The sequence below is a fragment of the Notamacropus eugenii genome, chromosome 4, assembly GCF_028372415.1.
Source record: "Notamacropus eugenii isolate mMacEug1 chromosome 4, mMacEug1.pri_v2, whole genome shotgun sequence".
Classification (NCBI taxonomy): domain Eukaryota; kingdom Metazoa; phylum Chordata; class Mammalia; order Diprotodontia; family Macropodidae; genus Notamacropus; species Notamacropus eugenii.
In genome coordinates this window covers 391,499,111-391,571,199 of record NC_092875.1, presented here as the reverse complement: position 1 = coordinate 391,571,199, position 72,089 = coordinate 391,499,111, and the positions used below count along the sequence as shown (strand labels likewise).

Below are 72,089 nucleotides of genomic sequence, written 5' to 3'. Positions count from 1 at the left end.
TGCTTTAATAAGTTCAAAAGATATAAACAATGTTGACTTATTATCTAATCAATAAGATTATCTCAATAGCATGACATGATCACTCTAATCTTATTTTCTTTCAATTTGTAACAAATTTGCAACCTAAAAAAATGATGTTTAAAAAAAACATTTAATTGAATAGTCCAGTAAGTCTCCATAATCAATGTCACTGTTTTTGAGCTCCGATCCTGCTGCTCTAAGTCTCTGCTGACATGCCCCCTCAGATGTCCTATAGGAAATATCCAAAAAAGAACTCCTGGTCTTTCCAGCAAGCCCATTTTGCCTCCTAATAACCACATTTCTCTTAAAAGAGACAAACTTTCTCCTACTTACTAAAATTCACAGCCTGGACATATTTTTTGACTCTTTCCTCTTCCTCACTTAACTCCACCCCTCACCACACACACTGTAACAGCAAGGACCCTTTCATACACAGGAGGGCCTGTTGTACAGGTTCTTTGATCTGCTTTTCTAAAAGGAAAGGCAATTTTTGAGGGGTCACCAAGTGCTTTAATCAAGCACATGTATCATTCATTTAGTTCAGGGGGGAAAAATCAGCACCCTGAACTTCAGAGAAAATACAAAGAAATAATAATCAATATACAGGGCTTTCAACGTCTGATCATAATAAATACATATCAACAGATCAAGAGATAAATCCAACTATCTGATCATTATATACACACATAGTTACCAGAGAGAGAAGCATCAATATATGGGCTTTCAAAGCCAGGGACGCTCCTTAGCAGCCACCTAGAATTTTGTCTGGCCAAACAAAAAACTTCCAAAGAGTAAGCAGGAAGTAAAACCTCACCTCAGAGTGTTTACATACTTTTCAGAGCTGGTGGGCATGAACTTCTGATCCACTGACTCAATAGAAATTAACAAAAGATATTGAGGACTATTAATGAGTGGGGAAGATCTTTAACTCTCTCTCCCTCCACTATTAACTTTACATTACCATTACACACACACACACAAAACACACACACACACACACACACAATGTTCCATAAGTTTTTAAATCCTGCAAAATTTACCTTTTCAATGTAGCTTATTTCTACCTCCTTTTCTTTGTTCATACCACAACCACATTACTTCAAGGATTAATTATTTACCACTGTGATGACTGCAATGATCTCCTAATTGGTCTCCTTGTATACAATGTCTTCCTTTTCCCATTCATCTTTCATACAGTTGTCAAAGATATTCCTATAGTATTAAGTATGAATCAAATAATTCCCTTGCTCAACAAGCTTCAGTGCCTTTCTGTTGCCTCAAGTATAAAATAAAAATTTCTATATTTGTTAGCTAAAGCCTTTCACAATCTAATTTCCACTTTTCCCAACTGAAAAGGGTCCTTCACAACACATTTTTATGCCTCCTTACCTAACACAGTGCTTCATACATAATTGAATAGTTTGACATAATACAAGGTCTTAATGCATTTATGGAAAGAAAAGTGGGAAGCAAAGAAGGAAGAAAATATGGAAAGAAAGAAGGAAGGAAGGAAAAAAGAAGAGAAGAAGGGAGGAATGAAAAATTTTTTGTTCTTCATATCCAAGCTGCTAAGTACTATACTCATTAGAATAAAGAAATTTCAATGAGTCAAAAAAAAATCTATTCAAATATGATATAATGTCCAGACTAGGATGTACATCCATAATGAATCTGGGAGGGTATTATCTTTTTATCCGAATATTATTTATTGAGAATAATTGTGGGTGCAACCTCAGAGCCACTTTTTTAGGTAAATCTTTAGCATAATCTGAAATTAGTTTTCATTATTGACTTGCTAATTTTAGCAATCTGATCACTTGAGGCAGTTCTCTAGTTATTTCACTACCAAGTGACAAATGTGAATTGCTAGGGCCCCATTCAGGAATATACAGAAAGGATACACCTCTTTGGGAACAGCCTACTTAGATTCCCAGGAATGCACATCAACTCCCACCCAAGATGAGAAGTGCTTAGAATCCCAAAATATTGAAAATGTAGAAATTACATTTCATGGACCCATTCTTGAACTTCTCACACTATAGTACACTTCTTGGGCTATGGAAAGAGATCTGAGCAGCAGCAGTTGAGATATCCATCATTGTGATGTTCGTTAACTAATTGTTAATTGCTTCCAATTGGGTTATTGTTTGTCTGAGTCATAACTATGATACCTGTGTGCCCACATTCTTTCTATCTCTTTATGATTAGAAGCCCATCTCATCTCATATGATTCTGTGGTGGGTATGGAGTCTGTCAAGAATACACATATGGCTTTGTTTACTTCTGCCTGACATCTGCCCCTGAGTCTCAAAGAATTAAGCCATTGACAATATCATTCTAATTAATTTTCAAATTTTAAAGCTTAAATTGTAATCATACATTACTATGGCTACACAAGCACGATAAGAAGAGCAAAAATAATATTTGTAGACTAAATCAAGCATGTTATATATTTAAAAAGAAACAAACTGATTTTAAAAATCAATTTGAGTATCTGTTCATAATGCTAACATTTAAGTATATTTATAATTAAATGCACCTCCCATAAAATGAAAAAACTACATTAGAGTATTAGATGAAAATTTTTAAGTTAAAAGCTTTAACTTTATTAATCATAACCTTAACTGAAATCATCCATATTCTTGTGCCCTTATAATAGAGCCAGATGAATTATTAAAATATCATGCAAAGGTCTTCCTTTCAAGGGAACATAAGGTCAGAAGAGGCTTAAATGGTGAAGATTTATAAATCATGTGTAGCTACTGGCATGTGTACCCATCTAATGCTATTCAAAAGATGTTCATCATGTCAATGTTCTGGAAATTTACCATCTGAGAAAATTATTATCAAATTGCCACAACTATTAGCAATAATGAAACTCATAGCAGTGAAGAGTAATACCTGGGAAAAGTATTATACCAGTTCTATCATTTATGTATTCAAATTCTTTTTTCCCCTTGACTCCTGATTTCTTTCAGATCTTGATAATGGAAAGTATGTCATGACAGAATTACAGTAATATATTAGTAGGTCACTAAAATAGTACCAGGTGAATTGTTGCAATTTGAAGAAAATGTTTCATACAAGAGTCAATCTGTTATATGCTTAGCACCAACAATATCTTATTGGGACCATTTGTCGGAGTAGATATGGCAAATATATATATACATATATATATATATATATATATAGAGAGAGAGAGAGAGAGAGAGAGAGAGAGAGAGAGAGATATTTCAGGTTGAAGAGAGCAGATGAGTTTTGACATTCTCATTTTCTTCAATAACTGAACAAAGTACTGTTAATGTTCTGGGATAATAAAAAACTAATCTCACGATTGACTATTACATCAAATTGTAAATATTTTTGAAGTCAATTCTGTTTCCATAACCAATTTTATATCCTTAATTGCAGAAACTTTTGAAAGTTGTGTTCTAACCATAGATAACCCAGGGGGAAAATTAATTAACTTCACCCAGCAGCATTTCAAAGATATTGAAATGTGATCTCTCAGCCATACATTTTATGACTGAGAAAAACTTCTAGAGATTAAAACTAAAAACCAGTGGGAAACCATTGGGTTTTACTTTATTCTGTTAAGAGTACAAAGCCCAAAAGAGAGGGAATGAGAGAAAACCAACACCAAAGCCTGACCCAGGGGCCCTTCTAAACAAATTTTATCAGCTGCAGGGAGATACAGGGCTCTTGGAAGGCAGAAAACATTCATAAAGGGGAAACCCAAGAAAATGGGAGAATATTCTCCACTGTGGTGTGTGTAAACTGGGCAGAACTGGCCTCTAACCTGTAGGTGACCAGAGTCAAACAAAGTAGGTTAGAGATGGGAGAGTCAGGAATCAAAGAGAAGTTTAATTTCAAAGAAAGGAGAATGGCTTATAAAAAAGGACATATGTGCCAGAACCCTTCACCTGGCGGGAGAATCTGCTTTGTGTAGGCAGATCTCAGTATTTATTCCTATGACTATGAAAGTGAGCTGTAACTCAGACAATGGGGAGGCGGGTAGTAATATCAAAATGAAACAACTTTGATTTGTATCAGGGTAGTGTTTTAATTTCCTCACATCCCCTCCAACATCTATCATTTTCCTTTTCTGTCATATTAGCCAATCTGAGAAGTGTGAGGTAGTCGTTCAGTTGTTTTAATTTGCATTTCTCTCATCAACAGTGATTTAGAGCATTTTTGTGACCACAGATAGCTTTGATTACTTTGTCTGAAAACTACCTATTCATATCCTTTGACCATTTATCAATTGAGAAATGACTTCTACCTTTATAAATTTTACTCAGTTTTCTATATGTTTGAAAAATGAAGTTTTTGTCAGAGAAACTCACAATAATGATTACTAATTATGCTTTTCCCCCCATCCTATTTTTCCCCTGTTCATCCTTTCTCTCTCTCTCTCTCTCTCTCTCTCTCTCTCTCTCTCTCTCTCTCTCTCTCTCTCTCTCTCTCTCTCTCTCCTTTACCCTGACCATTCTGAAAAGTGTTTTCTTCTGACTTTTATCATCCCCTAACTGGTCTCCCTTCTATCAGTTCTTCCCACCCCACCCACCCCCTTCTCTTATGCCTTTCCTACCTCCTTTCCTATATGGTAAGATAAGATTTCTACACCCAACTGTGTATGTATATTATTCTTTCTTTTAGCCAGCTCTGAATAGGGTAAGGTCCATGAAATCTCAGATTTAGTAACTGACTGCTGCTATTATCATGCCTACTGATTGACTACACATTGACTTCTATCTGCTTGGCCACAGTTTTGTTTATGATCACCTGATATCCCAGGTCTACCTACACCTAACCCACTGACTATTTATACAAACCAGGAAGTCACAACTTGTTCCAAAGAACCATAGTTTAGACTACAGAAAACCTCAGCTCTCCAGTAAGAGACTACATCCAACAGTTGCCTAAGGTGAAGGAACAGTGAGAGAATAGCTCCAACTTCCTGGGACATGGTAGTGGAATTCCATTCTATTTCTCTTCCATAGATTAAAACAATGGAGGAGGTCTAGGGTTTAAGGTAGACCATTTCCTCATCTTCCTACTCTGCAATTAATTATGTAGCTGTATGATTCTATAAAAGTAAAGATTTGGGTTCCACCCACAAAAATTGGAGGAGATGCCAAAAACATTCATTCAGTTCCTTGTCCTGGAATAACTATAAATGTACAGCAACTTTTTCCTTTCCAAAGGAGCACCTAATCCACTTCAGAACTAGAAAAAAATGCAAGTAGGTAAAGGTCCTTGAGGACCCACATGTCTTCCTGGAAGAAGGTTAGAAAGGCCACCAGGATGGTACAAGTGAAAGACCTAAGTTAATATTTTGGAATAGACTAAGGAAAATGTTACTATACATTTAATAATTATGCCACCATGTAGTGCTTTGAGTTCAAATTTTTCAAGGTTCCATGTTCCTTTCAGGTACTCTCAGACTCAGAGATAGAACTGGCCTCAGTCTCCTAGCTCCAAGTTTGTGAGGGCAGAGACAAGGGTATAGTATTTCCATTTCTTGACATAGCTACTAACATTTTAGAATAAGTCTTCCTGGGAAAGCCATGGGCAATCATGTCTATCCATTATGTTTTCCTTCTTTTATTTGGTTCCTATGCACAATCAAAACATAGAATCTACTTTACAATGAATTCCAAAAGGCAATGACAGACTAGCAGATTGGGAAATTTCTCTGCCCTCCATTAAAGTACAATAACTGCTTCCCCAAGGCCAGTGACTAACCCCTTATATGAATCCAACATGACTTTAGGTAATCAAGTGTCATAAGAGATAGTACACTTGATTTGTAATCAGAAAAACCAGAGTTCAAATTCTGCCTCAGACACAAAAGCCGTATGATTCTTGGCAAGTCAATTAACATCTATTAACCATGATAACAGATGGTCAAAAAGCCACAGGAGCTTTGCAACTGCTTTTAATTCTTAAAAAAAAGACAGCTAACTCTATCCAAGAGAATGACAATAATGAGACAACATCCCAAAACAAGTGGGATGCAGAAAAGGTGCTTTTTGGTGGAAGTTATATAACTCTAAATGCTCAAATGAATAAAATAGAAAAAGAAGAGATAAATGAATTGGGCATCAAAATAAAAAAAAAAAACTAGAAAAAAACAAATCAAAAATCCTCAATTAAATACCAAATCAGAAATTGTGAAAAACAAAGGAGAGATAAAATTGAAAGTGAGAAAACTATTGAACTAATAAATAAAACTAAGAACTGGTTTAATGAAGAAAAACAATTATATATATATATATATATATATATGTGTGTGTGTGTGTGTGTGTGTGTGTGTATGTATATATATCTTTGGTTAATATGATTTAAAAAAAGAAAGGAGAAAATCAAATTACCAACATAAAGAATGAAAAGGGTAAAATCACTACCAGTGAAGGGGTAATCAAAACAATAAGTAGGAGTTATTTTGCCCAACTGTATGTATACCCTTAAATTTGACAATCTTAGTGAAATGAATGAATATTTACCCAAAAAAAGTACAAATTAAACAGAATAATGGAAGAGGAAATAAAATGCTTAAATAACTGCATTACAGAAAAAGAAATTGAACAAGCCATCAATGAACCAGGGCCAGATGAATACAAGTGAATTTTATTAAATATTTAAACAATTAATCCCAATAATATATAAACCATTTGAGAAAACAGGCAAAGACAGAGTCCTACCAGATTATTTTTATGATATAAATATAGTGCTGACATCTAAAATGGGAAAAGTCAAAATAATAAATCAATTTCCCTAATTAATATAGATGCAAAAATTTTAAATATTAGCAAAGAGATTACAACAACTTAAATCAAGGATTATGCACTATGACTAGGTAGAATTTATACCAGGAATTCAGGGTTGGTTCAATATTAGGAAAACTATCAGCATAATTGACCATATCAAAAACAAAACCAATAGAAATCATATGACTATCTCAGTAGAGGCAGAAAAAGCATTTGACAAAATACATCATCTGTTCTTATTAAGAATAAAAGTAGTCTTCCTTAAAATAATAGGTAGCATCTTTCTAAAGCCATCAAAAAGCATTATATGTAATGAGGAAAAGTTAGAAACATTTCCCGTAAGATTGGGGGTGAAACAGGATCCATTATCATCCCTGTTATTCAGTAGGGTACTAGAAATATTAGCTTTAGCAATAAGGGAAAAAAAGGCAAATAGAAGGAATTAGAATAGTCAAAGAAGAAACAAAGTTATCGTTCTCGGCAGATAATATGATGGTATGCTTAAGAAAAGCCTAGAGAATCAAGTAAAAACTTACTTGAAGGAGAGGGGGATGGAGCCAAGATTGTGGAGTAGAAAGACCCACATACACTAGCTCTTCCTCTACAGTCTATAAAATACCTGTAAAAAATGACTCTAAATAAATTCTATAGGGCAGAAGCCAGAAAATGAGAGAATGAAAGAGATTTCCAGCCCAAGGTAGCCTGTAAGGCTACTAGGAAAGGTCTATCACATGAGGTACAAACTAGAGTGCAGCCCATGGAGCCCAACCCAGCAGTAGTGACCTGGTGCCAGCAAAAACAGGACTGGAATAGGCCTCAGGGGTGGAATCCCCACCAGCAGTGGTGGTGCTCAGATACCCGTAACCCACAAGTGCCAAAGAAAGCTTCAAAGCTTAGTGAGAAAGTTTTTTCACTTGGGTGAGAAGGGAGCAGGGTCCTCCCCTCATCCTGGCCCCAGACAGCAGTGGCAACAGCATCAGCGTCCATATTTTGAGCCCTCCACCTAAAGCCCTGCGGAAGTGGAGCCTTTGATATGGGTCTTAGCCCTGAATGGTGGTTCAGGGGTGATGAAGAGTGATGGCTGGCATGGGGAAGCTGGTAGAGGCTTTGGAAAGGGAATTCTATTTGCAGATCCCGGCAGAAAAGTTTTGGTAGCTCCCAGACCAGAGCACAGACCAGGAGAGGAGCAAACTCCTCTCCCTTGATTGTGCCACCTTGGAGGAACTGAGAACTTATGGGTTCCCAGAGTATACCTCCCTCTCTTGAAAAAGGACTCAAAAGTCAAATAACTGGCTTGGAAAATGCCCCAAAAAGGGGAAATAAGAAAATAGAAGTTACTTTCTACGTGAACAGGTATTTTCTTCCATTCTTTCAGATGAATAAGAACAATGCTTATCATCAGAGGCCTCCAAAATGAATATGCAGTGGTCTCAGGCCATGGAAGAGCTCAAAAAGGATTCTGAAAATCAAGTAGGAGAGGTAAAGGAAAAATTGAGAAGAGAAATGAGAATGATGCAAGAAAATCATGAAAAGTATGTCAACAGCTTGCTAATGGAGACAAAAAAATGCTGAAGAAAAGAACACCTTTAAAAACAGGCTAACTCAATTGGCAAAAGAGGTTCAAAAAGCCAATGAGGAGAAGAATGCTTTAAAAAACAGAATTAGCCAAATGGAAAAGGAGGTCCAAAAGCTTACTGAAGAAAATAGTTCTTAAAAATTAGAATGGAGCAAATGGAAGCTAATGACTTTATGAGAAATCAAGAAATTACAAAACAAAACCAAAAGAATGAAAAAATGGAAGATAATGTGAAATATCTCACTGGAAAAACAATTGATCTGGAAAATAGATCCAGGAGAGACGATTTAAAAATTATGGGACTACCTGAAAGCCATGATCGAAAAAAGAGTCTAGACATCATTTTTCATGAAATTATCAAGCAAAACTGCCCTGACATTCTAGAACCAAGGGGCAAAATAAATATTGAAAAAATCCACTGATCACCTCCTAAAAGGGATGCAAAAAGAGAAACTCCTAGGAATATTGTAGCCAAATTCCAGAGTTACCAGGTCAAGGAGAACATATTGCAAGCAGCTAGAAAGGAACAATTTGAGTATTGTGGAAATATAATCAGGATAACACAAGATCTAGCAGATTCTACATTAAGAGATCAAGAGAAACATGAAGAGGTAAACAGGAAAGAGAAATCATAAGGGACTTACTAAAGTTGAACTGTCTACATTCTTATGTAGAAAGATAATGTTTGAAACTCTTGAAACTTTTCTCTGTATTTGGGTAGTTGGAGAGATTATGCACACACACACATACATATATACAGAGAGCACAGGATGAGTTGACTAGAAGGGATCATATCTAAAAAAATGCAATGAATTGATGAGAGAGGAATATATTGGGAGGGGAAAAGGAGAAATGGAATAGGGTAAATTATCTCTCATAAAAGAGATAAAAGCAAAAGCTTTTTCAATGCAGGGGAAAAGTGGGGAGGTGAGAGGAAAAAGTGAAGCTTGCTCTCATCACATTTTGCTTAAGGAAGGGATAACTTGCACTCTCAATTTGTCATGAAAATCTGTTTTACACTACAGGAACATAGGGGTGAAGGGGATAAGCAGGGTAGGGGAGATAATAGAAGGGGGGCCAAATGGGAGGAGGGAGCAATTAGAAGTAAACACTTTTGGGGAGGGACAACATCAAAAGAGAGAATACAATAAATAGGGGGCAGGATAGGATGGAGGGAAATATAGTTAGTCTTATACAATATGACTGTTATGGAAATCCTTTGCAAAACTACACATACATTGCCTATATTGAATTGCTTGTCTTCTCAGTGAAGTTGGGTGGGGAAGGAGGAAGGGAGAGAAGTTGGAACTCAAAAGTTTAGGAAGGAATGTTGAGAATTGCTTTTGTATACAATTGGAAAATGAGAAATACAGATAATGGGGTATGGAAATTTATCTTGCCTTACAAGACAAGAGAGAAGATGGGAATAAGGGAAGAGAGGGGTGTGATAGAAGGGAGGGCAGATTGGGGGAAGAGGTAATCAGAATGCACAATGTTTTGGAGTGGGGGAAGGGAGAGATGAGGAGAAAATTTGGAACTCAAAATTTTGTGGAAATAAATGTTGAAAACTAAAAACAAACAAATAAACATAAAAACTTACTTGAGATAATAAATCTAGCAAATTTTCAGGATATAAGATAAGTCCACAAAAATCATTGGCATTTCTTTATATTGCTAGCAAAGGCTAGTAGCAAGAGATAGAAAGAGAAATTCCATTTAAAGTTACCATATTTCAGATGAAGAAACTGAAGCTATCTATAGTTATATTTTTAAAAAGTGCTTTAAATCACTATTGATTAGAGAAGTGCAAATTGAAACAGCTCTGAGGTACCACATCAAACCTCTCAGGTTGGCCAACATGACAAAACAGGATAACTATAAATGCTGGGGAAGATGTGGGAAAATTGGAGCAATAATATATTGTTAGTGAAGTTGTGAACTGATGCAACCATTCTGGAAAACAATTTGGAACTATGCCAAAGGGTTACAAAACTGTGCATACCCTTTGACCAGAAATACCACTTCTAGGCCAGGATTCCAAAGAGATCATAAAAATGGAAAAAGAATGATGTGTACAAGAATATATATAGCAGCTCTTTTTGTGTGACTAAGAATTAGAAATTGAGGGGATATCCATCAATTGGGGAATGGCTGAACAAGTTTTGTTACATGAATGTAATGGAAGATACTATTGTGCTATAAGAAAGGATGAGCAGGTAGATCAGAAAAAAATAGGAAAGTTGTAAATGAACTGGCATTGAGTGAAATGAGCAGGAATAGGAGAACATTGTCCACAGTAACGGCCACATTGTCTTGACTTTGATAGAGTTAGCTCTTCTCAGAAATGCAAAGATCTAAGACAACTCCAAAAGACTCACTATGCAAAGTGCTATTGACATTCAGAGAAAGAACTCTGGAGTCTGAATTCAGATGGAAGTACACTATTTGTCCTCCTTTTCTTTTGTTGTACTGTTTTGTTTTGTTTCTTCTTTCTCATGGTTCCTCAGATGTTATAATTCTTTTTTACAACATGACTAATGTGAAAATAAGTTTAATATGAATATGTAAGTAGAGCTTATATCAGATTACAAGTCATCTTGGGGAGTGGAGAAGAGAGTGAGGAAGAGAAAATTTTAAATTCAAAATCTTATGGAATTGAATGTCAAAAACTAAAAACAAATAAATTAGTTTAAAAAAAAACAGAGCTCACACAGGCTATTAAAACTACAGTCAACTTCAAAAGAAAATAAACCAAAAAGATAACAGAAGTTATAAGCAAAAAGCTTTCTTTATTCCACTGAAGGAGGGAAACCAGAAATATATGCCAGCATCCCCTCTAATAGGAGACCTGCCTCAGTGTGGCAAAATCTCAATACTTATACCAATGGATACACAGTGAACTGTAGACTTTCCAATGAGGGGTAACAGCAACAATGACACAGGTTGATTTATAGCAAGACCTCATGACCAGAAATGTGTAGTACAGGTGCTTTTCCAAGCTCAGAGAATACTTGGTGCTTGTGTGAAACAATTCTGTGATTTTGCTGTGGCTGAGTTAATCATGAGGGTGTGTGCAAAAAAAATTATTGTTATACGAAGCTCAGGGCACAGCTTTCTTGATGGGCCTTCATTCTGGAAAGTAGGGTTTACTCCATCTCACTTGGTCCTAAGCTATTTACCCAGCTCCAGTAGCCATAATATATTCCAAAAATGATTTTTTGTCAATATTAATATATGAAAATCTTTCCAGGCTATCACTGTTTCTTTGAGTATGCAGTGATGTTACTATTCCACCAACTCTTCTAGGAAATGCTGGACCAGTATATTAGGATGACATTCTGATTTACAAGTGTGTCACAAAAAAAGTTCAAACATCCACATCCATACCCAGATGCCACTTGGCTGTCTTTTACAGTACCATCTATTCCAAAAGATTCAGATATTTACTTTCTTCCTCGCCTTTACCACTTTGCACCCTGCTACTAAATATTTTGTACTAGACTCCCTAGAGGCAGGGGGTGAATGTTTAACAAAGTATACATTTTCACTTTAGTCTAGACTATTAACATGTTCTCCATCACTCTTTTAAGTGTAAATAATCAACAGGACATTCAAACCCCAGTTTTAATTGATTTCTGAAGTATAAGTGCTGAAAGGGAAAACTTAACAGTCAGCATGTTCCCCAGCATACCCCTCCATGTCTGGAGGACTGTCAAGTGGTCCCCAGTAGAGTGCCTGGCCTCACTTCAGCTCCAGAATTCCTACCATTGAATCTCACTGTCTTAACTGGTCCCAGCCAGGATTCATTTTCCACTTTAATCATCTCCTTGCCATCTTCAGCGTCCACAACACATATCCTCAAGCTTGACAGACAGAGGGCCTGTCTGTGTGCCTGTGTGATTGCTCTAGGGAACTCACTCACCTTTGAAGTTTATAGCATCATGGATGATACTTTTGAGGTCATTTGACTCCTAATATTTTATTTTATAGATTAAAAAAACTTAGACCAGAGAAATTGAATACCCGGTCCAAGATCACATGGGTAGCATCATGCGGAAGTGTATCAAAAATATTAATATGGAATGGGAAGACACAGGCACTGAAAAATGTTCCAGGAATGTTCCATCAGGCTTAGAAGCTAAGAAGTTAGTAAACTTGGAGGACGAGGTTCCACTAGTGTGGCAATATTGGAAAACTGATCATTTGTGACTGAAGGAAATAGCAAGGAAATAAACATTTATTAGGTACCTACTGTGCACCAGACACTTTACAAATGTAATCTCCTTTGATCCTCAAAACAATCCTTTGTGGTAGATGCTATTAATATCTCCATTTCATAGCTAAACAAACTGAATCAGACAGAGGTTAACTGACTTGCCCAGGGTCACACAGATAGTAAGTGTTTGAGGCAGGAATTGGACTCAGGTCTTCTTGACTCCAGGCCCAGTGCCTCATCCATTCTACCACCTAGCTGACAGTGAGTACTGAAGAATTGGAGGCAGTAAGGAGTTTGAAAGGGGGAAGATATATAGGACAATAGCTTGAATAGCAGTAAATGGAAGGGTTTCTTTAAGTCTAGGTGAGATCTTAGTATGTATGTAGGAAGTGAGGAAGGAGTCTGTACCCATGAAGAAAATAAAGATGAAAAAGATGGAGTGATCAAAGGGATCCTAAAGAAGATGGCATGAGTTGCAGGGGGAATGCAATTCAAAATACAAATGGAGGAATTACCTGCTGCAAAATAAATAGCTGTCTTTCTCAAAGATTAGAGCAGAGAATGGATTAAGTTATAGAAGAATTTTATGGTGTGAAGTAGGGGAGATAAGGGACCTCAGTATGGCTGTTCTTGGTTTGTTTAGTAAAGCAGAAGGGAAATCATTTGCTTAGAGATACTATAGAGATAGTGTTAGGGGCTAAAAATGTAGGTTTGTAATAGCTACTGCAGCAAGAATACTAGAGTCTATCAGGGAAAAATAAAATACAGCAGTGATCACCCAATAACAATTAGAAGATTACATTAGTTGAATATGGAATGAACTGTCCATATATTTGCATCATTTCCTCCTTTTGTGTTCAGGAGTCCAGGAATGGAGAAGGCAGATGGAGGAGAAGATACAGACTGGGGAAAAAGCTTAAGATTTGTAGGGCATAAATGACTGAAAGACTTAAGATACACATTAAATTTAGTGTTTTCCTTTTATTAATTATCTCTAATTATACACATGTATGCATGTATGTTCATACATACACAAACACACACATATATATCTTATTTGTAAAAACAATACACAAACATGTGTATTTTGTTTGTAAAAACATAGCTTTTTGCATGTTGTCTCCCCCATTTGACTATGAGTGCCTTAGAAGCCATTTTTTGTGTATCTACAAGACTAAGGCTGGTGCCTGGAACGTAGTAAGCCCTTAAATACTTATCCATTTGTTTACTTCACAAGAAAGCAAAGGATTTGAGTTTGAAGGACACTGTTGAGTTGAACTGGTGAATCCTAAGGTAAAAGGTGTAAAGCGAGTAAACAAGACCATGGTTGTGATGAAAGAGATGGGACAAAGTACAAGAGGTTTCAGGGAATAAAAAAATAATATGTTTAAGAGAAGTGAGGCAGAAGGGAAAAAAATGGAAGATATAGATATGGAAATTTCAGAATTAAAGGTCATCCCACAGCCCACTTTGGGGATGATGGAGAAGTCTAGAATATGACAGGTATGACTAAATACGACCAATTCTAAACAGATGTCACTAATGGTAGTTGAAGAAATCAATGACCTAGAAAATTATGATACTTCACTCAGAAAGAAACAAAGAAATATTCAAGGTCTGAGGGGAAAAGTGTTATTATTGACTTGATAATCAAAGACGTTTTCACAGCACATTTAAACATGACCTCAAAGGACGTGTAGGATTTTAATAGTCAGAGATCTAGAAAGCCCCATTAAATCAGAAATTGTGTAAGTAAACACCTAGAGGGAGGAGAATTTGAGATCCATATAGGAGATGGTGAATAGTCCAGATACACTGGAGGGTAGGGAAACAAAGAGAACACAGAGAGGAATAGTGTGAAAATAAAAACAGACATGGAAGATGGCACCAGAGTGTGGTGTCAAGCCTTAATCATGTCTCACCTAGATTACAGCAGTAGTATAATAGTAATTTAAAATGGGGAGAGCTTTCTCATTCATTAATAGGTCCATGTGACTTGCCTGAGTCACATGAATCTGAATCACATGTAGCCTGTGGTGGGAGGAGTTTGCTGAATCGGTGGAATAGGAAAGATGGAGCAGGAAGAGGCAGAGCTGGAGCAGAGCTGAGAGGAAGTTAGTTTTGAGAGCAGTTAGAGGTAGGAAGGATGCAGGCTGCTGGCTAGTGAGAGTGAAATAGCTTTTTTGTGATTTTCTTCAAGGAAGCCTATTTGTGATTTGTTTAATGGAGCTGGTTTGTGGGAAATCTTGCAGAGGGGAGGCTGAGAGATGGTATTGTCCTCTACATTGTTATAGTGTATAGATTTTTTTTGTTGCTGTGATGGATTTGGCTTTCTAGTGTGTTAATAAATGTTTTGCTTCCGCCTTCCACTCAGAGAGCATGTGGTATTTTGCAATTTATAATTGTGACTGCATATTCATGGCTGTCATAGGTGCTGTGAATATTGCATTGGCACTACTAGTAGCTACCATGAAATCTGTCAAGTTAGTACAAGTTGGCACATTGCTCCCCCTTTTCATTTTAAAATGTTTAACTATGATTGAACTATAAGCTGAAATTGCCTAAGACCATGGAAATACTAAGTGATTCAGTGGATCAGGTGCTAGGCTTGGAGTCAAGAAGATCTGAGTTCAAGTCCAACCTCAAAAACTTCCTGCAAAAAAAAAAAGAAATATCTGAAGCTTGGGAGAGTGGCCCCACTCCCAATCTGGGAATAGAACCCAGGTTTAAAAAAGTTCAAAGTTAATAAATAGGCTGGAAACATAAACAAATGATAAGAAAAAGGAACCTGACAATAAAAAGCTACCATGAAGATAGAGAAGAATCAGATACACACTCAAAAGATAATGATGTAAAAAGTAGTTACAAGTAAAGTCTCAAAAGGGAAAAAAAGCATGAATCTGGCACAAGGCCAACAAGAATTCCTTAAGATTTTAAAATGATTTTAAATATCAAATAAGGGTGGTGGAAGAAAAACTGGAAATGAAATGAGAGTGAAGAAAGAAAATTATGAAAAGGCAATTAACAACCAGGTAAAAGAGGCACAAAAATTGCTGAAGAAAATAACACTTAAACAGTATTAGCCAAATAGTAAAAGAGGTATGAAACTTTATTGAAGAAAATAACTTCTTAAAAAGCAAAATTGACTGGGGAGGGGGCAGGAAATGTACAAAAGCTCATTAAAAAATAACTTTTTAAAAATGAGAATTGACCAAGTGGAAGTGAAAGATTCCATTAGACTGCAAAAAAACAACAAAATTAAGTTAAAAGAGAAAAAAATAGAAGAAAATGTGAAATAGTTCACTGGAAAAATGTTGAAAAAAATTACTGGAAAATAGATCGAGGAGAGATTTTTTTTAGAATTATTCAACTACATGAAAGCCATTATCAAAAAAAGAATCTATACACTACATTTTAATACATTATACCCTGAACCAGAGGAAAAACAGAAAATGAAAGAATTTACCTCTGGAGGGAGATCCCAAAATGAAAACTCCAAGCACTTTGATAACCAAATTTCTGAGTTTCTGAAGTCAAAGACAAAATACTACAAGAAGTCAGAAAGAAAAAAATTCAAATCCTATGGAGCTACAGTCAGGATTGCAAAAAAAAAAAAAAAATTAGTACCTACCACATTAAAGGACCAGAAGGCTTGGGATATAATATTATTAAAGGCAAAAGAACTAGGACTACAATAAAGAGCAACATACCAGGCAAAACTTAATATAACCTTTGAGGGAAAAAATAACATTTAATGAAATAAAGGATTTTCAAGCATTCTGGAAGAAAAGACCAGAGATAAATAAAAAATTCTATTTTCAAATAAATGACTCAAGAGAAACATAAGAAAGTAAATATAAAAGAGAAACTTCAAGGGGCTCATTAAAGTTAAATTGTTTACATTTCAATATGGGAAGATGATATATGTAAATCCTAAGAACTTAATTGCTATCAAAGCAGTTAGGAGGTCTCCATAGACTGAGGGTATGAGAGTAGGTCAATTATGTTGAGCTGGTATAAAAAATTGATGAGTGAGGAAAAGAAATTCAACAGAAGGAGGAAGGGAGAAGAATAATAAGGAAAATTATCTCACATAAAAGTAAGGAAGAGCTTTTTACAGTGGAAAGGAAAAAGGGGGAGGGACAATGGTTGAACCTTACTATCATCAAAATCAATTCAAAGAGGGAAGAATAAACACACATATATACAGTCAAATATAGACATCTATCTTATATACAAGGGGTTTAAAAGGGAGGGCAGATTAATGGTTGTAGCATTGGTGAGGATAACAGACTTTCAAGGAGGGGCAGAGTAAAAACAGAGAGAGAAGAATACACAGAAGAAAATATGATAGAGGGAAATACACAGTTAATCATAACTTGAAACAAGAATGGGAGAAACTTACCCATAAAACATAAGCAGATAGTAGAATACATAAGAAACAAGACTCCAACAATATGTTGTTTACAAGAAAGACACTTGAAACAGAAAGATAAACATAATTAAAATAAAGGGCTGGAACTGAATCTACTATAATTCAATTGAAGTGAAAAAAAAGCAGGAATGGCAATCTTAATGTCATACAAAACAAAAGCAAAAATTAATGAAATTTAAAGAGACAAGCAAGGAAATTATACCTTGCTAAAAGGTACTATTGAAAAAGAAGCATTATCAGTAAACATATATGCACCAAATAGCATAACATCTAAATTCTTAAAGTAAAAGTTAAATGAGTAAAAAGAAAAAAATAATAAAACTGTACCATTGAGGAACTTCAACTTTCCCCTTTCAGAACTAGGTAAATCTGACTATAAAATAAATAAGAAAGAAGTTCAGACATGAATAGAATTTTAGAAAAATTGGATGTGATAAGCCTCTGGAGAAAAGTGAATGGGAATATGGAGGAGTCTAACTTTTTCTAAGTAGTAAATGGCACCTGCACAGAAATTGACTATGCGTTAGGGTTTTAAAAAACCTCATAAGGGGGCAGAGACAAGATGGCGGAGTAGAAAGACGCACATACACTACCTCCGAACCAATTGCCCATAAAATACCTGTAAAAAAAAAGAACCACCGGCGAATTCTGGAGCAGCAGAAGCCACAGAACAACGGAGTGGACAAGATTTCTGCTCCAGAGAGCCTGAAAACCTCTCACAAAAGGTCCCTCGCGCCCCAGACCCAGAGCAGAGCCCAACTCTGCCTCGGTGGCACAGCGCCGAAAGGAGCAGATCCAAGCAGACTTCAGGGACAGAATCTCCAGCAGCTGCGCGGGTCCCTCCACCCACAGGTGACAAGGATCGGTGAGAGGGTCTCTTTGGCGGGTCGAGAGGGGAGTGTGGTGCCCCCATAACTCAGGCCCCCTTGGGAGGCAGCAGTGGAGGCAGGAGCAGACCAGGGCTCCCCAAGCAAGCAGGAGCTCAGATCCATTGTTGAAGGTCTCTGCATAAACCCCCTGAGGGAACTGAGCCCCGTGAGGTGGCCCTGCCCTGACCTGAGCACCTGAACTTAATCTCACACTGAACAGTAGCCCTGCCCCCGCCCAAAGCCCTGAGGCTGGGAAGCAGCATTTGAATCTCAGATCCCAAGTGCTGGCTGGGCAGATCTGGAGGCGAGGTGGGGGTGGAGAGGACACTCAGAAGTCAAGTCACTGGCTAGGAAAATGCCCAGAAACGGGAAAAAAATAAGACTACAGAAGGTTACTTTCTTGGTGAACAGGCATTTCCTCCCTTCCTTTCTGATGAGGAAGAACAATGCTTACCATCAGGGAAAAACGCAGAAGTCAAGGCTTCTGTATCCCAGCCCACTCAATGGGCTCAGGCCATGGAAGAGCTCAAAAAGGATTTTGAAAATCAAGTTAGAGAGGTGAAGGAAAAACTGGGAAGAGAATTGAGTGACATGCAAGCAAAGCATGAAAAACAAGTAAACACCCTGCTAATGGAGACCCAAAAAAATGCTGATGAAAATAACACCTTGAAAAAGAGGCTAACTCTTGACAAAAGAGCCAATGGTCTTTGGTCAAAAAGCCAATGAGGAGAAGAATGCTTTCAAAAGCAGAATTAGCCAAATGGAAAAGGAGATGCAAAAGCTCACTGAAGAAAATAATTCTTTCAAAATTAGAATGGAAGAGATGGAGGCTAATGACTTTATGAGAAACCAAGAAATCACAAACAAAACCAAAAGAATGAAAAAATGGAAGATAATGTGAAACATCTCATTGGAAAAACAACTGACCTGGAAAATAGATCCACGAGAGACAATTTAAAAATTATGGGACTACCTGAAAGCCAGGATCAAAAAAAGAGCCTAGACATCATCTTTCATGAAATCATCAAGGAAAACTGCCCTCATATTCTAGAATCAGAGGGCAAAATAAGTATTCAAGGAATCCACAGATCACCGCCTGAAAGAGATCTAAAAAGAGAAACTCCTAGGAACATTGTGGTCAAATTCCAGAGTTCCCAGGTCAAGGAGAAAATATTGCAAGCAGCTAGAAAGAAACAATTCAAGTATTGTGGAAATACAATCAGGATAACACAAGATCTAGCAGCTTTTACATTAAGGGATCGAAGGGCATGGAATAGGATATTCCAGAAGTCAAAGGAACTAGAACTAAAACCAAGAATCACCTGCCCAGCAAAACTGAGTGTAATACTTCAAGGGAAAAATTGGTCTTTCAATGAAATAGAGGACTTTCAAGCATTCTTGATGAAAAGACCAGAGCTGAAAAGAAAATTTGACTTTCAAACACAAGAATGAAGAGAAGCATGAAAAAGTAAATAGCAAAGAGAAGTCATAAGGGACTTTACTAAAGTTGAACTGTTTACATTCCTACATGGAAAGACAATATTTGTAACTCTTGAAACTATGCAGTATCTGGGTACTGGGTGGGATTACACACACACACATGCACACGCACAAGCACACACACATAGAGACGGTGTGCACAGAGTGAATTGAAGAGGATGGGATCATATCTTAAAAAAATGAAATCAAGCAGTGAGAGAGAAATATATTGGGAGGAGAAAGGGAGAAATGGAATGGGGCAAATTGCAAAAGACTTATTAGTGGAGGGATAAAGAGGGGAGGGGAGAGAAAAACATGAAGTTTACTCTCATCACATTCCACTAAAGGAAGGAATAAAATGCACACTCATTTTGGTATGAAAATCTATCTTACAATACAGGAAAGTGGGGGATAAGGGGATAAACAGGGTGGGGGGGGGAAGATGGAAGGGAGAGCATGGGGAGGAGGGAGCAATTTGAGGTCAACACTCATGAGGAGGTACAGGATCAAAAGAGAGAACAGAAGTAATGGGGGACAGGATAGGATGGAGGGAAATATAATTAGTTCTTACACAATGCTACTATTATGGAAGTCATTTGCAAAACTACACAGATTTGGCCTATGTTGAATTGCTTGCCTTCCAAAGGGAAGGGGTGGGGAGGGAGGGAGGAAGAGAAGTTGGAACTCAAAGTTTTAGGAACAACTGTCGAGTACTGTTCTTGCCCCTAGGAAATAAGATATACAGGTAAAGGGGTATAGGATGGAGGCAAGGGCAGAGAGGGATGATAGAAGAGAGGGCAGATTGGTAGACAGAGGGAATTAGAATGCTTGGTGTTTTGGGGTGGGGGGAGGGGACAAAAGGGGAGAAAATTTGGAACCCAAAATTTTGTGAAAATGAATGTTAAAAGTTAAACAAATAAAAAAAAAGAAATACTTAAACTAAAAAAAAAAACCTCATAAGCTGATGGAGAAAGGCAGAAATTGCAAATGTACCACTTTTAGATTATAATGCAACAAAATGACATTCAATTAAGTATATTGGAATCAAAGATTGAAAATTAATTGAAAACAAAATAATTTAATCCTGAAGAATAAGTGAGTCAAATGACAAATCATAGAAATAGTCAACAATTTATTAAAGATAATATCAACAATGATACAACATGTTGAGAGTTGAGGATGCAGCCAAAGCAGTACTTAGGGAAAAATTTGTATTTCCAAACATATACACTAGTAAAAGAGAGAGCAGATTGATGAATGACATACGCAACAACAACAACAAGAACAAACTAAGACTCTCCATTTTACCACCAAAATGGAAATTCTGAAAATCAAAGGAGAGATTAATAAAGTTGTAAGAAAAACTACTGAACTAATAAATAAAAATAGGAGCTGAGTTTTGGGAGGGAGAGGAAACAACAAAATAAATACATGATTACCTAATTTTATTTTTAAAAAAAGAAGGAACCCAAATGACTGGTACCAAAAATTAAAAGATTCGATGCAGCACCTATGAAGATGAAAATAAAGCAATTATTAGGAGTTATTTTGCCCAATTACATGCAGGTAAAACTGAAAATCTAAGAGTAATGGATAAATATGTACAAGAATATAAATTTCCCAGGAGAGGAAATATGATATTTAAATAACTTTGTCTTGGAAAAAGTGAAGAAACCATAAGCCAGCTCCATAATGGGGAAAAGGGGGGACAAGGTAGATCTATAAGTGAATGCTACAAAATATTAAAGGAATAATTAATCCTAAAACTATAGGAAGTATTTGGAGAAAAGGTAACGAAAGTGTCCTACCAAATTCCTTTTATGACACAAATACAGTTTAAATACCTAAATAAAAGAGAACAAAAACAGAAAAAGAAAACTATAAGTAAGCCAATTTCCCTAATGAATATCTATACAAAAAAAATTTAAACAAAATACCAACAAGGATATTAAAGCAATATATCACAAACATCATACAATATGACCAGATGTGATTTATACCTGGAATAAAGGCATGGATCAATATTGAGAAAATTATAATCATAAATGATCACATCAACAACAAAAACAACAAAAATCATATAATTATATCAACAGATGCAAAAAAAAAGCTTTTGACAAAATATAACATCTATTCTTATTCAGAAAACATGACAAAACTTAGGAATAAATGGATTCTTTCTTAAAATATTAAGTAGTGGCTATCTAAAACCAAGAGTAAACAGTTTCTGTAACAGGATAAATTTCAAGCTTTTCCAATATGATCAGAGATTAAACAAAGATATCTATTATCATTACTCTTATTCAGTATTGTACTAGAAATACTAGTTAAAATAATAAGACAAGAAAAAATAAAAGAATAAAAATAGCCATTGATGAAGCAAAACTATCACTCTACTGATGGTATGATGCTATGGTATACTTAGAGAACCCTAAAGAGTCAACTAAAAAAAAAATAGCTGAAGCAATCAACAACTTCAGCAAGTTGTAAGAAGTAAAAGAAACCACTGAAATCATCAACATTTTTATATATTACCAACAAAATCTAGTAGAAAGAGATAGAAATAGAAATTCTATTTGAGGCAATTTTAGATAATGTAAAACACTTGAGAGTTTACTGTCCAAGACAAATCCAAGGACTGCTTAGACCCAATTATAAAACACTTTTCACACAAATATAAATGGAATCAGTTGGAGAATTATGAATTATTCATGAGTTGGCAAATCCAAAATAATAAAAGCAATTGCTTACTTGGTATCATACCAAACTACCTAAGAATTATTACATAGAGCTAGAAAAATCAGTTTAAAAAATTAGTCTGGAAGAATGGTCAAGGATATCAAGGAAATCAATGGGAAAAAATGTGAAGGAAGATGGTCTACCAATACCAGATTTCAAACTATATTACAAAATAATCTGGTACTTACAAAAGAAATTACCAAGTAATTACAAAAGTCTCATACTACCTAAGAAAGCAAGCAGTGGATCAATGGAATGGATTAGATACAAAATACAGAATAGAAAATGACAATTGTAATCTAGTTTTTGATAAACCCAAAGATCTAACCTTAAGGGGCAATAACTTACCATTTGACAAAAGTGGTGGGAAAACTGGAAAGCAGCATGGCAGAAACTAGGCACAGGTCAACAACTCGGACCACATGCCAAAATAAGTTAAAAATGGATGAATGATCTAGACATAAAGGGTAACATCAGAAGTAAGGTAGGGGATCATTGAAAAAATTATCCTATGGACAAGAGAAAAGTCTATGACCAAAGAAGAGATAAAGAGCATCATGGCAAATAAAATGGATACATTTTGGTTACCTGAAATTAAAAAGGGTTTTCCAAAATATAACCAATTCTACTAAAATTAGAAGAAAAACATGAAACTAGGCAGCAAATTTTATGACAAGTTATTCTCATACAGGCCTAGTTTCTTTTTTTATTTATTAATTTTATTTATTTTCATTGTTCCACAATCACTACCATATAACTTAGATTTTTTTCCCCTCCCTCCTCGAGATGGCATGCAATTTTATATAGGTCCTACACATACATTTCTATTAAATATATTTTCACTACAGTCATGCTGCATAGAAGAATTAAAATGAATAGGAGAAATCATATAACAAACCAAAATGCAATACACTAGAAAAATGATCTACTTCATTCTGTGATTGAATTCCATAGTTCTTTCTCTAGATGTGGAAGGCAATTTGCCTTAAAAGACCATTGGGAATTTTTTTAAGTCCTTACATTGCAATGAAGTTCCAAGTCTGCCAGAAAAACTCTCACACACTATGGTCATTGCTGTGAACAAATTTTTCTTGGTTCTGGTCCTTTCACTAGGCATCAGATACTATAGTCTTTCCAGGCCTCTCTGAGGTCTTCCTATTCATCATTTCTTGTAGCACTATAGTATTCCATTACATTTATATACCATAATTTATTCAGTCTTTCACAATTGATGGGCATCCCTTTGATTTCCAGTTTTTGACCACCACAAAGAGTGTTGCTATAAATATTTTGGACATGTGGGACCCTTTCCCATTTTTATAATCTCTTGAGGATACAGTCCTAGAAGTGATATTGCTGGGTCAAAGGATATTGCTCTCCAGAATGAGTGATCAGCTCACAGCTCCACCAACAAGGAATTAGTAGTGTTCCAACTCTCCCACATCCTCTCCAATATTTATCATCTTCCTGTTCTGTCATGTTTGCCAATCTGATAGGTGTGATGTCATACCCCACAGTTATTTTGATTTGTATTTCTCTAATCAACAGTGATTTAGAGCATTTTTTCTTATGACTATACATATCTTTAATTTCTTCCTCTGAAAGCTGCCTGTTCATATCATTTGACAATTTATCAGTTGGGGAATGACTTGTATTTTTGTACATTTGACTCAGTTCTCTATTTTAGAAATGAGACCTTTATCACAGACACTAGCTGCAAAAATTCTTTCCCAGTTTTCTGCATTCCTCCAAATCTTGGTTGCATTGGGTATATTTGTTCAAAAACTTTTCAGTTTAATGTAATCAAAATTATCCATCTTGCACTTCATCATACTTTCTATCTCTTCTTTAGTCAAAAATTCTTCCCTTCTCCATAAATCTGATACACTATTCCTTCCTCCACCAGTTTGTCCATAGAATCAATGTTATACCTAGATTGTGTACCCATTTGGATTTTATTCTTGTGTACAGTGTCAGGAATTGGTCTATGCCCAGTTTCTGCCACACTGTTTTCCAGTTTTCGCAGAAATTTTTGCCGAACAGTGAGTTCTTATCCTAGAAGATGGGTTTCTTGAGTTCATCAAATAGAAGATAGTTACATTCATTGCCTACTGTGTCTTGAGTACATAGCCTATTCCACTTGTGTACCCTTCTGTTTCTCAGCCAGTACATAAGTGGTTTTGATAATTGCTGCTTTATAATACAATTTCAGATCTGGCAGCACTAGGCCACCTTCCCTAACATTTCTTTTCATTGGTCTCTTTGATATACTGGAACTTTTGTTCTTCTAGATGAATTTTGATGTTTTTTTCCAGCTCTAGAAAGTAATTATCTGATAGTTTAGATGGTATGGAACTAAATAAGTAAATTAATTTAGGTAGAAATGTCATTTTTATTATATTGCCTAAACCTACCCATGAGCAGCTGATGGTTTTCCACTTACTTAGATCTGACTTTATTTGTGTGAAGTGCATTTTGTAATTGTGTTCATGTAGTCCCTGGGTTTGTTTTGGCAGGTAAACACCCAAATATTTTACAGTGTCTACCCTAGCTTTAAATGGGATTTCTCTTTCTATATCTTGCTGTTGGGATTTGTTACTAATATAAAGAAATGTAGAAGATTTTTGAAGGTATATTATGTAACCTGAAACTTTGCCAAAGTTGTTTATTACTTCAAGTAATTTTTTACTTGAGTCTCTGGGATTCTCTAAGCATATCATCATATCATCTGCAAAGAGTGATAACTTAGTTTCTTCTTTCCCTATTCTAATTCCTTCAATTTCTTTATCTTGTCTAGTTGCTACAGCTAACATTTCTAGTACCATATTGAATAATAGTAGTGGTAATGGACATCCTTGTTTCACCCCTGATCTTATTGGAAATGCATCTAGCTTATCCCTGCCAAGCCTAGAGGCCTGTATTGGGCTACCCGAGTCTTTCCTACCTGTCCCAGGTCTTCGGCTGGCCACGCCGGATGAACGTATGAGAGAAAGGTCGTTCCAGAGTCGAACAGGGGTTGAGCTTTATTCCAGGGAATCGGTTACAAGTGCAGGGAAGATCTTCCTTAGGAGGAAGAGGGGGAGATTTCCTAAGGAGGCTAAGCTTAAGGGATTGGAAGTAGAAGTACAAGCGGGGAGAGAGGGGGAGGGGAGAGAGGAAAGAAAAGAAGCGGAGCCCTACTTTTCTCTTTGGCTCCACACGTGCTAAGAGAGCTTTTAGACTTCCTCAATCCTACTTAACCTTTAGCCACACAGTTTGCATCTCAATACCGTGCTGTTAGGTAACTAGGTGTGCTCCAATCCGGGACAACCTCGAGGGCAGGGAGACTCCACCCATCAGGTATCTCCGGGGGGGAGAGGCGGAAATACCCGAGCTAGCCGAGCTAGCTCAGTCTGACCTTCTCGAACCCCCGCTGTTCATGGAGGGCCTCGTAAGACTCTAAGATTTAGAAGTCCCACTTTTACCTGCCTGAGACTGTCCACACGGAATTGAGCTTCCAGTCCCAACATATCCCCATTGCATATAATGTTTGCTGAGGGTTTTAGATAGATACTGCTTATTATTTTATGGACAGTTCCCTTTATTCCTATGCTCTACAGTATTTTTAATAGGAATGGGTGTTGTATTTTGTCAAAAGCTTTTTCTGCATCTATTGAGATAATCATGTGGTTTCTGTTAGTTTTGTTGTTGATATGATCAATAACGCTAATAGTTTTTGTAATATTGTACTAGCCCTGCATTCCTGATATGAATCCTACCTGATCATAACGTATTATTTTCATGAGTTTCTATATTCTTTTTGCTAAAATCTTATTTAAAATTTCTGCATTTGTATTCATTAGAGAAATTGGTTTATAATTTTCTTTCTCTGTTTCAGCTCTTCCTGGTTTAGGTATCAAAACCATATTTACATCATAAAAAGAATTTGGGAAGACTCCTTCTTCCCCAATTTTCCCAAATAGTCTATATAATATTGGAATTAATTCTTCTTTAAATGTCTGATAGAATTAGCTTTTAAATCCATCTGGCCCTAGAGATTTTTCCCTGGGGAGTTCATTGATGGCTTGTTCAATTTCTTTTTCTGAGATGGAGTCGTTTAAGTATTAAATTTCCTCTTTTGTTAATCTGGGTAAATTATATTTTTTAAAATAGTCATCCATGTCCTTTAGATTATCGACTTTATGGTCATAAAGTTGGGTAATTTCTAATTATTGTTTTAATTTCCTCCTAACTGGAGGTGAGCTCACCTCTTTCATTTTTTACATTGGTAATTTGGTTTTCCTTCTTTTTTTAATCAAATTGATCAAAGGTTTATCAATTTTATTAGTTTTTTCATAAAACCAACTATTAGTTTTATTTATTACTTCAACTATTTTCTTAATCTCAATTTTATTAATCTCTCCTTTGTTTTTCAGTATTTCCAATTTGGTATTTACTTGGGGATCTTCAATTTGTTCTTTTTCTAGCTTTTTCAGCTGCATGCCCAAGTCATTGATCTCCTCTTTCTCCATTTTATTCATGTAGACATTCAAAGATATAAAACATCCCCTAAGAAGTGATTTTGCAGTATCGCATAAGATTTGGTAGATTGTCTCATTATTGTCGTTCTGCTGAATGAAGTTGTTGATTGTTTCTATGATTTGTTGTTTAACCCACTCCTTCTTTAGGATTAGATTATTTAGTTTCTAATTAATTTTGACTTATCTTTCCATGACTTTTTATTACATATAATTTTATTGCATTCTGATCCAAGAAGAATACATTGACTATCTCTGCCTTTCTGCACTGAATTGTGAAGTTTTTATGCCCTAGAACACTGTCAATTTTTTTATATGTGCCATGTACTGCTGAGAAAAAGGTATATTCCTTTCTATCCCCATCTCCTTAGCATTCTTTTGAGTTGTTAAAGCAGAACAGAAGTCTTTCCGGGGAAGTCCTACAAGCCTGTCTAGACTCTTTAGATTGGCACCTGAGAGGATGAGGAAATCAAAATTCAAAATTAGGTGAAAATGATTTGTTAAATATTTTGTCTGTATGTATTCTATGTGAATGAAAGTCTGTGTCTCTGGTTTGTGTCTCTGTCTTCTCCAACACTCTGTGAGGCAGCCAGCCAGTTAGATCCAGAAGGCTGAGGGGAGCTTATCTCCCCCTCTCATACTAAAAGAAAGGCAGGCTAACTAGTATCTAATCATTTCCTGCCTTACCCACAATGAGACATGAACTGGAAAGCCTTTCCATTCATTTGTAAATGAAGACAACGTTTGACTCAAAAGGGAGGAGGGCAGAAAGTTTTCTTGTAAGTAGCAAAAGTGTTTGATTATATAAGATGTTTATCATTAGTGATTACAAAATTCAGGTTTGACATGATTTCAAGTTAAAATATGTCCTGAAGGAATAATAAGCAGCATCTGAAAATGTTCTTCCTATCAGGATTAGGTAGAAAAAGATATTGTTATCTGGCATTTATGATTGTAAAAGGGATAAAGATGGGTATATGTTAGGTGTAATATTACTTTAATGCAATTGATAAATATATATATACATATATATATAGGAAATGTACATAGGGTTTTTAAAAAGGATGTGATAGAAATTTGATAAGTAAGTGATGAAAATACTGTTGTTCACCACATAATGGTAGAATTAACTTCTTTGCTTTAAGCTAGAAGGGGATTCTGGTGCAGAAAGTTATAGTTAAAAATGTGAAGGAACTAGACAATCTGAGTAATGGGATTGAGAGACTTGGGAAGCTGAATGACTCTGAATGGGTCAATTTTAGATGGTGTCAGTAAGTACTGAGGGTGTGAGGAAGTATTTTAAGAAGAGAGCAAGAAAAATCACTTAACTTGATTTAATATAGTTAATAGCTTAATCTAATTTAAGATGACTTTATCTGATCAGAGTGATAAGAGTATGCCCACATAATAAGGTTATTGTGCAAAGCAATGTGGAGATGCATTCAGTTGAATGGGCAATGGTTCACTTTAAGTTTTAAGTGAACTTAAACAGTTTAAATTTTTAAGTAAATCTAAATGTTGCTACATTAGAAATTGTATTGTTAACTAAAATTGGTTTTTGCTAAGAATCAAGCATATTTACAAAAATATGTAAAAAGGTAACTTATAGCCAAATGTGAAAAGGCCTTGCTTTTAGGTCTTATAATTGTTGCCCATTAGGTTCATGAGGGTTTTGTGGCAAATTGTAAATTGTTCTTAAAAGAGGAAAATACTTGTTGTATGAATCTTTTGCATGATTTTTAAAAGGCCTAGTTACCAAATTTATATTTGTATTTGTAAGCTAACTTGTTATCATAACTTCACATTTCATGGATAGTTGGAAAATGAGGGACAAGATAATGGAGACCAAGAGTTTTAAGACAAAACACCTCCTGGCCCCACCCCCCTTTCCTTTTGAAATCCAGTCATTACACAAGGGCTTCCTAAAATCTAATCTGAACTGGAGATGCTCAGGAAGATATGTTAACTTTCTGTTGCAAAAGGAAAGGAGCTGGCCCCATTCCTACCCAGGGGTAGCTAAGATTTAGGAGAGTTTAAAATAATCACCCAAGTGGTGGAGCCCTTCACTTTGTTAAAGTTGTAATCTCTACGTAAAATGTAAGCTGTCTATGGAGTTTCTAAACTAGGAATTCGTTTAGGTGATAATCTCTAGTGATTGTTTTTTAAGACAAATTTAAAATTTAAGATGTGTAAAATTTTTGATTAGTGAAACCTATTATCTAATGTACAAACTTCAGGGGACAATTGTGTCCTCAGCCTAGGATGGAATCCTTCTGGCTCAGTTTCCCCATCATTTTCCTTTGAAAAGGAACACTTTTTTAAAGTTTCCCACTTGGCTATTTCTGAGTCTGGCTATAAGGTGGAGATAAAACCACAGTATAAATGTGATATTGTTTAAAGTTAAAGGGACTGAGGAAGGAGCCCAGGGTGGCCCCAGGCAATCTAGGGGTTCCCGGCATGGTCTTAATGAAAGTGGTTATTAACCTGGAGACTTAGATTGATAAAATTAGGAGTGGGAAATAGAACAGAGATTTGAGCATAGTGGTAGAGCGGGCCTCAGGAGAACCAGCTCACGTGGGGAAAACCCAGCAGTTTTCAAGGTGAGGTTTTTTCAGTGGCTTTTAGACAAATGGGACTAAAACTCTTTGGGGATAATGGAAAAAGGTCCCAACTTGGGAATTATCTGTTGCAAAGACTAATTGAGTAAATACTATTAACTGAATTAATTACTGAGACTGAGACTAAATCAGAGACATCTTTAGTCCGGGGAAAGAATTCTAGTCTAAGTTTCTTAGAGGCAGGTAACCTCTGGTAAATTTTGACACTGATGGAAAAGTTAAATGTTTCTGTTTGATATGAATTCATTTCATGAACATAAGTCTAAGTTAGTGTTTGAACTTCTCATATGTGTGGCGCATTTTTTTAGATTGAGCAGGTTTAGGAAGGGACAGAGTAGTTTGGGAAACAATATAAATCTATTAGAGCAATACCCTAAGGCTTTAATGGTAAACTTGAGTTTATGATTGTTATTTAATCAGGAACCAGAACATATATAGAAAGGCATGTAAGCCACTTACAACTTGCTTCAAAAGATGTTCCTTAGCCAATGTGAAATTATAGTCATATCTGAAACCTGATTTTTGGAACTTGCTATTTTAAGATTTTATGGGACTATTAACTTACTGTTCTTCTGAGTCTAACTCCAGTTATAGATAGCAAGAAAGGTAGTCTGAGCCTCCAATCCACAATGCCAGTAAGCCTGTGAGATGCTGGTATGAACTGCAAAAGTGATCTCATGGGAAGGGTGGGAGAGCAACTGTTCGGCCTGGGCTGAGGTAGGATTCTCCTGACTCAATTTCTCCACTGACACCTGGCAGACTTTAAGCTTGGCTGATTACCAGTTAACAATCTGCTCCTGCCTGGAATTGACATGAGGTTAGGGCAATATTGTTTCCCTGCAATGTCCCTACTCTCAGTAACAATCTCCTGTAATCAAAGGTTTTGTAAGCTTAGTATCAGATCTATCAAATTAAAGATTGTTGGTAGGGGAACATCTGAGGTTAAGTCTAAAATCAGGCTATTAGTTTAAAACTTTAGACCAACAATAATAAGTTAGGGTTCCTTAATTCTTAGTAATAGTGTGGAGATAATCAGGTCAAAGGTTTGTGGAGTTAGCACATATAGTTATTATTATTTTTATCTCAGTTGGTTAATGTTAAAAGAAAAATGGTTTGTGGTCTATATTGTAAATGCTTTAGAAGAAGCATCACATCACCAGAAGTTTGAATTGTTTTATGATGTGATATGTACTGTGTTAAAAATGATTATTTATTGTATTTATGTAAGTACTGGAACCTATTACTGACTTCTCAGTGAAACCTCATCTTCCTGATGGGAGAATGTAAAATGCAAAAACTGGGTTCTAATGTGAATTTCTTAAACATGACAAGTGTCCAAAGTTCCAATTTTGATTTTGTAAGACTGGTAAGTGTACAAAGCTTAGGAATGGTTATCTAAAATGGTATTAAGGTCAGTTTTGTAGGAGAGTGGACATTTGGATTTCTACAAGAAGACAAAAGAAAGAAGATGCAGAGATGCTGTGCTGAAAACGGCCTGAAGAAGCATCCAGACCAGAAAACTGCATCAGATGATGTTCCTCCCCAGATTGCTGTATAAGATGGAACCTCTGAAAGGATAATTCATTGATCTACCTTTGTATTTTGAATCTCTGTATCTGTACTTATAACAAGAATACTGCTCCCTTGTAATCTGTCGATGCTTCAGTCAGCTTTGCTCCCTCCCCATATTCGTATAAAGGGGGAGAGAATGTGGGGAGATATTATAATTGGGAAGGGAAGAATTCATGGGGGAAAGAATATGGGGAGGTATTTATTGATTGAATTTAGATGTGGAAACAGGAATTCTAAAGATTGCCCATGTTCTCATCCAAACTTGGTCTTTTCCTTTCAATACATCCTGGTGGTTGTGTTTTGGGAACAGATACTGTGGTCTGTACTTGTCTCATTAAGAGGAGTTATTCTTTTACCAGTTTGCTTACCCTGTATGGTGCAATTAACTACTAAAATAGTATCAAAAATGATTACCATCAAAATATCATTAAGTGGAACAACTGGCATGATGGTTATGAATGGACAAAAATGGATCCCCATAAACACAGAGGAAAAGGACGACAGGAAAGATTCCTTAATTGAACACATGTAACAAGACTGGTGTGAGAAGCTTTCAGAGGGTTAAAATAAGAGGAGGGATTGAGTGTGATGGCTACGAAAACTTTTCAAGAACTTAAATCTGAAGCAGATCAGACTCTAGGCCTGAGTTGCAATTTCTCAAAAATCATATGATATGAGGAAACTTGAAGTTGTGAAACCACCTGTCATCCCTCTCCCCAGACTTGCTTGACCCATTTCCTAATCATACTGTCTGAAAATAAGTTGCTTGCTCAGGCCCTTGAATTCCATTGTCTTATTTCTTGTATCTGGGGCAAATTTCTGAAAATAAATTGCTTGCTCAGATTCTTAACCAAAAGGTTAAGGAGGGGTGGGTTTGTGGTTTTTAGCTGTATAACTATGTATCTGCTTCTGTACTGTGCCTCCTGTCCTTTAATCCACCTAGGGGAAGGTGATGCCCATATCTTCTTGAAAGATGTGAATAAAAGACTTTCTGTTTATACTTTGACATGCCTCCAAGCAATTAATTTGAGTAGGGGTCTTGCCATCCCACACAAATCTCATTTGACAAGAACAAAGAGGAACAGTGAGACCTCTAAAGATAATCTCCAGAATTATCTGCCCCCATTTTACATATAGAAAAATTTTGGACTAGAGATGTAATTTTCTTAATGTTATTTCAAGTCATTTGAAAAGCTAGAACAAAGATTCATATTTTTCTCCCTTTTAACCTTAAGCTCTAAACAGCACTTTCCTCTTTGGTGAGGATAAATAGGAATCTTAATTCATTCTACCTTATCTACAGCAACACTAACTTTTGAGCTCTAAGACTGAAAACTTCCATCCAGTCATTGCACTGGTTTATCACTATATAGAAGGCATAATGAAATTACTGGCAGTAGCAATTATAACATCTGCTTATTTCTAATCTGCTAGAGTCATTAGAGAGGTTTTGTGTTTTTCTTAATGCTTCAATAAACTGCATCCCGTAATCTCGAAAGCTGAACCATGTTTAATAAATCTGTTTCAAGTAAGAAAAATTAGAAGTTTTCAGTAATCATTAACTCCATACTCTGTTGCTTTTATTTATAATCCTGAGCTCAATATAAAAATTTCTCAGTAATTCCTACTTACCCTCAAAAATTTATTCTTGGAAATTATACTTGAGTTAAAATGCATCTGCTGAGTTTTCCTAATGGTACCATATGAAGATTCCGTTTTAAATCTGTATCTCTATGAATGGCAATAACATCATATGAAAGGTAGTGAGAGGAAAAAGAATGACTTCCAATGTAAATTGTACAGAAATTAAAATCAAGGATTTGCTTCATAATTTTTCGTTTTAAGGAGAGAAGGCTATGGTAATTTCATCTTCACCAAAGCACACCTGATTAATGCTCATTTAACATGATGGGATGAAAGGTCATAGAAAGACAAAAGAAGTATGTTTGTCAACCAGGCAGAACTTCATATTGGATTCAAAACTATTAATTAAGGCTTTGCCAAGAAAAATGTGACATGGAGGGAGAGGGGAGAGCCTGCAAAGTTCTTAAATAACCAGATTTTGTCTGTGTGACATTTGGTGCTTGGGTATTTGGCAATAACCACATAACTGGTCATTCTCTTCCATTTTCTTTAAAATATTTTTATAAATGTCAGTATAAATGTTATTCTTCAAAAAAGAATTATAGGATCCTAAATTTAAAAGGAACCTAAGAAGTTCTCTAACCCAAGCCTCTCATCAGACAGATAAGGACACTTGAGGGGCTAAGAGTACTTAATAGCCTCTCTCTATAGCCATTGCTTCTGAACCTGGGTAGATTCTAACCTAGCCAAAGCTACTCAATAAGAAGTCTCGGTCCTAGCCAATCATGGAAGAAGTTAATTGGGGAAAGGGACAGTTTTTAAATGGCCTGAAGGATGAGCCAACAGGGCAAAATTAATGGTTGAGGAAGGGAGGAGAAAGGGAGGAATTCACAAAACCTTGGAGTCTGGGAGACTGAGCAGATCACATCACATCAGAACTAAACAGAGGTTACTGGTAGAATTAGGCCCTGGAGCAGACTGAATAGACTGGTGCAGGAAGTCTTTGGAACCAGGATGGACCTCTTGCCCCATACAACACCACCCTAATCCCAAACCCTTAAGATAAAGTGTTGAAGGAGGTTCTTGCCCCCTTCTGTGACCTCTTGTTTCCTGGACACCAGGTCTAAGTGCAATTCCTTTTGAGCAATAAGGATATGTACGGACCCCAAATATTAGCAGGACTTTTTCTGAGCCAGTCTCTAACTTGAGAATTGTGAAATAGCAGGTCAGAGACAAAGTGCCAGTAATCAGGTAGTCTTGTAATCAGTTTTATTATGAGGAACAGATTTGCAAATCAGGAATTATCCTTATCAGAATTCCTCCTTGCTGAAGTGAAGACAGAGATTATATACATAAATCACAATAAGAAGGGAGGTAGGGGGAAGGTGGATTACAATCATTTCCCAGGGTCAGAGTAGTTTCTCAGGATGAACTGACAAGTAAAGGACAACACAACAATTCTGCAGTCCTGTGGGAACAATTTTGTTCAAGTCTTTGGGGGTCATTACTTAGTGGGGTACAGGACCAGAGTTCTGTGACATGAACAGGTTCTACAGTCTTTGATTCACATCACTTAAGGTACATAGGCACAAGAATGCAGTGAGTGAGAGCATTGTCAAGAGTTTGATTGACGATTTCAAACTCAACTGTTAATTCTGATTCCTAAACCAGAGAGGCAGCTATTGAGAAATCTAAATTATTAGTATATACATTACACACATCATATAAATTAATAGAAAAATCATAATTCCCTTCACACAGGTGAATAGAGTCCTGAAACTCATGGAGTCCTAAGGAATGAATGTTAAGTGGAAAGAGAGGACTGCCCAAAGACAGCACCAACAGCACCCTCCAAACCTCCACTCCCATTCTTCCACTGAACACTGCACCACACCACTTCCCACAAAATCCAAGGGAGACAAAGCTGGCATATTGATCTATCAGAGGAGACACTGCAGGAAGGGATAGTTTTAACATATAGACTAACTAATTGATGCAAAGTGGAGGAGAACATTGTACAAGTAACAACATTGTATGATGATTAACTGTGAATGACTTAGGAATAAAAGTAAAGTCTTAGGCTTAGGTTAGAAGCAAATCAGCTTTACAGAAATCAAGATGTGGGAAGCATGAAAACAACTTATCTGAAAAGAGTTTGGATGTTTTACCTGGTCTCACTGGGAATCAGCAATGTGGTGTGGGGTCAGGAACCTTCTTTAAAGAAGCATAGTAGACTTCTGGTGCCAAGATAGTAGAATGAGAAAGCAATCCTATGAAGCCCTCCCAAATTCCTCTCCAAACAATGTGAAAAATGCCTCAGAATGGATCTAGGAGCAGGAAAGCAACTTAGCATAATAAAAAAGGTTTGTCTTATTGGAATGAAAGGGGATGGCTACCAAGAGCAACAGCAGAAAGTCTCATAGCAGGGATTCTGCAGTAAAGCGCCAAGTCTGGGGCAATCCACCAGTGAGGGTCCAACTTAATCCAAACCAAAGCCCCCTAGGCAAGCTAGCATTCAATCTGTGAAGCACAGCAAGGCCCTCACCCCAGTGGCCGCAGCATAGGCCACTAGACAGGCCCAACCCCATTATTGACCAACAGAGAGACCGTGTTTCCATGGTAACTCACCAACAGGGCTCCACCCTTAGGGAAGATCAGTAACAATATCCCTCCTCCAGGACCAGTCAGCAGAAAGATTCTGTTTCCAAAGCAGTCCAGCAGCAAGTCTCACTTTACCCCTAAGTCAGGCCAGCAGAGAAACCTCAAACACAGAGGAGGCCAACATGGAGCCTCCCCACCTTCAGTACAACGCAGAAGGGAATACTATATTCTAGGATAAGCAAGCAGGTAAACCCTGAAGTCCAGCGTAAGCCAGCAGCAAGACCCTGAGCCCCAGCACAAAAAGGTTGGGACAGTGTAAGAGCAGAGACCAATTCTCTTCTAAAAATATCAAGTCACAAAATAGGCAGAAAAAAATGAGCAACAAAAGAGCAACTTGATAAGAGAAGTTACTATGGTGACAGGAAGGATCAAGGTACAAACTTCTAAGAGGACCAGAGTTTCAAAATGGCTACATTGAGCAAGTGCAAGTTAATGACTCCATGAGGCATCAAAATATGATTAAACATAATTTAAAAAATATTTAAAAAGGAAGAAAATGTGAAATTTCTCATTGGAATAAACAACTGACCTAGAAAATTTGATAATTATTACCTGATAACAATAATAATAATAAATTTTACCTGAAAGCCATGATCAGAAAAAATAAGGCCTGGATAGCATCTTTCAAGAAATTATCAATCTGCCCTGATGTATTAGAAACAACAGGACAAAATAGATAATGAAATAATTTGACAATATCACCACCTGAAAGACAACCTAAAATGAAAACTCCCAGGAGCATCATAACCATATTCCAGAACTCACAAATCAAGAAGAAAGTAATGCAAGTAGCTAAAAAGAAACAATTGAAATATCATGGAGCTACAATCAGAATTATATAAAATTTGGCAGTTTCTGCACTAAAGAACCAGAGGGATTGGAACATGAAATACTTAAAGGCGAAGGAGTTAGGATTACAATCAAGAGTAATCTATACAGCAAAACTGGATATAATCTTTCAGGGGGAAAAATGGGCATTTAACAAAATAGAGGAATTTCAAGCATTAATAATTAAAAGATCAGAGGTGAATAAAAGCTTTGTCCTTCAAATATAAGACTCAAAAAAGACATGAAAAGATAAAAAAATGAACAAGAAAGAAAAATAAGATATTCAGAAAGGTTTAGATGTTTATATTCTATATAGCAAGATAATATTTGTCACTTTTAATAATTTTATTACTATGGGGCAATTAGAAAGAACATACTTGGACAGAGGGTGTGAATATAGGGTGACTTTGATGGGACAACCTCCCAAAATAGAATAAAATAAAGCCGTGAACAAGAATATTGCACTGGAGAAAGGAGAGGGGAGAGAGAATAGGATAAATTGTCCCCCATAAAAGAGGTATGAAAGAGCTATTGTTTTAATGGAAGGGAAGACAGCAGGAAAAATATTTGAGGTAGGCAGACCCACTAGAAGGCTATTGCAATAATCTAAGTGTGAGGTGATGAGGTCCTTCATTAGAGTCAGTGGGGTATAGAAATCGTGGTTTATGATTGTACTGGAATACTGTTGTGTTATAAGAAATGATTAGTAGGAGGTTTTCAGAAAAATCTGGAAAGACATGTACAGATTGATGCAAAGTGAAGTGAGCAGAACATTACAAGTAACAACACTGCATGATGATTAACTGTGAATTACTTAGCTATTCTATAAAAAATTAAGATGATCTAAGACAAGTCTGAAGGGCTTCTGATGAGAAATGCTATCTATGTCCAGAGAAAGAACTGACAGTCTGAATGCAGGTTGAAGCATGCTTTTACTTAACTTTATTTTTGTTGGGTTTTTTGAGGGTTTTTTCTTTTGCAACATGGTTAATACGGAAATCCATTTTTCATTATTGCACATGTACACTGTATATCAATTGTTTGCCTTCTCTGGGAAGGGGGAGAAAAAGGAAGAGAGAGAATTCAGAATAGAAAAATTTCAAAAACAAATGTTAAAAGTTGTTTTTACATGTAATTGAAAAGATATTTTTTTAAAAAAAGATCATTATTATGAACTCTTGATAGCTACAATTTTATGAGCCCTTTTGGCAACCCTAATGCCAGTTATTGTGCTTTAGACCAAATGGGAATCCTTGTTCCAATCTGTGCAGTTAATAACAAAATGTTAATACCAGTTTTCTACTTCTTGTGGGAAATAGAAACACTTCCTCCCAGGCAAAGAAGAAAAAGGAGCCCAAAGTGCTTCATTATACTACCTGCCCTTACAGCAATCTTGTGTGAACAAATGAGGAAGGGAGATACCTGGTGATTTAAAGTGGACTATATATAAAGTTAAAATAAAGAGCCCTGGGTAATCTATGGAGTTGTCAAATTCATCAGTGCCTTTGTTTCACCTTATTCCTTTGACTGACACCAGTGAGATGCAGTTAAATTTTACCTTTGAAGACATCTAGTATAACTTTATATTCTTCCCTCAGTCTCCCTGAACTCTCCCTCATATTGCCACACAGAGAAGGATAAAATAATAATAATAGTAAATGCTATGGTGATGGAAAGAGGGTACTGATAAGGCCAGAGGAGAATAATTATGGATCAGCAAAGAGGGCACAGTGGAAAAGTAAAAATGGACATTCTAAGTAGCTGAGGATGAGAAAATCACAGTGCTTTGGCCACAAAATCAGTTCACTTGTATCCTAGAATCCTTGTACAGAAGTTGTGGAAGGTAACTACCAATAAGTGTGTAACAATTTAAAGACAGCACATGCTTTATCTGTTTTAAGCCTAACTATTATCCTCATAAGTAGGTACCATAATTTCCATTTTATAGATAGAGAATCTGAGTCTTGGAGAGGATATGCCTTGCCCATGGTCACACAGATAACTGAGTATGGTACAGCAGACATAGATTTAAATCTTCTCTTTGATGTTTCCTATTTAAGTGATATTGGGCAAATGTCTTGACCTTCCTAGGTCTTATTTCCTTCATCAATAAAATTAGAGGGCTGAACTAGATTATCTTTGAGGACCATTTTATCTCTAAATCTATGACCTTATAAACAGATAGTATTGTTGCTAGGGGAAAAGATCACTGATTGCTGTTCTTTTCTTTCTATTCCTTCCTCTCTTCTGGAAAGGGACAAAGATGAATCTTCCCAGAACTTTTCTGTATCCAACCATGGGGACTAGCCTTGGGTATAACATTTCTTTTTTTTTCACTACCCTTTCTCTTACCTCCCATTGGAGGGTAGAGATCTTGCTGGACATCTCCTCCTTTTAACCCACATTTTTTTCAATTTCAGTTTCCATTTCAGTTTAGGTCTCAGTTTCCATCTTTGTCAGTGTCTTTGTCTCTCTCTCCCTCTCTAATCAGAGCTAGGGACTTAAATCAAGAAGACTGTCTTTTAAAAAAAAGCTCAGTAATTAAATCCATGTTAAATCGCTTCTATTGGGAAGTTTGTAGAATTCATAATAAAATCATAGCATAACTATTGAGCTAACTATTGACCAGAGACTGGATTTTCTGCCTAATTTAAAACTTTTATAAATTTAATCTACCCACTGGCATCTTCTGTTAACCCACCTGTACTAAGTGAATGTATAAACATGCAAACAAAGCTTTTGTTGTCAACCATAAACTTTATGTGAGGTGTTAAAAAAAATCAGGATAAGGAAATAACTCAAAAAACACTGAGGAAGCAAATTATTTAAGAATGTCTGGTAATAAACCAATCATAGTTAAGGGAAAGTTGAAGAAAGTAAAACTCAGTCTCTCAGAGAAAAATAGTCTAGTTGCCTGTTTCACAGAGTTGCATCATCTGGGAAGATTACCACAAGGTACCAGGGACAAATTAAGTGACACAGTTTCCAGCTACCATCCCTGACTGCCAATTCTTTCTTTTCCTTATGTGCTAGTAGGTAGGGAGAAGGATGACACTGAAACACTGATATTAGGGGTAATGCTCATTTCTCAAGACTATCTCTCTACATAGTCTCTCAGTTAAAAACATCTTCCAGGGCAGTATAGCCTGGCTCAGTTTATTTCAAGTGTTTTATCTTTTCCTAGGCTAAGAAAAGACTGGAGGCCCCAAGTCATTATCTAGAATTTAAACAACTTTACCCATCTGCTTGGGAATTCATATGAACCTGTCCAAATAAACCACTACACTCTGAATTTGAACTTATTCTTCTAGACTCCAGATCTAGCACTTTATCCACTAAACCACAGATGTCAAACATATGGTCCGGGGTGCTTGGCCCATAGCACCCCAAAGTAATTGGAAAATATTTAACAAAATACATAAAAATACAATAAATATAATGTGTGGCTCTTTAAGTTAATATATGTCTTCAGGGATCCTTACTTGCAAATTAGTGGCCACATTTATGTTGGAGTTTGACACCAATGTTCAAATAAGTCTGGAAAGATACTTGGATATTTGTGAAGTTTACTATCAGACTTGAAATTTTGCACTTCATTCAGTAGACAAAGGAGCATCATTGAAGGTTTCTGTGTAGGGAAATATATGAAAAGATTTTATTCATTTCACATAGGTGAAAAATCTATTCCTTTCAAACTAGTTTATTCACCATAGAGTCAATAAAATTTGCCAATAGTATCCAATTAAGTCTACTATGTGGTGCTTCTCTGACTTCCTGTCATGGTCACTCTCATTTTCCTCAGACTCTACAATCATAATCCAGTACAAAATTAACTTCTAGCAAAGTCTTCTTTTGCTTCATTTATGCTGCATTGTGATATAAAAGTGACCCTGGGCTCCTGAAGCCTGTCACAGTAAAGCGCACGCACACGCACACACACACACACACACACACACACACACACACACACACACACACATACACTTTGCAGATTCCATTTATCAAACTATAAAAGGTTCAAAGATGAGTCAGATGTTCTCAAACCACAAATTGTTTCTGTGGTCTAGGAACCATTGACTCTGATTTCTTAAGGAGTTCTAAACGTTTATTGACTGAGTGACCAGAAGGCTTGGTGTTAGCTAATGAATATTTTTGGTCACAACTCTTGAAACTCAAGAAGTCAAATTCTATGTTGATGGAGAAAGTAGAGACATTGAGAAAACCACACACATTTTAAGGTATAGAAGTATGGAACAATCAAAACTGCATGCAATAAAAAATATTAAATTAAACCCTTAACATAAAAAATACTTAACTCCATATAAAGAGTTTTCTTTTCTTTGTAAAAAACACTTAGGCAAAAACACTCCATTTTTCAGGGAAATGAATTTTTGATTTAAAGTTCCATTAGGAAAAAAAATAAGCAGGCATTCACTTCTTTTGAATAGATCATCATAATTTGTTTTTCTAAGGGGTAAATTATGAAAGAAAAAAATTAGGTTCTAAATTTTGCTTAGGGAAACTAAGTGGTGTTAGAGTTAATGTATTTTCCCTGCCTATTTTACATTTCTTCACTCAGAAGTTGCCAAAACTTTGTCAGAAATATAAATTACAAAAGTGAATTTTTTTTCCATTTAAATAAGTAAAATCAAGGCAGTGCTATAGGGATATATATATATGTATATATATGTGTGTGTGTGTGTGTGTGTGTGTATTTACACATATATACATATATATATATTTATGCCAAGACTCTATAGATTTATCAAATCATATTTTTGTATACCTATCTCATTTCTTTCCTTTCAAAAAACTGTCACACTGGTGTACTAGCTGTTCTCAGAATGGACACACACCTGCTTCAGTCCCTGTTTCAATTCATTTGAATAGGCCTTTCTCCTTGAACAGAACACCCTTCTTAAACTCTCAGTCTTTGTTTTACTTACAGACATCAACTTAGTTTCCAACACTTCTATGAATCTTCTTTATACCATCCCACCCCTTGTGAGAGTAAAGATATATCAGTCCTTCCCTTCCCCATATCCTTGATGACAAGGATATTGTTACATTTTTTTATCCCCTGAAACTAGCTCACTACCTACTACATAGTACACACAATAAATTCTTGTTTATTGAAATTGAATTCAAGAGAATTGAACTAATTTTTAAAAAATAATTTCCATCAACTCCCATATCTCCCTTCTACATTCTATTTGCCCTGTAGATAATCCCCATGAAGTCTAGGTACATCTCATTATAGGAATCTCTATACTCATCAGGCTTAAGGACTAGGTAACCATGTCATAGCCTGATATAGCTATGGTATAGAAGCTCTGGACCAGGGACTTAGACATCATTCCTGATTAATTTCCAAGAGGACTATCTATAGACATTCATTATTTATGTCAACACTTTTATCAGTTTCTAGCTCTTAGCACAGTACCTTGTCTATAGCAGGTGCTTAATAGTTGCTTCTTGACTGACTTGAATTGACTCAGTTCCTAAATAAGGACTTGAAAGAGTACTACAAAGGAGAGGGACTCACTTCTGATTGCATTAGTGATTTCATTCCTTCCAAGGCAGGAAATCCCTTCTACATAGGTCAATACCTTCTCTGCAATTTAGAGTATTAGAATGTTGCCCAGGGCACTGAGAGCTTACTTAAGATGATCACAGAGTTAGTATGTGTCAGAAGCAAGACTTGATCTGTTTTTCCTGGCTTCAGGACACTGAATCATAGGCAGCTGCAGCAGTTTCCAGACTTCTCAAACCACAAATACCAAAGACAGTGTCAAATGCCAGTGCGAAAGCTCTCTCACTTGGGTGAGAGAGGACTGTGGTCTAACCAGCCTCAGGTCAGCACTGGTTGCTTCTGAAGTTCTCAGCCTACAGACAGTAGAAGAAATGAGCAGCTCATCTGAGTCTCAATCCTGCGTGATGATCCTGGGGCAAGGAGGACCATTGGCATGGCAGAGTTTGGGCAGCAGTGAAGAGGAAATCCTCCTCACAGTTCCAAGGCAGAACATAGTGGTTGTGGTTGTTCACAAACGAGAGCACAGGCCATGAGAGGAGGAAACACCTCTTCTTTGATCATAACACTTTGGGGTAACTGAAAGTTTACAGGTCACTAAAAATATCTCTGAAAACAACTGTGAAAACAAATCCTTTATCTAACAAAAAATACCTCAAAATTCAAGTAATTGACTGGGAAAATGAGCAAACAAGAGGGGAAATCAGACTATAGAATCTTACTTTCGTGGTGAAAAAGCATTTACTTACATCCTTAGTGACAAGGAAGATAAAACATAGAACCAAAAGAAAACAACAAAGTCAAAGCTCCTGCATCCAAAGCCTCCAAGAAAAATATGAATTTGTCTCAGTCCAGGAAGAGCTCAAAAAATATTTTGAAAATCAAATAAGAGAAGTAGCGGAAAAATTAGGAAGAAAAATGAAAGTAATGCAAGAAAATCATGAAAAATAAGTCAACAGTTTGCTAAAGGAGACCAAAAAATATCAAAGAAGCACCTTAAAAAGCAGACTAATCCAAATGGCAAAAGAGGTCCAAAAGCCAATGAGGAAAAGAATACCTTAAAAAGCAGAGCTGACCAGATGGAAAAGGAGGCCCAAAAGCTCACTGAAGAAAATAATTCCTGAAAAATTACAATCAAGCAAATGGAAGCTAATGACATTATGAGAAATTGAGAAATTATAGAACAAAATCAAAAGAATGAAAAATTAGATGACAATGTGAAATACCTCACTGGAAAAACAATTGACCTGGAAAATGAGTCCAGAAGACATCATTTAAAAATTATTGGACTCCCTGAATGTCATGATCAAATAGAGAGTCCAGACATCATCTTTCAAGAAATTATCAAGGAAAATTACCCTGATATTCTAGAATCAGAAGGTAAAAGAGAAATAGAAAGAATCCATTGATCACCTCTTGAAAGAGATCCTAAAAGGAAAACTCCTAGGAATGTTGTATTCAAATTCAAGAGTTCCCAGGTCAAGGAGAAAGCTTTAATAGCATCCAGAAATGATTCAAGTATTATGGAAACACAATTAGGATAACACAAGATTTATCAGCTTCTACACTAAGGTTTTGGAGGGCTTGGAATATGATATTCAGGAGGTTAAAGGAGATAGGATTAAAACCAAGAATCACCTACCCAGCAAAATTGAGAATATTACTTCAGAAGGGGGGGAGGGAATTTCAATGAAATGGAGAACTTTCAAGCATTCTTGTTAAACAGACCAGAGCTGAATAGAAAATCTGACTTTCAAATGCAAGAATCAAGAGAAATATGAAAAGGTAAACAAGAAAGAGAAACTGTAAGGGACTTATTAAAGTTGAACTGTTTATATTCCTAAACTGATTATGAAAGGATGGTATCAAAAATAAAATTAAGTGTTGAGAGGAATGTACTGGGAGAAAGAGAATGGGACAGGTAAAATGTAGCAAATCATTTCACATAAAAGAGACAAGAAAGAGCTTTTACAATATAGGGGAAAAGAAGAGACAAGAGAGGGAATAAGTGAGCCTTACTCTCATTGGATTTGACTTAAGGAGAGAATACCATACACACCCAATTGGGTATGAAAATCTATCTTACTCTACAAGAAAGCAAGGTGTAAGGGGATAAGAGAGGATGGGAATAATGGAAGGGACAACAGATTGGGAGAAGTGACAATCAGAAGCAAGTACTTTTGTGGAGGGACAGATCAAAGGAGAAAATAGAATAAATGGAAGGCAGTACAGGATAGAGGGAAATATAGTTAGTCTTTCACAATATGACTGCTATGGAAGTGTTTTGCATGACTACACATGTATAACCTAAATCAAATTGCTTGCCTTCTCAATAAGAGCGAATGGAGAGGAGTGAAGGGAAAGAATGTGGAACTCCAAGCTTTAAAAATGTTTTTACATGCCATTGGGAAATAAGATATGTAAGCAATGGGGTATATAAGTCTATCTTGCACTACAGGAAAATAGAAGTGAAGGGGATAAGATAAGGGAGAAGGTGATGCAAAGTTGGACAGACTGGAGAAAGGGGTAATCAGAATTCATGCTGTCCTGGGATGGGGTGAGGGGAGAGATGGGGAGAAAAACTGAAATTCAAATTCTTGTGGAAGTGAATGTTGAAAATTGAAAACAAATAAATTTAATAATAAAAAAAATAAAATCAATTTCCATGGTATAAATTACTAATATCATATTCAGACTCATACCATAACAACAAATGAGTTCAGATGTCTTATAAAAATGCTCAGTTTTTTCTCATCTTGTATTAATAGAGGCTGACACAAAGAGAACAAAGTCTAAAAACATTACTATGGCTTATATAATAATCACTTTAATACAGTCCTATTTGGGGTACAAAAATTTCCTCAAAATTTTATAAAATGAAGAAGCTTCTTGAGGTAAGAACAGAGTTTTATTTGGTTCTTGCAAGAAAGGGGAGTCACCTCCACCAGGAAGGACTAATGGAAAGAGACAGCTTACAGAGAACAAAGCACCATCATATACCCTAACGCAGAGAATTCCATCCCCCACTTTCCCACCTCTCCATTGGCTGGGAGGTGGGCTTACAGCCTAAGCGTGGAAAAACTAGACAAGAACCAGGAAATCATGAAACCAAGATCCACCTATCCAAACACATTCCCTTATCTAATACCTGACTAACTGTTGATGTGGTAGTTCTATAACTAAAGAGGAGGGGAGGGGAAGAAGAAGGAGCTTGTGAAACAAAAGTCAACAACTCCTTATTTGGCGTATCTAGTGCTGATGTGGCAAAAGTATAGCAAACAAGGAGAGATTTGAGTAATTTCCAAGAAACTCCAGCTGCAGTCCATTAAAATACTAGTGCTCAGGTAGCACTATCAGAGAGAAGCGAGGGGAAAGGCCCTAACTACCCACAAGCCCTGGATTACTGGAAATCAAGCATCCAGAGAGAGTCCTTGTGAGGACTAAATTTAAGATCTGTCTTTTGTTTTTTCCACATTTTTATTATGACAAGTCTTCACAATAGCCTCATCTCAGTTTCTTTTCTCTTTAATCTGTTTCCTTACTCTGCTATCTTTACTTCCTTCTCTCTGCCTCTAAGCATGTTGTGGCAGAAAGCAGTTAGCAGCAATCCTTGGGAAACCAGCTGAAAATTACCGCTCATTATCTTTGGTTAAAGTGATGTTAAATGAACCTTAAAGAGTGTTGGATAAAAGGAAATCTTGTTGCTTTTTCCTGATCTCACTGCTGCCCTTGAAACACAGGAAATAACAAAGATTTAGAAGAACCAAATGTACATGTTCTCTAGTTGAATTTGCCCATACCAATAGATAGGTCTTTCCACCTTAGCAGCATCTCATGGCAGCTGGCTTAATGTGGTTAATATCTTGAGGGAAGTCAAGACTATAACTGCATTCACATCTAATAGGAAACACGTAAGTAGAGACCTATAGACTGCATCATCATTACTTGTTACACAATTATCATGTCTGATGAGGTTTCTCTTACAATCTTTATTATCTGATTTAAAAAAATGTATTCAAGTGATTCTGGGTCCTAGTTCTAAATCTATTACTACTGAATGGCCATGGGTAAGTCTCCAAAGTGTGGTCCTCAGTTTCTCCATCCATAAAATGTCTAAAGTAATAATTACCATAGAAAGGTTTTATGAAAATAAAATATTTATGGAAACTCATACAAGAAACTATTTTAAAATTCATTTGAAATAAGTATGTTCACATATGGATGCATTTATTTCTCAAAATTTAATTACTTAAAAATAAATATAATAAATGGCTATATAATGATATATCATTATGGGGATAAATATAATCATATCTGCCCACCCCTATTAAAAGGGTTCTTTCTAATCATCTATTTTTCACAGTACAAATCGAAGTGGAAATTATCCAGTCTTGGACCCAATCCAGCAAAACAGCTAAATAATGCTAATAAAGGGCTAACTGATTTGATTAACATTAATTGTCAGACAAAATTAACTTTCTATTAAAAGAAACAGATTGTGAGCATAAGTTTATAGAGAAAGGGAAACATTTTAAAACAAGTATGCTTTTGTCTAATGGTAGAGCAAGGAGTTAGGGAGTGAAGTAGGATAGAATAAATGAGAATATAGTTTACTGAAACCATGATGATTAAAAAGCATGTATGAGTATTCAAGAAGCATTGTCTTGATAGTTATAATTCTAACAACACAAGTATTCTTAGAAAGATTTTCCTGTGTGCCATGTAAGTTTAATCATGTTGAAATAAAGTAAAAGCCTTTTTGCACTGATCAATTTGTCTTCTCTCCAGTTTTTCAAAAGATACTGATTAGGTATAAAAAGATATTGAGATTGTGGAAGTTTTCCTTTTATTCCCCTGAATTAATAAACCGAGCTAAATGATACCTCTAGGTTTAAGGATGCAAAAGATGTTTATTTTAATAACCCTTGACCAGAAAATTGTATTTTGCTGTTGAATGTGCTGCTGGCACCAGTAGCACAGTAGCTCCCCTTCACACCTCTGAGTTCATTCTCCAATCAAGATTTTAAAATGTTCATTAATTCTTCTGTGATTTTTTTTTTATTGGTCGTTTTCCCATAGAAACTGATTGACACTACTTTATGACTTAGGTATTACTATTTTACTGTCATGTCTGAAAATGCTGTTCCCAACCTTAACTGCACAGGAGTAAACTAACAATATAGCCTACAGTCTTATCAAGACTGGGTTATGAACTACAGTCAGTTACTGGAGCCATGCTCAAATCCTTGCCACTTTATTAATAGGGTTCACTAGAGCATATGCTGCTCTGACATAGCCTCCATGAATGTTGTGAGGAAACATTGGAATAGGACTTTGGAGGAGCTCATTTGGAAGGTAATATTATGTATATCACCTTATATATCACCTTTCCCAAGCTTGTATAGTTGGTCCCTCAGATAAAGCTAATGCAGGTTCTGAGGGTTCACAGTAATTCAAAATCATTGTCCATGAACCCTCAGTGATAAGTTTATCTTCATAAGTCATCCACAGGATATAATTAAGTCAGTCATTTAGTATAATAGACTAGCACATTAATAAAAGTAATAATAAAAGATTTCATGTATAAACCTAGATTATGCTTTTACACAAAAATATAGGTCACCAGAGAGAAAACTAGATGTATGTAGGGAACAGCAATTGGAGAGACACACAAAGGAAGTGTATGGACAGGGCACATGATTGGAATGACATACGTGCAGGGAACACAGGCAGCTGTAGAGATTAGAGGCAGGGAGTATATACATAGGGACATGTCTCCTTCCAGGAGACATGTATTTAACAAAGTTGGTCAAGGTATGCATGAGCATGTAATACATGCCTCTGATGCCATAAGATTGGTTGTGTTATCGTACTGCTCCCCACTGATTTTTTATAGTTTACAGTCTGTCAGATATGTAGTCTCTGCCAGGTATTGACAATACTGGACTCTCATGACTAAACCCTAGCGTTTCTCTGAAGTTCCAATCTTCAGTACCAGCCACTTCCAAAAACAAGCTCTACTGAACACGATATTGAAAAAGATTCTCTCTGCTCTGTCTTCACATGAAATTCTCAATGAAACTGTTATCTCATGCCCAGAAAAGGATAGCTAAACTCTTCCGTTTTACGTTAAAACCTTTCATTGATATTTCAGAAAGAACAGAGATTCATACTCTGAGGCCTTGCAATTGGGTGACGGTGGGGGAGGATATCTGTGACTTTCTCCTATAAGAGCCTATCTCTCTAAGCCTCAGCTAGCCAGAATGGGCATTTCTTCAAAAGAGGATTCTCCAGGTATTGATTGAGTTCTTTGGAATATAAATCAGCTCCAATAAGATAGCTCCCTTCTGTTTAAATTTCATTTGCCAATCAAAATAGTTTGATCATCAAGGATTTCAAGTTTCTTGGGGACCTGAATTAAGATTAAAGTCAAAAAGTCTGAGAAGTTCCCTGTTCAATGCATAATCATTGAATTTTACCTTGTCAGCGTTCATTTAGAAACAAAGTTCTTAATGATTACTGTGTCATGGATGCCTTTGGCAGTCCAGAATGACTTTTTAGAATTACATTTTTAATGAAGAAAATATACACATGTGCATATATAAGACTGCAAAAGAAGCATTAAAATGCAGCTATCAAAATATTAAAATATAAATAAAAATAAGTTCACATGTCCCAGCTTAAGAACACCTGATTTAAAAGAACTCTTTCTATAAACTGTCAAGGACCCTCTGGATGTAGGGCTCAGAGCCTCTTGTTTCTCAATTTCAAAATTTCTTTGGTCTCCTATGCAAATAAGGTAGAAGGGGATAGAAATACATAGGAACAAAATTAAGTCCATTTAACGAATATTTTCCTGCCTAACTGAATATCTGAATCAAAGGGGAAATGTTACCTTTGTATCATGCCTTCTCATGATTTGCATCGTTTATATATTATTCAATCAGCAAGAAATATATATATATACATATATGTATATACATATATGCACAGCAAAGTGCTACAGGCTTTGAGCCCCTGCCCATCACACACTCCAACAAACAAAAAATACCCAGCAATTCTTGTTGCTATCCACATTTTCCCTTGCTAAATGGAGTTGGAAAACTATAGCTCCTTTACCATTATGGAAAACAATCAAACAAACAAACAAAAAACCATAAAAGATATACTTGATGATATATGACCAACAGTGAAGCGAATCAGCAATAGGGAAGGCTTCACTATATTTTAGTATCTAGCAAAGTACCCATAACATAGTTGCTAGTTAATAATTGTAGGTTGATTATGAGACCAATATTCTATTCAGTCATATGTAGAGTAGTGTTGGGGACATTATACAGGGTATAAAGTCCTTGTTCAGCTTGAAACATTAATAACTTTATTTGTATTAATGATAAAAGAACATTTAAAAGCTGAAACCTTAAAATTTTAAAGCAACAGAGTTGGATTTCTCTAACCCTTTAATATAACTGACATAATTTGTCACAGTTTGCAAACTGTTTTCCTGTAGCTATTCTATGCTTTTGTGAATTTCGGTTGTAAAAAAAATATTGACCCCAAATTGACAATGACACATGAAAACTATAAGAATTCATCATTATTCATGGCATTTATATTCACCTTTATCATGAGTAAATCTACAGTTATCAAAGTTTAAAGTTTTATAAGGACTTGATAACCACCCTGCAGATACAGAGAAAATATTGATGAAAAAAAGCACTTAGCTATACAATTATTTCCTTATCTACTCAGGAGAATAGTACTTAGGATTTTAACACATGAGGACTGCTGAAAACAAACTCCTCTAACTAACACTAAATCCCTTATGAATCTTTGCTCTCTGGTAACAGATTATATACCATTTTAAAATAGAAAACTGAGAAATAGGTTCAAGAATTAACAAGTGACAGTATTAGTAATATAAGTAAGAGTTAAAATATTTCTAACTTTTGATGATTTAAATAATGAACATCGTTAAACTATGAATCTTTAGAATACTCATGAAACAAAGAATACCTAGGATAATAGTCAGGAGAACATAGGATCAATATCAGTTATAGATAATTTTTAAAATATTAGAATGCTATTATCCCTACTGTATTAACAAAAATAATAATTTTAATACCTAAACATGATTAGGAAACCCTTTGCATGAAAAAAGATTGAAGAACTTAGTGGCCTATGTGAATTAGCATGGCAAATTAAAAATAAAGTAAAATTACAATTATAATGGTTAACATCTATATATCACTTTAATGTTTGAAAAGTTTTTAACAAATATGGAATAAAATTTGGCCTTCACAGTCACCTTGGTAGATAAGTACTATTATTTTCCCCAGTTTATGGATGAGGGTGACAAAGTTTAAGTGAATTGTCCAAAGTCATGCAGTTAAAGTGTCTGAGGCAGGGTTTTAACTCAGGTCTTCCTGTCTCTAGATCCAATATTCCATCCACTGTGCTACCTAGATACCTGTTATTATTAAACTATTGCAATCTTAGATCATATTCAGGGTTATGCCATTGGGCGAGTCTTTTAACCTCCCTCAAACTCATCTATAAAATGATGGAGTTGGGCCTCACGGTCTCTGAGGTTCCTTGAAATTATGTATCTATGATCCTAAGCAGTGTCCAGGATAAGGGAAAAGAGTATAACCGGATATGTAACTATTCACATATTTCATATCTCATCTTTCTCTTCAGGTCCTATCATGAATCATTAAGTGATGGCTAAGCATCTCTACCTGCACATTATCTCTGCCAACTGATATAAGTTCAACATAATAAACATCCAACCTTCTTCCTAATTTATTATTTCTATAGAAGGTTTCCCCATCCTTCCAGCCACCCATATTCTCAACCTCCAAGTCGTCATATTCACTCTCACTTATCAATGTGCAATAAGTTTCCAAATATGGTCATTTCAACCTGTGAAATATATGTTATTGATCTTCTCATCACCTCTAATGAACATTCTCCTCAGTAGTCTCTTTCTCTCCAATCCATCTTTCATAGAACTCTCATACTGACATTCTAAAGACACAAGTCTATGTATTCTTTCCCAACATGACTAATATGAAAATGTTTTGCATGACTGCACATGTAAAATCTATTTCAAAATGTTTACTTTCTCAAGGAGGCAGGAGTAGAAAAAGAAAAGGAGAGAATTTTGAACTCAAAATTTTAAAAAAGAATTTTAAAAATTGCTATTACATATAATTAGAAAAAAATATAATTATTTTTAAGGCACAGATTTAATCAGGTCACTTTGCTCTAGAAGTCTGATCTCCCTATGAAAAAATACAAACTTATCTGGTTGGGATTAAAAACTAGTCTCAACCTGGCTCCAACCTTTCTTTCAATGAGTATTACACCTCATTCTCTTTCTAGTCAAACTTGTCTATTTGATTTTCTCTGTACATTAAGTTCCATCTCCTCGGTCTATGTTGTTTCCAGGCTGTCTCCTAGTCCCACCATTCTCATCTTTTTCACCTTCACCTCTTAGGATTCTGAGCTCCTTCTAAGGCTCAGTTCAAGTATCATCTCTCCTGATCCTCCTAGTTGTTAGTGCTTCCCACTCTGCAAATTACCTTGTATTGATTTTATGTGTCCTGTAACTACTTTCCTGTGTATATGTTGGTTTCCTACCCCCCTTTACTTTGGAGACTCTTCTTGAATTTATGGACAATTGTGTCTTGTATTTATAACTGCAGTACCTAGCTCAGTGCCTAACATATAGTAAGCATGAATGTTTGCTGAATGAATATAGGAATTTATGAGAAGTAATAGAGTGGATTGATTGCTACAGTTAGCATTAGGAAGACCTGGCTTTTAATCACATTCCAGATACTTTCTGCACAACTTTTACCAAGTTAACTAACTTCTCTCAGTGTGATGATAGCATTTACCTCACAGCCTGATTGTGAAGGTCAAATGAGAAATGTATGTGAAGTGCTCTGTAAAAGTAAAAGGACTTATATAGGCTGTCCCAAAGGTCTTAGCATAGGTTTAATCTATTAAAGTTTAAAGCTTATACCTGCAATAAGACCTTTAAGATGCCCTGAATAAATGTGAGCTAGTATATATCCATGAAATTATAAGGAAAAATATGAATTTCAAATAAGTTGTAAAATCAAAATCCTGCACTTACTTCAAAATATTAGTAATGTCACTATGAATGTCACTGCCCCCAATATTCTTTTTATCTATGTACAAAGAAAGTTACAAATTCTCTCAGGTAAAAGGCTTTTTACTACTTTCTTTTGTACGTATAAAGAAAGTAAATAGTAACAAAATCTCCAAATGATTTTATCTTTAATGGGAAAAAAGACAAACACAAAGAAGTCAATAATCAGAAGCAAAAATGCTACAGGGAAGAGTTAAAATAAGTTTTCATTTTCCTTCTCTCATGTTAGATAATTTCATCTACTTCATATCACCAGAAAACCCAGTTCTTAGTAGTTAGCCTTCTGGTTATGATCCTCTTTTGTCATAAACACTTCAATTTCAAGGAAATGTGAGTGTCTCTTCCTCCCTTTAAACCTCTATGTCTAAATTTCCTCCATCAGAAATATTATAAACAGTGCTCATATTTCTCCAGCAGAAATGTTGAATCACACATTTAAAGGCCAAAGACTGCTTTAACATGGGAATTTCAGTAATGGAAAACTGGATGTTTAATGAATTTCGCTAAATAACAAAGTAGCGCTACTGAAGAGAGGGAGAGAGAATCCAAAGAGGATTAGTACATAAGGATTTAGGAGGAAATTTCTGGTCCAGTAACAGACAAATCCAAATATAAAATGATGTTTCAAATTGCCGTTTTGAGCCTTAACCATACATAGCTCCAATGATGTGTGATATACACACATTCTTGAAGAGGGGATGGGAATAGAATGGTGACATATTCTAAAATCCAGTATCACTGGCTTTCTTGTTGCTCCTTACACACACATCACTACACCTCCCAAATCAGTGCATTTTCACTGGTTGTTCCTCATGCCTAGAATTTTCTGTCTCTCTCTCTCTCTCTCTCTCTCTCTCTCTCTCTCTCTCTCTCTCTCTCTCTCTCTCTCTCTCTCTTTCTCTCTCTCTTGCTCACTCTCTCCTCCCTCCATTTTGGTTTCCTTTCCTTCCTTTAAGATTCAGATAACAACCCCACCTTTTAGAAGAAGGCTTTCATGGTCCTCTTTAATACTAGTTCTATCTTTCTATGATTATCTCCAATTTATCCTTGTACTTACTATACATATCTTGTTTGTACTTAGTTATTTGCATATTGTCTCCACTTTACACTCTGAGTTCCTTGAACACAGGGATTGTTTTTACTTTTCTTTGTGTTCCTAGTACTTAGGGTTGTGCCTGAGAAATAGTAGGTGCTTAATAAATGCTTGTTGACTTATTCAATATCTGTCAATACTTGTCATAGGTCATTTGAGGTTTCCCAAGTGGCTATTTATATGACCATGGTGAAGTCACTTAACTGTGGTCTGCCTCAGTTTCCTTAATGTAAAATGAAGATTATAATGGAACCTATATCATAGCATTGTTGCTAGAATTGAATGACATAATGTCTGTAAGGTGATGAAGAGCAATGCCTGGCACATAGTTGTTGCATAATAAACACTTACTCTATTTTACTTTTAATGCCCTTCACAACATTGTCTCAACCTAACTTTTTAACCTTATTATACAATAATAGTTGCCTTCATGCTCCCTATGATCTGGTCAAACTGTTCTTCTCTCTAATCTCACATGACACTTTGTCTCTGTATCTTGATGCCTACTATCCCCTATATCACACTCCCTCCTCACATTTGCCTAATAGAATCTCTCACTTCCTTTGCAACAATTTCCAAGTACTACTTTCTACACAAAAAGTCTTTCCTACCTTCCATTTACATTTCTTTTCTATTTATTTCACATATGCATACATACATACACACACAAAGGTCATCGCTTTGGTAGAATGCAAACTCCTTAATAATAGCATGGTCTCTTTCAATAAAGAAAACTTCCAGAGGCAGAGCCAATATGGCAGAGTGGAGAAAACTGAGCTCTCCCAACATTCCTCTCTAAACAACTTTAAAATAATGGTTCAAATCAGATTTTGAAGGAACAGAAGAAAGGTCAGAGTGAGGCATTCTTCCAGCCTAAGACAACAAAATGTGTCAGAAAGAGAGACTTGTAACATGGGGAGGAGACTGGCCCAAAGATTACATGGATGAAATACCAGTGGTGGGACCAGGTGGTGGAGAAACAATCAGCAATAACTTAAGAATTCTCAGGTCAGAAACAACAAGGGGACCTGACAACTAGTCAGAAAGATATTACAGGGTACCCCTATGCTAGTACTGAACCAGGTGCTATTTGGCAACTCTATTGCCTATACCCACTTCTGGGTCACAGTTCAAAGACAGGAAGGAGCATTTTCAATCAAGAGGGAGTGAGAACCCTGAGGTATGGTGTTACTTCTGGCCCCAATCATCAAGAACCCTCATGAACAGTATCACTTTTGGTCCCAAGAGAGAAGGTACCCTAGAAAGTAGATGTGGGATTGCGATCCTAGGGATCAGGGGCCTTCCTGGGTAAGGACAAGAGCATTGACTAAGAGAGAAGTGATCACATCTCTCCCCAGATCACACCACCTTGGAAGCAATAAAAGCTTCCAAATCCATAGAAGTTGGTCCAAAAACAGCATATTTTGAAACCTTGTTGTTTCTGGTTTGGGGGTGGGAGGGTAACAGTATTTTTAACTATTTTCTTTTTTTATTAAGAATGCTGTTTTGCAGGATGGCATCTTCATCAGTTCTTAATTGTTACAGAAGTGATGGAACCACAGAAATGATAAGAACCTAAGTTGCTCATAAAAACTCAATTTCATGAAAGGAAAGCAGATATTAGAAATATGAACAGAACAGATACTTTGGTTTAATATGTGTCAATACTCCAAGCTTAGAAAAAAGAAATATCCTTCAACTGAATAAGACCATTAAAAATATTCTGGAAAAGAGCAATGTCCCGCCAAAGTCAACTGTCAGCAGTCTACACCAGCTACTGATAAATCAGTGAAATGAGATGTTTCAGCAGCATAAAGAGAAAGAGCTTCCACAAAAAAAAAAAGAAAAATGAAAGAGCAGCAAAAGAGACAGAGGAGAGCTATTTCAAGTTGGGCTTTATAAGACATTACATATTGCAGATTCTTAGAGCTCTTCCAAGACAGAAGATGGTGAAACCTGAAGCAAAGAAAGCTATTCAGACCTCTGTATGGATCACAAGGTCAAAAGTCAATGAGAAACTGGAGCAGTCAAAAGTTAATATGGGCAAAATGCTAAAACAATGCAATCTGGCCAGAAGCCAACTTCTGAACAACCATCTAGCAAAGTATAAAAAGTTCTACAAGATGATATGAGAGTGACGATCAACCATCATAGCAGCAAAGCAGATTCCTAAACTAGCTTCATCCATTGGCCAAAGTCAAAACTTATCAATGAAAAACAACCAGAAAGAAAAATATCAGCAATAGAAGACCTCCTCCAAAGATTGAACTTAAACCTGACAAAGTATAAGACCTTTTTTCCAAAGTAGATGGTGAAGAAAATTCTCTGAAGGTTCTCCTCATAATTTTAGAAAGTAACCAAAAAAAGAAATTGCTTAATTTCTAGGTAAAGAATATATACTTGAGGGAAAGGATTCTGGGAAGATGGTGGGGTAGGTCAGAAAATTCCAAGCTCTCAAGATTTTCCCTCACAAAAAAGTTAAAATAGCACCTAGGGCAAACAAAGTGTGGGTAGAGGTAAATAAGAATAGGGGCACAACCAGGGTCTTCTTTGGACAATTTGGGAAGATTTGAAGAAAAATTCCAGGACAAGGTTTGGTCCCTGTGAAAAGTAAACACAGGCTAGGGTTAGTTTTAACTAGCAGCTAGCCACTTAAACAACAAGGGGGCAAGCCCTGTGGATAGTTGGTTTGAGAGGCATCATTGGCACCAGGAACAGGAACTTTCACCCCCAGGATAGTGAGGGGAATTAGGCATTTGATCTCAGAAAGATTGAGGGAAGCTCTGCTGATAAGGAACACCAGACCCATCTGTGCTTCAAAAAGCAGCAGGGCCCAAAAGGAACCAGCACACACTGGTGAGCACAGAAGTAGTGGGGCAGAAAGCCCTTGGTTGCCACCACTTACAGGAGGTTGGAGGTTTGGTTTTGGTTCCAGGCAGGAGGGGAGAAATAAAGATCTGGGGCAAGAGACACCATCCCCCTTATCCCAGGGCTACAGGTGATTACAAAAGCTAAACCATTACTACAAAAAAAAATGACATGCAAAAAGAAACAATTCAACCCTAGAAAGCTATTATAGGAATAGAGATGACCAGGGTTCATCTTCAGAGAAGGATATTGAAGTAAAGAAACCCCCAAATAGTAACATCAAATGGTCACCTGTCCAAAAAGAATTCTTAGAAGATATTTTAAAAAGTTTGAAAACCAAATGACAGAGATGGAGGAAAAACTAAAGAAAAAATAAGAATAACTCCAGAAAAACCAGAAGGTTATGAAAGGAAAGTCAATCAATTAGAAAAGGAAATTCAATATCTTAAGGAAGAAAATAACTCTTTGAAAATTAAAACTGGGCAAAGTGAAGCCAGGAAAATTATAAGAGATCAAAAAATAATTAACCAAAATGTGAATAATGAAAAAATAAAAGAGAAAGTGAAAGATCTTAGAAGAAAAATAACAGATTTGGAGAATAGATCAAGAAGAGAAAATATAAAAATTATCAGGCTAACTGAAAGTTATGATAAAAAAGAATCTTGATACAATAATACAAGAAATAATTAAAGAAAATTGTCCTGAAGCATTAGAACAAGGAGGGAAAGTAGAAATAGAAAAAAAAATCCATCAATAACCATTTAAAAGAGATCCTATGAGGAAAACTCAAGGGAATATCATAGTCAAATTCTGAAACTCCCAGCTCAAGGATAAAGTATTAAAAGCATTAAGATTAACACAATTTAAATACGGTGTTTTCACAATAAGACTAACACAAAACCTAGTAGCAGAGACATTAAAGGACCACAGGTCTTGGAACATAATATATCAAAGAGCAAAGGAGCTGGAGTTCCAGTAAAAATATCATACCCTACAAGGTTAAGTATTATCCTAAATGAAAAAAAATGGACTTTTGATGAACTCTCAAATTTTCAAGACTTTCTTAAAAAAGAATCCTGAACTTAATAAAAGATTTGACATTTAAGAACCAAGAGAAATATAAGGTATGTACCAAATACTGATTATAAAGAAATCATAAGGACAGACTGTTTACTTTTTACTTTTCGTAAATATAAAATATAAAATGTATGTATAAGATTCTTATTAATAATTGAGGAGTTTGTATGTAAGATTGGGGAAAACCTGAGAAATACATGAATTTTAAAAGGAAAACCATTTAGGAACAGCTAAAAAGAACAATTATTTTATACAAATGAGGTATAAAAGGAAGACTTGATACAGAGTAATTAGATGGGGGAGGAGAACTGGTAGTTGTGGAAACCTACTTTCATTGGGAATGGGTTTAAGAAGGAATAATACATATATATTTAGAAGAGTATAAAAGTCTTCTAAATTCAGAAGAAATAAAATATGGTAGGGGCATAGGGAGGGCGGAGAAGACAAGGGAGAGATCTTTAGAGTGGAAGGGCAGGGAACAGGTAAAAAGGGGAGTATAGAGGGTGTTTAGATTTATAGGAATGGGAGGATAGGGGAGGAATCCTTGGAAGGGAGGTGGTCAAGGTAGTGGGTAGAAGTAAAGTAGAGGAGGCAGGAGGGTTCGGATACAAGAGATATGTGTAAATAGAAAACAAAGATCAGTAGGAGAACATGTTTGGGAGAGTATATATCTATATAAGAATGTATATATGTATATGTGTATGTATATATCTATAACTATAAAGAAACATATCTAAGCTTTATTGTGGCTTTCTGGTGGGGTGGGGGGAGGGGAACAAAGAGCAAAATAAAAAAGTGCACAGCAGAGAACAAAAGAACTCACAAGGAAGCAAAGAAAAGATGGACAATTTTCAACACAAATATTATTTATCATACAAGCTTTCTTGAAATAAAAATTTATTGTTATATAATTTGAATCCTCTCTGATGTTCTTCTATGCAGTCAATATGCTTTTCTTTCCTTCTAACTTTGTATTTAAGTTTCAGTACTTAAGTTTATGATACTTTTTGTTGTTTTCTATTCCGAATTTGTATTCTGATGTTTGTCTAAAATATATGCATTTTTATTTAAATATATATGTATGTGTATATATATGTGTGTATGTATGTATATATACATATGTGTATGTATGTGTATGTGTATATATATATATATATATATATATATATATATATACATATAGCTGAAATAAATTTTGCTTCTCAGTGAGAGGATAGTACCCCTTTGCACCTGAAATTTGTGAGAAACTTTGAAAAAAAGCAAAATTCACTGGAATGCACTAGCTCAGCATGATTTGATTCATTTGAGTCAAAATGGTAGACTAAGGTAAGAACTCACATGAACTCTCCCAAATTTCCCTCCAACAACTGTAAAATAATACCTCAAAATGAAACTTCTAGAGCAGTAAAACCAACAATAGGGTGAAACAATTTTCTAGCCCAAGACAACTTAAAAGGTCAAAAGGAAAGAGCTGTCTCACTGAAGAGATAGTGGAGTACAGTCCAATGAAGGTGGTCCTGGCAAGCCAGCAGCAGGCTGGGTCCCAAAAAACCAACATTGAGGACCCTCACCTCAACAAAAGCCAGAAACAGGATCCACTCCAGGAAACTGGTACAGACCTTGGGGATAAAACTGAATCAATAGTAGTGAATCCCTGAACTGTAAGCACACAGACTGTAAGGGGACCAGACAACTAGTCAAAAGCAGATTTCAGGGACACTTTGCTGCCACTGAGCACAGGACTTTGCTGCATTGTCCAAATGGGAATCCAGGTCACTTATCTATTGTGAGGACTAGAACTAGCATGTTAGTACATGCAGCCACAGGGAAACAGGGACCTTGGTGACAGGTTAAGGGCATAAAATAATGCTTGTAGTCACTCACTGACCAGAGCACAGGGAAGGAGAGCAGTGACCACACCTCTCCTTAGACCATAGCACTGTGGGGGAACCAAAAATTTACAGGTCCTCAAAATTACTTCTGAAAACAGTAATATGAAAAAATTGAAGATTGAGACAGTGCTCCCTCCATACCAGGGGCAGAGCCCAACTTAATGAAAAACTTGAAAGTCAAGAAATAAGCTGGGAAAATGAACAACAATAGCAAAAGAACATGACCATAGAAAGTTGTTGCAGTGACAGAGATGATCAAAACATAAACACAGAAGAAGACAACAGTGTCAAAACTGGTACATGTAAAAACTCAAAGAAAAATGCAAATTGGTACCAGGGCAACAAAGAACTCCTGAAATGGTTCAAAAAGAAATTTTTAAATATAATAAGAGAGAAAGAAGAAAAATTGGGAAAAGAATTGAGAATGATGCAAGAGACTTATGAAAAAAGAGTCAACAACTTGCTAAAGCAAACACAAAAAAATGGAAAAAAGATGTACAAAAATTCACTGAAGAAAACAACTCCTTAAAAATTAGAATTGGCCAAATGGAAAAGGAATCTGAATAAAATATCTGAATGAAGAAAGTAATTCCTTAAGAATTAAACTGAACAAGTAAAAGTTAATGACTTCATGAGACATCAAGAATCAATCAAATAAAATCATAAAAAGAAAAAATAGAAGAAAATGCCAAATATCTCATTGGAAAACAATTGACCTGGAAAATAGATCAAAGAGAGATAATCTAAGAATTATTGGATTATCTGGAAGATATAATTTTTAAAAAGAGACTACAAATCAAAAATGATCAAGAAAAACTGACCTGACATCATAGAGCCAGAAAATAAAATAGAAATAAGAAGAATCCAAAGATCAGAAAGAGATAACAAAATTAAAATTCTCAGATACAGTATAGCCAAATTCCAGACCTCACAGGTCAAGGAGATAATACTGAAAGCAGTCAGAAAGAAATAGTTCGGCTATTGTGGTGTCACAGTCAGAATTACAAAGGATTTAGAAGCTTCCACATTAAAGGATCAAAGGGTTTAGAATATGATATCCCAGAAGGCAAATGAGTTAGAATTACAAACAAAACATATGTAAAAACTGAGTATAAGCCTTTAGGGGAAATATGTGCATATTTAATGAAATAGAGGACTTTCAAACATTCCTGACAAAAAATGCCAGAGCTGAACAAAAATATTGATTTTCAAATACAAGCCTCAAGAGAAGCAAAAAAAAACGTGAGAAAGAAAAATCACAAGAGATTCAATGAAATCAAACTGCTTACATTTCTATATGGGAAGGCAACACTTGCAGCTCCTAAGAACTTTATCATTATTAGGGCAGTTAGAATCAGTGTACAAAGACAAAGGGAATGGGTGTGTGTTGACCATGATGGGATGATACTAAAAAAAAGAAGTGGGGTGAAAAAAGGATGCACTAGGAGAAGGGGTAAGGGAGAATTTGAATGGTGTAAATTACTTCACATAAAAGAGATGTAAAAGAGCTATTATGGTAGGGGGAAGATGGGGTGTAATGGGCAACACTTGAACCTTACTCTTATTAAAATTGTCTCAAAGAGAAAACAACATATACACTCAGTTGGGTATAGAAGTCTATCTTATCCTGTGAGGAAGTAAAAGGACAGGGGGAAGAAATGTAGAGGGGTTGATAGAAGGATGGGTGCATTGGAGGAGGAAGTATAAGAAGCAAAATACTTGTAAAGAGGGACAGGATGAAAGGAAAGAAGGGGTGATGAGAATAAATAGGGCAAAAGCTAGATGTAGAGAAATATACAGGTAGTAATTTTAACTATGGACATGAATGGGATGAGCTTACCTATACAACAGAAGGAGATAGCACAGTGGCTTAAAAACTGGAATCTTATAATAGGATGCTTATAAGAAACACATTTGAAACAGACACATGCAGAGTAAAGGTAAGGGGCTGGAGCAGGATCTATTATGCTTCAACTGAAGTAAATTAAGCATGGATAGCAGTCATGATTTCAGCAAAGCAAAATCAAGACCAGATCTAATTAAAAGATAAGGAAGGAAATTATATATTGTTTAAAAAATTCTATAAACAATAAAGCAATTTCAATTCTAAATAAATATGTCCCAAATAGCATAGTATCTAAGTTTTTGAAGAAGAAATTAAAAGGTATAGGAAGAAATAGATACCAAAACCATATTAGTGGGGGACATCAATTTCCCTCTCTCATAAGATAAATTTAACAAAAAAAAAAAAACAACACAGGAAAGAAGTTAAGGAAGTGAATAGAATTTTGGAAAAGCTAGATATGCTAGACCTCTGGAGAAAATTGAATGAGAATATAAAAATATATCTTTTTCTTAGTGTCATATAGCACCTACACAAAAATTGACCATTTATTATTTCATAAAATCCTCCCAACCAAATGCAGAAAAGCAGAAATAATAAATGCACTCTTTTCAGAACACATTGCAATAAAAATTATGTTCAATAAAGGGCTGTGGAAACAAAGATTAAAAATTAATTGAAAACTAAATAACCTAATCATAAAAATGAATGGGTTAAAGAACAAAGCATAAAATAATAATTAATTTAATCAAAAAAAGATAACAACAATGAAAAAACATACTAAAATTTATGAGAGCAGCCAAAGTGGGAAATGTATCTATCTATCTGTCTAGATATAGTTATACATGTATCTATCTATCTATCTATCTATCTATCTATCTATCTATCTATCTATCTATCTATAGACACAAATAGGAATCCTGAAAAATTAAAGGAGAGATTAATAAAATTGAAAATAAGAGAACCATTGAATTAATTCATAAAACTAGAAGCTGATTTTATGAAAAAAAATCAATAAAATAGATAAGCCATTGGCTAACCTGATTTAAGAAAAAAGAAAGGAGGAAGCCAAATCTCCTGTATCAAAAATGAAAAAGATGAATTTACCACCAATGAAGAAGAAATTAAATCAGTTATTAGGACCTATTTTTCTCAATTATATGCCAATAAGCTGGACAATCTCACCAAAATGAATGAATATCTACAAAAGTACAGATTACCCAGATTAATAGGAGAGGAAATAGAATCTGAAAATAACTCTTATCTTAGAAAAAGAAATTAGAGAAGCCAACAATGACCTCCCTAAGAAAAAATCCCCAGGACCAAACAGATTCACAAGTGAATTATTTTTGCTGTTATTGCTTATTTATTTATTTATTCATTCATTCATTTATCTACTTATTCATTCATTCATTCATTCGTTTGTTTATTCATTTATTTATTTATTGTTAATCTATTTATTTTTACTATTGAACATTCACTTCCATAAGTTTCTAAATTTTCTCCCTCTTCCTCCCCACTCCCTCCCTAAGATGACCAGCAATTCAATACAGGCTCCATCTATACATTGTTATTAAATATATTTTCACATTAGTCATGTTGTATATAAAAATTATAATGAGTGGGAGAAACCATGAGAAAGAAAAAACAACATAAACAAAACAAAAAAGAAAAATTTTGCTCCACTCCACATTCAGACTACATAGCTCTTTCTCTGGTTATGGATGGCATTTTCCATCATAAGCCCTATGGAATTGTTTCAGGTCCTTGTATTGCTGAAAAGGCTAAGTTTATGAAAATCAGTCACTGCAGACATAAATGAATTCTACCAAACATTAAAGAACAATTAATTACAATAGTATATATAAACTATTTTGAAAATAGGAAAAGGAGTCCTATAAAATTCCTTTTATATGACACAAAAATGGTGCTGATACCTAAACTGGGAAGAGCAAAAAATAGAGAAAGGAAACTATAGGTAAATTTCTCTAATGACTATTGATGCAAAATTTTTAGACAAAATACTAACCAGGAAATTATGACAACATATCACAAGGATTATACACTATGACCAGGTAACATTACAACAAGAATCCAGAGCTGGTCAAATATGAGAAAAACTATCAGCATAGCTGATCATATCAATAAAATAAAACAAGCGAAATCATATAATTATCTCAAAGCTTTGAGCAAAATACAACATTCATTCCTATTAAAAGCACTAGAGAGCATCTGAATGAATGGAGTGTTCCTCCAAACGATAACTAGTATCTAAACTAGGGATGGGGAACCTATGGCCTCAAGGTCACATGTAGCTTTCTAGGTCCTTGGGTGTGGCCTTTTGACTGAGTCCAAATTTTACAGCACAAATCCTTTTATTAGGGGGATTTATTCTGTGAAGTTTGGATTCAGTAAAAGGGTCATACTTAAGGATCTACAAAGCTACATATACCCTTAAGGCTGAAGTTTCCCCATCCCTGGTCTAAACCATCAGCAAGCACTATCTGTAATGGAGATAAGCGAGAAGCCTTATCAAGAATATCAGGGATAAAGCAAATTTGTCTATCCATACCACTCTTAATACTAATATATGACAAGTAGGATGACTTCAGAAAAACCTAGAGTTATGTGAACTGATACAAAGTGAAGAGAGCAGAACCAGAACCTTTTACACAGTTACAGTAATATTGTATCACGATGATGTGTAAAAGATTTAGCTTTTCTCCTGCAATATTCTCAGTAATACAAAGATCCAAGAAAATTTCAAAGAACTAATGGTAAAAATTCCTATTGATCTCAAATGAAAGAACTGATAGAATCTGAATATACATTGAAGCAGACTATTTTTCACTTTATTTTTTTCATGGTCTTTTTTTGGAAGGGGCTCTGTATTTTCTTTCACAACATGACTAGTATAGAAATCTGTTTACAAAATTGCACCTATCTCAAATTACTTACAATCTCAGGGAGGGGAATTAGAGGAATGGAGGAAGAAAATTTGGAACTCCAAATTTTAAAAAAAATGTTAAAGTTGTTTTTACATGCAATTGGGGAAAATAAAATACTATTTTAAAAAGATTGCATTGATTTGCAATATTCTCCAGTTCCCAAGAAATTCTCGATAAAAACTCATCCTTTAAATAGAAAGGGAGATAACAAAGCAAATAGCAATAACCTTTCATTAAAGGCACAGATCCCTTTCCTTAAAATAAATGAACATCAAGCAGCACCACCATAATGTTATACATCATATTTCTGAAATATTCTTCAAATTAGAAACTGAGAGATTAACAGTATTCTGCCATGAATGGGAAAAGAAATTTATAATGGATATTCCTGATGATGCCAACAATCTCATTCAAACAACAGCTGTTTAAACAAGACTCATTATGAGTAAAAGGTTCAAACAGTTTGAAGGACTGATGAATGATTGTGCTATAAATGTGACCAAAACAATTTACCAGCGTAGATTTGAATGAATTTGGTATATGCTTAATTTTCAAGCTGAAGACGTGAACAAAAATTTTGAAAAAAACTGAGTAAAATTTAGGAATCAGGATGGCAAGTCCAAAAATATATAAGAACTATGGCTTGAAACGTCAATGAGAGAGAAAATTAAGCAAGTCTTCCTATATCTGAAATAGTGGATTCTGTAGTATCAAAAGCAAAGGAGATTAACAAGATAGATTTTATGTGGGATTTCTCAGAGTTGAAAGGCCAGTTAAGTTATTCTCAGCCATCTGTTCATCTAAAGAGCCTTACATAGCAAATCAGATGATCCAACCAAACACAAAACACCTAGGAATAAGAAATGAAATCTTGAAAGAAACTGAAACCAGCTATTTTTCCTCTTCCGCACGACCTTAATTTAAAAAAGCAACAGTAAATCCTGACTAAAAATTGTATTTTCTAAGCTTCTATTTTCACAGGATTACAAAATGACTATAAAAGACTCATCTTAAGTTGACACTGAGAAGCCTAGGAACACTTTATTTAAGCAAATTTTCAGAGAGATTTTATTGATCATTGAAGGTGGACCTTTGCAATTTTTATTATTGTTGTATTGTTTTTCTTTAATGTTAGAGTGTATATGGTAAAATATTTATGCAGAGTTGCTGCTCATTCTTTGCTTTCAAAAGAATCAATGACATCATGATGTGATGGGGGATGTCGTGACTTGTGCATGCAGTGGGTTTAAATGAAGCAGAGTTGCCTCACTATCATCAGCCTCACTATCTTTTCTGAAGTCATCAAAGAACAGTGACAGAACAAAAGTTAGGATGACTGGCAGTGGCTCGGGATTGGTACATCACCTTGGCATTTTCAATGTCTAATCAAGGTCTGAGCACTCAACCACTCAACCTGCCTCAGCTCTCTTTATGGTGGTTGGAACAAATTGTTCTCATCCACCCATTCCTCTAGGATATGTATTCACATGCTTGGTGTAGACATCTCCCTAACTCCCTGATGGTTTTGAGGCCTGTTGGTTACCCTCTAACTGGCTTAGCCCATCTATCAAGATGGTTTTACTGGGGGTGTGGCTGCTGCATATGCTAAGCTTCTTGGTGTCACAGGGGAGCCACCTGTGATAAATAAGACTATTAAAGTATAAAACTACTTTTTCTAAGATGACATCCACCTCCAAATAAAGAACTGACTAACTCTGAATGCAGATTCTGAATGCAGATTAAAGTATACTTTTTATTATCCTTATTTTTATTATTTTGTTTGCATGCTACTTTTTTGCAACATAGTTAATATGCAAATATGTTTTTCATGACCTCACAAGTATAATCAAAATCAAATTCTTGCCTTCTTATGGAAATGGGGGGAGCAGGAGTGAAGAACAGAATTTGGAATTCAACATTTTTTTAAAATGATTGCTAAAATGTTTTTACACACAATTGGGAAATAGCTAACAAAATAAAAATAATTTTAAAAAGTAAATTGTAATAAAGTGGCTTTTCTTGGCAGATAAAAAAGGCTATATATGAGAGTTGTGATAGAGGCAGACTTGGCAACTGATTGGATATGAGGCATTAGGAAAAGGAAAAAATCAATGATGACTTCAAGATTAAAAACTGAGGTAACTCTGAAAATGGTAGTATCCTCCACAGACATAGCGAAATTTTTAGAAGGGATATGCTCTCATTTTGGCAGATTGAATTTCAGATACTAAGAGAACATCTAGATGAAGACATGAAGACAGCAGTTAGTAATGCAGGTGATAAATCAATAGTACTTACCCCACAGGGTTCTTGTGAGGATCAAATGAGATATCTACAAAGTTCTTTGGAGCTCTTAAAATGCTATATAAACATGAGCTATTATATTTCTTCTCAACTTCTTTTTGTTTGTTTTGATAGAATTGAAGCAGAAATATTCATAAGATAAGTCACCCTCCTGTGAATATTCTTTTCTGTACATATGGACTATTGTCCAGGTAGATAGTGCTCATCCTCCACATATTCAAGGAAAGCATCCTTGGCACAATAGTAGTTGCAAACAGACAGAAGTGATGATATGTGTAGCTCATCCTGTTTTGACCTCATGTGTTTGTTTGTATATATTGGGGGTGGGGTATTATTGGTTTGTTTTTGTTTTTTTTGATAAGAAATCAGGGAGATGGCATGTTTCCTAGAGATAATGAATATTTGTTACAGTGACTTTTTTTAATGTGTTGGGATTGGAAGCTCAATTCCGTGTGGACGGTCTCGGGCGGGTAAAAGTGGGACTTCTAAATCTTAGAGTCTTACGAGGCCCTCCATGAACAGCGGGGATTCGAGAAGGTCAGACTGAGCTAGCTCGGCTAGCTCGGGTATTTCCGCCTCTCCCCGGGAGATACGTGATGGGTGGAGTCTCCCTGCCCTCGAGGTCGTCCCGGATCTGGGCACACTATTGTTACCTAACAGCACGGTATTGAGATGCAAACTATGCGGCTGAAGGTTAAGTAGGATTGAGGAAGCCTGAAAGCTCTCTTAGCACGTGAGGAGCCAAGAGGACAGTAGGCTCCGCTTCTCTTCTCTTCTCTCTCCCCTCCCCCTCTCTCCCCACTTGTACTTCTACTTCCAATACCTTAAGATCTTAGCCTCCTTAGGAAATCTCCCCCTCTTCCTCCTAAGGAAGACCTCCCTGCACTTGTAACTAGACCCTGAAATAAAGCTCAACCCTTGTTCGACTCTGGAACGTCCTTTCTCTCATATGAGCATCCGGTTTTGGCCAACCGAAGACCTTGGAGGTGAGGTAAGAAAGACTCGGGTAGCCCACACAGGCCTCTAGGCCTGGCAGTTGGTGCCCAAACAGGGACTGGGAGCGCAGATAATCCTGGGTGCTTTGGGAACACCCGGAAGGGGCTGTGAAAGAAGCGAGTCCCGAATCCTAGATTTGGAAGGAGAGAAAGGGGAGAGAAGCTTCCCAAACCCCTGGGAAAAGGGCAGAGATGGGGAATCTATTGCCAGTAATAAAGCCAGAGGAACAGGAGGTCTGGGCTGAGAAACTTCACAGGGAATGCAGGAAGGCGGGGGTCACAATAGAGTTAGATGACCTCCGAGAATTTTGTAAAAGGATTTGGAAAGTTTCTCCTTGGCTCAAGCAGGCAGGAATATCAAGAGAAAAATGGGGAGCGGTCGGAGAGCAAATGACTGCTCATGAGCAACAATACCCTGGGGAGCTGGAGGATTTAGATTTCCTGATATTCGGTGTAATTAAGAGCCTGCTGGAAGGGCCAGAGAGGCCAGGACGGGATTGGAATGAGAGTGGAAGCGGAGAGAGGGGAGGGGAGAACACTGGAGGGACGGAGAGTCCAGGCAAGCAGAAAGTTAAGCGGAAAGTTAAGGAGCGTAAAGAAAAAATAGACTCGGAGCTCCATCTAGCGGATGGAAAAGGCGAGGCAGGGGAGAATACGCCGTGCCTTCCCTCCGCGCCTCCTTATAACCTGCTCCATTGGTCAGACAGTTCAGGCCCACATTTCAGTTTGGAAAAAAGAATAAGAAAGGCTATAGAGAATGGAGAAGATGTAGGGACATTTCCTGTGCTAGAAATACCGGACCCCAGTGTCCCCGGTGGCGTTCGAAGGAGCCACATACCCATAGAGTGGAAGAGAATGGCGACTCTTAAAGAGGCTTGTACCAAGCATGGCCCTAATTCACCCTTTGTCATAGTCATGCTTGAAACTCTCAGTGGTCAGTTCGTTCTGACTCCTAATGACTGGAAGAGCTTAGCTAGAGCCTGCCTTACCCCTGGGCAGAATGTGATTTGGGTATCAGAATTTTCTCAGAGGGTAAAGAGCACTACCGGTGGGCTAGGGGCTCAGGCCCCCCAGGCTTATCAGCAATTTACAGGAACAGGGCAGTTTGAGGCTACAGAAAATCAATTGCAGTACTCAGCCTCCGATTATGTCTTGATTGCCGGAATGGCTATTAGCCGCCTCGGGATGAGGTTATCAAATTTTTAGTAAGGGCCATTGCTGTTGTACTGGAGTCCCCACCCTTGAATTGGAAGTCAGACACCCCGATTTGGGTGGAGCAGTGGCCCCTGACTCCAGAAAAACTCCAGGCACTACAACTATTGGTTAAGGAGCAATTAGAAAAAGGAAATATAGAACCATCAAAGTCACCCTGGAATGCTCCTGTGTTTGTTATAAAGAAAAAATCTGTAAAGTTCAAGTTCCTTACAGATGTTAATCAAGCATTTGTAAGTACCTGGCAGCAGCTATACCAAAATAAACAGCCACTATGCATTCTTATCAATTTCACCTTAAAGGCGATTCTCGCTAAACAAAGAAGGGGAAAAGGTCGCCTAATACAATCAGAACTAAGAAAAAGAGGCCTAATACAATCAGAGCTTGATACAGCTGTCTCAAAAGGCTCACATACTACTCCAGCTATTAGACATTTTAAGATACTAATATGGGGTCCAGGGTATGTTTGTGTCTCCATAGGAAAAGGTCATGCGTGGATTCCCATTAGAAGGATCCGTAGGTGGGAACCGATGTCGGAGACGGGGGAGACGCAGGAGGCGGAGAGCCCGGAGAAGGATCATACACCACCTGAGCCTGTTGCTGACAGCTTTAACCTTCCTGCCTAGAGAGGAGGCAGCACTCATCACAACCACAGACACTGCTGCTGACAGCTTCCCATCTAGGCATCTCTTTCCACCGGCTGAAGGAGGACTTTGATATCACAAACCCAGGACATTGGGGGGGGGAAGGGGTGACCAACTTTTCACCTGAATATGCTTTGGAATTAGTGATTGCCCTTTCTCTTGCTGTAACTCAGCCATTTAGTTTCATCTTTGTTTTATTTGATGCCTCCCTTTGTCAGTTGTGCTAGCTGCAGATTTCTGTGTGAATGAAGTCTTGTTGTAGGGTACTCATATGCTAAAGGCCTTCCTAATCCACTCAGCCTCCAGCCACTGTTTGCTCTAGAGCCAGGTGCGCTCCGCGCAAAACAAAGAAGGGGAGATGTTGGGATTGGAAGCTCAATTCCGTGTGGACGGTCTTGGGCGGGTGAAAGTGGGACTTCTAAATCTTAGAGTCTTACGAGGCCCTCCATGAACAGCGGGGATTCGAGAAGGTCAGACTGAGCTAGCTCGGCTAGCTCGGGTATTTCCGCCTCTCCCCGGGAGATACGTGATGGGTGGAGTCTCCCTGCCCTCGAGGTCGTCCCGGATCTGGGCACACTATTGTTACCTAACAGCACGGTATTGAGATGCAAACTATGCGGCTGAAGGTTAAGTAGGATTGAGGAAGCCTGAAAGCTCTCTTAGCACGTGAGGAGCCAAGAGGACAGTAGGCTCCGCTTCTCTTCTCTTCTCTCTCCCCTCCCCCTCTCTCCCCACTTGTACTTCTACTTCCAGTCCCTTAAGATCTTATCCTCCTTAGGAAATCTCCCCCTCTTCCTCCTAAGGAAGACCCCCTGCACTTGTAACTAGACCCTGAAATAAAGCTCAACCCTTGTTCGACTCTGGAACGTCTTTTCTCTCATATGAGCATCCGGTTTTGGCCAACCGAAGACCTCGGAGGTGAGGTAAGAAAGACTCGGGTAGCCCACACAGGCCTCTAGGCCTGGCATTAATGTTCTTTGTAAGATGTGTATGGATGATTCAGAGCTTGCAGACTCTGGTTTTTAACTCTTATGAATATCTAGTTCATTTACAATTAATTGGATGAGTTCTCCAGAATACGCTGAATTCAATATTTGTGGTACAATGTGTCTTCTCTTTCTTTACCTAAGTAATGACATTTCAGAACAAGCCTCTAATTACAGAGTCTACCCACTCTTAGAACCCTGAGCCCAACCACAAACAAGAAAATTAGGAAGTCTCTCACCCCTCCCCAACTGATCCCTCTATCTCTAAACCTATAATCTTAGGATTTTATGAAAACATAGGCATGCAAAGTCATGGCCTATTCATCAAAGGAGTATATAATGGAGTTCAGACTTGCACTAAATTCTAGACCCAAACTCATTCCAGGCAGTTGCATTTGGAATGGTAATTGTCCTTCCTTCATCAGATTTACAGTAAGCACAAATATTTTAGGGCAAGACAAGGCCATATTTCATTTGATTTCTTGAATATTCAGTTAATAATTTATGGTTTGAACACAGTAGCACTGTTAGGTCAGGTTGGGAATGAGGGGTTTTGGTGAAAGGTAATTAATTTTGTTGTTGCAGGTTTTCCCTCCTGAAAATTAAATTAAACATTTGTTCTGTTTCCTGTACTACTTAAAAGATAGTTTCTATCTAGTGATAACACAGTTGTTAATGCATTTGAAAAGAAACTCTTTCATTGTTTTTTTGCTGACTGAATGAATTGCTTCAGGGTTTTTTGGCACAGCAAATGCCCATGTTATAGTACCCATCTTTGGTTTTCCAGAAGAGACTTTCAGAGAAAGTTTAAGCTAAAACTTCTCTGGCTTCTTTCACTATTTATTATAGAATGGATATTTAGTGTTAAGTGAAACCCAGCACTGCCTGACAAGTATTTGAAAGTACCACGCCCCACCCCCAGGTCACCCACTCTATTTTTCTCTCTTGGACAGTTCACTCCCTTGGACAGTTAAGCTGGTCTCCTGACTTGAACTGTCACATCTATTCTGGCATCTTACAAAGCTGATTCCTTCCTGTCCTCCTGCCTGAGTTGCAGTTGTACTTCTTAGCTGGCTCCTGGGCATTTTCCCAACTTGTCCACTTTCTCTAAAATTCAGCCCCTCCTCCCAACTTCTATCTCTGTCAATGACATCTTTATCCTTTCAGTCACTCAGACTCAAAAATGATTCATAATCAGAACTCATACTATGCCCTCTTCTATCCTTCAAATGATTACTTGCCTCAGGGCATGTGGGTGATGGCAGGTTGGGAATACAGAAAGAAGTCACTCAATAGCACAGAGCAGTGAGGTAAACTCTCCGTGTACAATCTTGGATTGGATATGTGTTCTTTCTTTCCAATGCATGTGCTTTATAGTTGTGAAGGCTGATTGCCATGCCAATTAGTGGGAACTAACTCTGGGGATTGGAATTGTCTGATGTTAGTAAATGTGGCTCCCTCAGGCTAAAGATATTATCTGTCATCCTGTATTTTCTTCTAACACATGCAATAGAGAGGAAGAATTTTCTGGAGAGCCATGCAGCTGGTGGTAGCCATTGATTGCTACTGAACTGAAATTCTCTGCTGGTGATGGAAACTACTCTGAGGCCAGAGCAATAGTAGGGGTGCCTGATCAGATCTAGTACCAGAGACTCAAAGCCCAGAGAGTGATAAGAGATAGACTGTGCTTTGACTTCTACTAAGCTGAAGAGAAGTCAAGGAGAGCAACCAACTTCAAATTTCTTCTTACAGAACTACCACCAGCTGGGTCCCAGACATACAATCCCTCCCCTTGATCTTTCCCAAGACTTGTAGTCTGTGTAGGATTCAGAACACAGAGGAAGAGTGCTTCAGCAACTATTTTGGAATCATTCCTCCTATACCTCAAGACAGAGAACCTGGAGAAGGTTGTGAGAAAAAGCTCTGGAGAAATGGTTAATTGAAGCACTCTGTGAGGAGAGCACTCACTTTTATTTTCTTTTTTGTTCTTCTTGCAGTTCTACTGTATTTATTAAACCATGTATTAAACATGAAGTTGATTACCTATATGATATAATCATTCAGAGCCAGATTGAATTAGATCTCTTACATGTGGGCAGAGGAACTCTAGAACTCTAGATTGTTCTTTCTGTCCTATTTTTTTTATAATTTCAATCAATATTATCTTTTTATCACCCTCCATTTCTATGCAAAACATGGTCAGGAAGGGTCTTAACAATTACAAAGATATTTTTCACTCTGTGGCCTTACAGAATTCAGTAATAGAGATGATGCGGAATGCTATTACCCCTTGAGCAGCTTAGGGATATACTCCAAGTATACCTATATCTTTCACTCATATAACAAACAGTACTCTTCTTCATCTCCCACGTCCAGTTATATCAAACCCCATTAACTTTCCTTTTAAAATTCTTCTCATATCTGTACTTTTATTTGCATTCTGACTGCTGACAACACAGCGTATGTCCTCATTAGCTTGTACTTGAATTATAAGAACACTTCTAATTGGCCTTCCTATCCAGGCTTTCTTTTCCCCAATTTGCTGACTATAGAACTTCTAGATTTATTTCAAATTCATAAAATGTCGGAGCTGGAAGGAACTTTGCGATCATGCAATAAAATCTCC

General features: G+C 36.4%; 2 pseudogenes; both read left to right on the top strand.

The window, feature by feature from the left end:
* The first annotated feature begins 54,207 nt into the window (after positions 1 to 54,207).
* Positions 54,208 to 55,129, top strand: LOC140502641 (disks large-associated protein 5-like; annotated as a pseudogene).
* A 3,015-nt stretch (positions 55,130 to 58,144) lies between these two features.
* Positions 58,145 to 64,207, top strand: LOC140502640 (disks large-associated protein 5-like; annotated as a pseudogene).
* Positions 64,208 to 72,089: the final 7,882 nt, after the last annotated feature.